Below are 72,089 nucleotides of genomic sequence, written 5' to 3' on the forward strand. Positions count from 1 at the left end.
CTAAAAAAAAGGAATTAAAGCAGATTTCCCAACGAACGTTTGTGCTTCGTATTTTGCGGGCCGAGGTGGTAGTTGCGAACAATATAATTTTTGGGAGAAAAGTCGTTAGAAACTTTTATTTAGTATTTTACACGAATATTTTTTAAAATATGGGCTATTTGAAGAGTGGACAGCTTGTTGAGCGCTCCCAGGAAAACTTCGCCTTTGTGGTTAACCGGAGCGCCAACAGACACCTACAGTTTAACAAGAAGAAGAAAGAGTCGCCTTAAATACACGGAGACGATGACAAGATAGCACGGATTCAAGCGCCCGTATCTACCGTATCTTGTCTTAACCGAAGTATGTTTTGTTTCTTTTTATATAGGGCTACAAGTTTTTCTGCGGCCTATTGCCCACTAAGACATACGTCCTTCGACTACGGCATTACCAATGCCAGTAGCGGTCATGCTCTGCCTGCTGTTTTACAGAACACGGCTACCAGAGAACAGGAAGGACTTCGGCATCCTCATAGCTCGTAGACGGGTTGAAGCATAGTGAAGAAAGCAAATCGCCAAAACCATTTCAGAATCCTATTGCCGTGCCAAGCTCAAGCCCCCCACAACATGAATTACCAGGCGCAGTTTCCTCTCTAGTATACTAACTTAGAAACTCTAAGGTTCCAGCAACTGACGCATTCACACCGAAGCCTCTATCTACCAGAACGTAACAAAATACACATTTCTGGTAAGTCACGTGCCGGAGCTTTGCCTCGGCTACGACGCGCGCCAAGATAAAAGGCTCCGGAATAATTTCGACCACCTGGAAATCGTTAACTTGAGCCGACATTCCAAACCACGTCCATGGACTTACCAGCACAACTTCTTACACACTGAGCCAATCTGGCGTGTTTTTTATCAAAACTGATACCGGCTCCAACATTCAATCACCCAAATAAGTACGGGACAAATTATTAATGCCAGTGTCTCAGGAACCAAGAAAGGAATTGATTATGACCCCGAAGAAACTAAAATAAAACTGTGTCACCATCGTTGCTATCATCACATTCATCCGCCTGGTCACGCGTACTGTAGATAGCTCCAAAACATGCCAGCGAAGAGCAAGCGGGCGTTTCGTGCAGGAGATGCCTGCGGGAGTATCCACTCGGGGATACAAGGTTCGATACAGCTGAGGATGCGGAAGGACTGGACTTAATGCGTAGAATGTGTGTAATAGAGTCGCGCCTCGATATGCTAGAGCAGAAGTAACAGCCAAAGGTACAGGTTGACGGGTTAATGGAGGAGCTGAAAACCGAAAGGCAACCGCGGGAGGTGCTGGAAGGGAAGCTAGCACAGGTAGAAAGCGTGTGTGTGCCGAGGGATGCCATTCCGGAAAGCAATGGCGTACGCCTCGGGGCAAGCACACCAAGTGTGCCTGGCGCCGAGGTGGGAAGAGAAGGGGAGCGAGGGCCGTCGAGCATGAGGGAGCGGAAGGACATGATAGCGCTGGTCACGGAGAGTGACATAACGCTGTCGTGCAAGAAGGGAAGGGGTCGCTGTCGGTCAAGAGCTACGCAGAGGCTAATAGCGCGAAAGCCCCGGCGGCAAAAATGCCTGCGTAGCTAAAAGAACCAAGGGAGCGGCGAGTGACCATTCTGGGTGACTCGGACATGCGCGGGGCAGAGCAGGTGGTTACAAAGAGGGTAGGGAAGGACCAGAGAGTTGAGGCTAGCACGCTCCCTGGAAAGGTGGTTAGCGTGGTGATGGAGAAGGCGAAAGAGCAGGTGAGGCACACTGTGACAGACAAGCACCTAGTGGTTATAATGGGGGATTAAACGACGTGGTTCAGGGAAGGCGACGAGGCATAGCGAAGCAGGTGGCAAAGGGGGTCAGTGAACTCCGGGCGATTTCGGACGACGTCCAGCTCACAGTGTGCACGGTGACGGAAGTTGAGAGCAGAGGAAGCCACGTAGCAAGGGCACAAGTAAAAGCGAACCGGGTAGTTTGGACGCTCGCTAAAGCAATGAATTTTGAAGTGTTGAATTCAACCGGGAAGTGCACGCGTGCGGTCCTGAAGCGGGTGTTTTCGGGATGGAGTACATTTCACTGATGGCGTGGCGGAGCCGTTGAGGAGGCGACTAGCTCCGTTAGCGGTAGCTTTTTTAGGTGGGCCAAGAGCATCCCGGAAGCTGGAGTAAATAACAGGCACAGTGAAAATGCGGCTGGGACAAGAGTTTGCGATCGAGGTCGCATGTACAGTGCAAAAGAAAGTGCCAAAGTTAGCACACAGGGCGGAGCACAGAAAAGCTTAGAAAGGGACATGAGGTAGGAATGCAGGCGAGAAAAGAGGCAAGCGACGTCTTCCCGGTGACCGACTCTTATCCCAAACACCAGAAAAAAATTAACCGAAAGAAAAAGTGCGGAGTGACTAAGAGTAACTACATAACCTGCGCGGTGGCAGATCACGGGAAAAATAGTTAGAGCTTCACGGCCAACCAGAAAAAGAAAAAACGGAAGTATATGCCTTTACAGAAACTTTTCTTCGATATGTAGAAGAGACCCCAGCAATGCACAAATAAATATTGCAAATCTGCAACAGAACCATAGGTACTAGAAAAAAGGAGGGGTCGGCATGCTTATTCAGTAGGGAACAATTTGGCGCAGAATAAACGAAAACTGCCAACACCATAAGTGGGTGAAGGGCACAATAGCGGGAAGAGAAACGCTGTTGGAAGTCACTTATCAGTGGTCAGGGGATGACAGTGAGGTCAGAGAAAAGAATGAAAATCTGGTATGCGGCATTAGGCGGGAATTCTATCAGCTGAGACAATTCGGAGAGGCGATACTAGTGGGAGACATAAATACCCACATTGGGGTTCAGGACAGATACACATACCGCAACGGCAAACTCGTACTAGATTATGTGAAGCACATAATCTCATTGTAGTAAACCGAGAGAATAAATGTGAGGAAAAAATTACTTGGGAACAAGGGGAAAATCAGTCCAGTATAGAGTACAGCCTCCTTTCAGAAAGAGCGTATGAAAGGTTGACTCTAATGAAAATAGATAAGATATGTGGCCACAGCATAGGAAGTGACTATAAACTGGTAACTTTGCCTTTTGGAAAAATGGAAGGTAAAAGTGAGAAAACGGTAGTACAGCACCTGAAATAAAGCGATCAACAAATGGCATTATTGCCAAAAGCCCGGACACGGAATTCGAGAGACAACATACGAAAAATTGGCAATACAGCGAACTGGTTGGTTTCATTCAAGGAAAGATAAGTAACGCGTAGGAACGCACTTACTGGTAAGGAAAAGGAAAATCGAGAAGCTGGTGGAACAAGGAAATCAAGGAAGCTATACCACAGAGGCAGCAAGCATCGAGAGAGCACAGGGAGGTCAAGCGACCGGGAATGCAAACAGAAAAAATACCTTTGAAAAGAAGCTTGAAGTAAAAAACGTGTACAGCAAAAACTTAAACGAGAAAGGGCGCGATGGGTCTTGAATATTCGGCAAAGAATAAAGGCGAGCCAAGAAAGTTTTGGAATCATGTAAAGGAACTAAGGAAAAAGACCTAAGAAGTACAACGTTATGTAATAAATGGTGAAGGCCAGGTACTAAAAGGGAAAAAGGCGGTATTTCACATACTCGCAATGATACTAGATAAGTTCAGAAGAACGTGGAGAGGGCTGCAGAATGTAGGGAGTAGGGCAACTGACGCGCCCAAAGACAGAGAAATATAGTTAGAGGATCTAAACAGGCAAAAGCCGAGGAAAATGTTCCAGCTAATACGCCAACAGGGATGGATGAAATTTCTATACGACTGGTCAACCTACTGGGTCCAAAAGGGAAGGCACAACTGATTCGCGGAATCGAAATAGTGATAAAACCTAAGCAAGTACTGGACAGTTGGCGTAAGAGCAGGATGATGATGATATATAAAGGTAAAATAGACCGGGCTGATGCCAATTTGTACAGGCCTATTACAGTTATCACGGTGACACGGGACGAGCTAGCGCTGGTCCCGTGTCACCGCCTTTTTTTTGTGTCCTCGTTTTAGTGCGCTTTTTACCATGTCGAAGTCCCATCACCAACTAGCCCAAATTTCTGCCCTGAATATCTCAGTGGCATACCGGCTCACAATGCAAGCGATGAAAGTGTAACTACAAGGGTGGGTAGAATGGAACGGCATTCTTCGAGAACTGAAAAATGGTTTCAGACGACGCACGCTTAGAGGAAAATTTGTTTGTCTTTACCAAATGCATAGCGGTGACAATGGCCCAGGAGCGACTACTGTGGATAACATTTCTCAATGTAAAGTGAGCCCACGACCACAGGGTTAGAGAACTTCTGAAGAGCATACATGAGCGGGAGGGATTAGGCCAGGACTTTATACAGCTGTAGCAGAAAATTTACAGTGAAAGCGAGGTGCACATTACCTGGGAGGACAAAAAGTGCACCCAACCAGTAGTCACAAATAGAGGTTAAAAGCAGGGTTGTCCTCTGTCGCTATTGCTGTTTATGCTGTACATGGCTAGACTAGAAAGGAAACTTGAAGGCAGTGAAATAGGTTTTAATCTGTGTTATAGCCGCAAAGGACAGGAAGTGGAACAATATATCCCGGGACTGATATATGCAGATGACTTAGTACTACTAGCAGACGGCAAACAGTGTCTGCAACAGCTCACTTATTTTTGCGGTTAAGAAGCCACTGAACTGGGTTTACAGTTTAGCAGAGCAAAGTCGGGAGTTCTGGTTTTTAATGACGGCGCCCGTAACAAATCGGTATTCGTTCAACAAGCAGCAATAACCTGGGTAACGGAAAACAAATATCTGGGCATATGAATAAACGCAGGTCAGGCGTATGTAAAAACGCATGAGGAGCATTTAGGAATGAAAGGCAAATTAAACGCCTCTGCCATGAAGCACTGAGCACTGTGGGGATATAACAGATATGAAATAGTGAGAGAAATCTAGAAGGGAGTAATGGTACCAACACTTACCTTTTCAAACGCAGTAGTGTGTGTCAAATCAGAGATTCAATCAGGGATACAAGTAAATGAGAGGCCCGTAGGTCGATTGGCATTAGGAGCACACAGTAAAACAACATATCAGGCAGTGCAGGGAGACATGGGATTGGCATTCTTCGAAGTGAGAGAAGCACAGAGCAAAATAGGTTTTGAAGAACGACTTAGAAAAATGAATAATCAGAGATGGGCGGCCAAGGTGTTACGGTATTTTTACATGAAAAGCGTGACACACAATAGAAGAAAAGAACCAGAAGGCTCAGGACAAATTATATGAAACCTGGAAGTCAGCGGAAATGACCAAGGCAATAAAAAATGAAGTGAAAAAAATAGAGACAACGACCTTGAAAAAGAAGATGGATGCGAAGAAATCCTTTATTTATACAGGATCGGGAAGCAGGAGATCACAAGGGAAAATATTATTCGATAATACCAAAGGGAGTGCATTGATTTTTGAAGCCCGGGCGGGTTGCTTGATGACAAAAACGCTTATCCGCAAGCCGGTACAGGAAAAACAATGCGGAGGCTACGGAAAGGAGCCAGAAACTATGTGACAAATTGTAACGAAGTGCAAAAGTTACCGTCCAGTCCCCACTGAGGGATTCATCCAGCGCACTGAGGCCCTTGGCTTTAAGGTTAGCAGAAAAATGAATTGGACACCAGTAGAGGTTATTAAAAGAAGGTTAGAATGTTGGTTGGAAAAGAGCAGAGGTCCATCTGGGAATACCCGCAGAAAAAGAGGTCAACCTAGCACAGACATTTTGAAGTATTTTCTTTTTGTTTTAATACTGTTTTTTATTCATTTTTTGTATTTTTGGCGCGGTGATCATACAGTGCCACTTTGCAACGCCACCCCGTTACAAAAGGGAAGCCGCTAATCATCATCATTATCATAATCATCATCAGGCCTCTCCAAAACATCGGCTTCCGCGTTGGTGGAGTGCTGGCTGTGGCTACCTTTCCCCACAAATTACCCCTTTCAGCACGAAGACACCGGCAACGCCATATGGGTGGGCCAAGGACACGACGGAGGAATGAGCGAGGAAAACCTGGAATATAGAGTCTAATCACATGGATTTAAAGCTACTTCTAATGTTTTCGTAGTTCTGTCTCTGCTGCCAGCTCCGCTTGGATAACGACGGAGAGCACCACGCGCCAAATCATGAGCAAAGTGCGCATGTCTTCTCAGAGAACAGTCATGCACAAATGAATAGCTTGACTCTAGAGTCAGGCGGCAGATCCTAACTCACGGTTGCCAGGAAAGAGAAAATATTCCACTAATTTCCCGCAATATAAAACGTCTAAACTAGAGAATAGCAGCAAATAGAGAAGAAACTGTGAGACTCATCCAGCGTCTTTTTTATGGGCGGATATTTCAAGGCCTACGGTATCACAAATTTACCCACCATGAAGAAAATGAATGAAACACCATCCTCAGGACAGCATATAAAGGAGTCCACAACTTTGAGCTTTTAATGTGAGATTATTGCCATATGGTGGATGACCAGGGTAACTTGTTGGACACCCAGAGACGGAGCTAGAAGGAGAAGGCCCTTACCTAAATGGAAAGGAGAAACAACAACGCTGAGGAAAGTTCCAAAATTATGAGACCAATGTATATACCGACTGCGGCATGCAGGAAAGTACGAGGCCGTAAAACTGTCGTAGTTGACTACGTAGGCTATCATTGTGGCTGCGTGGCGCTTCAACGTACAAGAAGAAAGAAACGGAAGTGTTAGATATCCTCTCCCTAATCCGCCAAGTGGAATTATCGAATAGAAACGTAAACGTCCATAGAGACTCTCAAATGACATTACTCTGCTTTTATACAGGCAAAATACCTACAGTATTCGGCAAGATTTTTTTCCGCAATTCAGAAATTTAATAACACTACCTGGACACCAGAAAAAAGGATTCAAAAGAGAACGAGGTACCGACGAAGAGGACGAGAAAGCCACAAGCCACGCACCAGCTCTTTGCGACTACGACTCCAAGAAAAACCGTCGAAAACGTGTCCACACCCTATGCCTAGCAACAAGATGTTTCACCATGCTTGAAGGAGCTCCATTCGTGGAAGAATCTCAAAATGTGAGGAAGTTAAGCCAACACAGGTATTTAGAAATTTTTGTGCGTGAAGTTTTTCCCAGGGCATAGCGCACATTCCTTCCAAAATTGGTAAAACATTCATCCTCTACTACAAAGCATTGCTATGTAAAAAGGTATTATCAAAGGGGAACAACTGAAACATTTAATATTCTACTTCTATCGACACATGCGAAACACACTTGATGACATTTTTACCTCAAGATCCTTGAGCGAACAAGGAAAAGAGCTGCTGCACCCGGCGCCAGTGACATCAGTCTCCACCCTTGAACTACCAAGCACATCTTTACCTTCTTTCCCTAAACCCCAACTATTTCTTCCGTAACAAACATCTTCACCTTCCCTCTTTGTAAAATGGAAATTGCGTGACTCCGGCTTTGACATCATAGCGCTAACACTTTCAAACACTGACACCTGCGCTTTTTCTCTCAAACTGAGAAACACCCCGCAGCCGGAACCTTTCACGCTCCCATCTTAAGCCAGAGATGCGGAGAAGGTCTTTGTGTATCTAGGGCCATGCAATTAAATACCCTCGCTGCTAGTCTTTCTCAAAAAAAGACTAGGGAAGTTGGTGCAATATGTTTGAAATTTAAAGCGCGACTTTAAAACCCTGCTTAGGGGGGCTTAAGAGCCGAACGTAGATGTCAGATGCACCTGCAACGTTTTTGTTCTCATCAGCTCCAGATCATCAAGAATAATTTTATCGACCAGATTAGTAAGCGCTCGACAAAATTACAGCACTCAAAAAAGAAAAACATTTCAGCAATAAGACGGACACGCTTAACAACGTATATTTTTTCAACAGGACAACATGCAAATTGTGTTAAGCTTGGGCTCCTCTTAACTATGAAAGCTGCTGGTAGCTCACGCATCGGCGTTGGCTCCGCTTGTACCTGCCATGCGGGTTTCTTTTATGCAGCCAGAGGGACGCGATGTTGGGGGCCACGGAGTGCATGGTTTGTTTTTCTTTTGTTTGGCAAAAGACGGGGGTGCTGAGCCCGAGTACCTTTATTACGTTGGTATGGGTCAGCTCGACCGGGTTGTTTCAGTGAACGGTGGATGTGTGCACAGGAGTGAAAGCAGCTCCGGCGTGGGGTTCCCTCTCGGACAGCCGCATGCCGCTAAATTGGCTTTCCCGCATTGGGAAGTGGCTCAGTCGTTCGTCATGAGGGACGAGCTGACAGGTAGCGAAAGCGCGCCGGCTCTAGTGTCGAAGAGGCGCGCGGCGTAGCCTTTGAGGATTTGCGAAGCGGGCGCAGGTGCTTTTCGTTTATGGGTCATTCGCATGGAGAATGCTCGCCTTGGTTTGGAGCAGCTCTTCCAGCCAAACACGCGGTATGGAGTGGCGTCCTTGATCTGGTGAAAGAATTACCCACGACTCCCACATTGTGTCGGTGCGCGCGTGGATAAGTGTGAGACGTCAATGCGAGGACACACTAAGATGTTAGCACCGCGAAGACCGCTTTAGCCGTTCGGCTTTGCCTTTGATCAGGTGCCACCCGCTTAACGTACTGGCTCGACCACTCTGCGCGGTCAGTGACATTGGGTGGCCGATGTCTTGTATTTGCTTTTCGGTTACAATGACGTGCGTGGGAAACGTACTATGAGTGCATGAGAGAAAGTGATGGGTCACATGGCCGAAGGTTGGGACATGTTAAGATTGGTTGGTTCTTGTGGCCAATCCGTGGTCCATTTGAATCGTGTTGAAACGGGTTTTCACTCTTCCTGGAACGACATATTTCGAGGCATGTTTTTTTGGATCAAAACCGGAGTGTCGCGTTTTCTCGAGGGTTGGTCGACAGGATCTAGTTCAGATAGATATTGGCGGAACAGGATGCTGCGGGCAAAGTGACAATGTAACCATCATTCTGTCCGAATGTAAGTACTTGGAGTAATGTATATCATGTAAATAAACCTAATATCTAGCAAGAAACGCAGCCCTCATTCCTCACAGGCTTAAAGGATAGAACGTCGGTAATCGGAGCGAGTCGCGATCGTCTTCTCAGCTCGAGCATAAAAAAAACATCATTATTTCATCTTCATCATTCACCAAGATTGAGACGCAAAACTAACGAATGGTATGGCCTTCCGTCCGATGTTATTGATTGTGGCACATAGGAAACATTTTCCAAAGCGCTGGCAAGTTATGTGAGGTTTTTAATTTAGATCTTCTGCGTCGAACCACTTTCGTTGTAGTCTGACCACCGCATTTGACATGTCACTATAAAATACCATTGCTGCATTGTCTTGGTGTTTGATTTTTCACGCGTTTTGATGCCTAACACTCCAGCTGTGTTTTGTTTTTGGAGCGTACTTCGGTTCTGTTACTATTGTAGTGCCCCTCATTGTACAAATATTCCTGTTCCGGCTGTTTCCATTGATAACTTCTACTGTGAATCTACATGCGGTCAGTATTTGTTTGGCTAAGAATCACATTATTTGCTTTTTACGTTCTTCCTATTGTTTTAAATACTAATACTACCTGTGTACACTTTGTTGATGATGCAGACCTTATTTTCCTGCCCATTGTTCTTATTGCTTTGCAAATGTTCATCCTATCTGTGCAGGTATTATGAGTAGTTGACGCAGTCTTTTCTTTATTCTGCCTCCTCCTGGTTAAGGGGTTTTTACCAAAGCCTGCAGCACCCATGAAATAAAAACCTAAATAAAATGGGGTTCGGTCGGCACCAGAATCCCGGGACGCTCGCCGCCGAGTCTGTACACAAAGCAGCCGCGTCGGCGGATTGCCGCAAAAGCGCGTCATCCCTATGTCATATTTGCCGTGCTTTCGAGGCGCTTTTTCAAAGAAAGTGCTACGAGTTGTGCCGCGCCTCCGCCAGATGGCGCAACGGGTCCCGCGACCGAAAGAAGACGCAGTGAAACATCCCCCTCGCGAGGGGCACGATCAAATGCAGAGCATTTACGGGGTGCACGACGTTATGTTGTTTGCGTTACGTTAATGTTGTTGCACTTGTGGCAACTGCTGACGAGAGAGCGCTCATCAGCAGTAATTTCAATGAGTCAACGATATAAGGCGCGTTCGTAGCGACCCTTTCTGTGTCGGCTTTGTGGCGCAGTGATAGAGCACCATGTACATTGCGTTCCGCCGAAAAAGTCGAGGGATCGAAACCGGGCGCCGGATAGTATTTTTTTATATAGTAGGGAGGGGTGCGCTGCGGACTACGGACGTCAACGCGGGTGACATCGTGAGTTACTGAAATGCTCTGTATTTAAAAACTTTTTGGATTATTTGAAATTTATGATTTGGTCCGTGTAAATCTCCCTAGAAGTTCATGTACAAAGAAGACTGGGTGCTTCAATTTGATTAGTTACCCCTCCTGAACAAAATCATACGATAATCTCAACTATGTGTATGTACCAGGTTATGGGATCATACAGCCAAGAATATCGTACTGCCACCGGCATGCCATTCAACGATAATCAGGTGGCAACTATATATCGTCGTAGTCCTATTATATACTCTTTAACGAAATCATACACCCGAAGACACATCGTTGCAGTCCAGTGATATCATTGACTTCTAAGATGTTATAATGTCTAGGATATTACTGCTTTTGATATCTCTGAGCCACCAGATACCAGACAGCCCGACATTACACTATGCAAGAAGCTATGGCAGAAAGTATTTTGGTAGTCAAACACATTCGCCATTGAAATGTCAAGTGTAAAGGTGCTGCCCTTCTGGGACGAGGTACCTGCATCCCTAAGCATTTGTATATACCGAACCTTTTTGTACACACTTTCAATTTATTTTTTGACGTAGCACAGTAGGTTGCTGACTGCTCATCAACCCATCGTGCACAGCTTTACTCCAGGCCTGTCCTTTTTCCGTCTTAGTGCAAAAGATCCAAGTTGCGCCAAAAAATGAAAAAAATAACGCAACAATTAGATGTAGCTGTCCACAAATACTGGGACAAGAAATTGAAGAGGGCAACGACATTTACGCCTGCGTGCAGTGCCACAAAAGAAAAAAATTTAGAAAAACAGCACAATCTATGAGGCTGGTGTGCAATGTAGGCAATCATTGAAAGCCGTGCAACTTAGCCTAGTGTTATTATGCAACGTTGCAAGAGTGCTTGTCAAGCATTCCACGAAGTTGGATCCCCAACGAATGGCAAGGGTTAAATCTTGAAAGCTAATGGGCAAACAGGCTGAATTAGCACGTCCTCACCCAGGCTGTAAACTGTGGTAAGATGAGCTCGTTTCGGTGAAACTGCCTTATGACAACGTGAACACCTGAGAACAACATCATAAAAAGAAGACCATGTCACGCATAAACACCGTCTCTGCTAGAAAAGTGCGCATGTTGACATCAGGGTCTGCCGTTTCAGTTGAAAGATACACTATACTACATGGGCTATTCCGTTCTTAACTTGCACCCGAGTTTAGATCGTTTCAATACTGCGATGACATAGACAGATAAACGCACTTCGATATGGTCTTTATATGTAGCTCTTAAAAATAAATTGCATGTCCAATAAAAGTATAATTTCAGCTTATTATTACTTAAAAAAAGCAGCGCCTGCTACAGCGGCAAGTGGTATTCTTAATACATAAAGAAAATCAGTGGGTTAACACGCAAGTTACACCTAGGCTATGGGGAGTGCTGTAGGGGAAAAGTGCAAAATAATTTTGCCCAGCAAGGTATATATTGGTTGCACCAAACTCTCGACACACGGGCGTGTTTATTTGTTGCCTTGACAACAAAACTGACCAAAGCAGCTGGCATCAAACCCGCAACATTGGCCTCCACACCACAACACCGTAGCCGCTGAGCCAGCACACCGGGTTTTATATATGACACAAAGTAAGCTTCGAAGCACAAATGAAAATATTAAGTGCACGTGTTATCTTCAAATTCTATAGACCATTTTAGGAGTGCAATGAAATCGCCCCTCTACTACCCCACACCAAAACACCTTTCTCTCGAGAGGTAATCAGTGTTAATGAAATAAGCACTTGCAATTCCAGACCTGCCATTGTTATGTGCTTTTTTTATAGTATTCAGTCACAGCCATTTTCAGAACTATAGGGTAATACGTCAGGGTTACATGGAAATTTGGGTAAGAATAATACGATGGTTAGGCGCTGTATATGGGCGGGGATAAAGAAACACACAACACAAAATTGGAAAGCGCAAACTACCAACGGTTTATTCTGCGGAGCGCCTCTTACGGCTTTGCAGAAAACAGATGGAACAAAATCTCAAAGAAGGCGGGGGAACAACAGTTAGGACAAAAAAACCCCGCGAAACACAGACATTTTGACTCTGAACAATTTAAGTGGAATGCGCAGCGGCCTATTCATCAGAATCTCCTGCGGACACGCATTTAAAGGGGTCAAGGTGCATCTATTAAAATGGCACTTTTGCAACAACATAAAAACAACGACAGCGTGCTCAGGCATTCTTCGAATGTGCCTGATCCCATGCAAAGAGACTCCACAATTTTCCTCTTCTGTTGCTTGGGTGATCTGAACGAAACGTCAGTCTACCCGAGTAAAGCCTTACATCTACACACTTTGCATTGTGTGGAAAACTTTCCATCTCCACTGGTCTGCTCACCTGCGTCACGATGCTTCCTGAGCCTGGTGTTTAAGCACTCGCCTATCTGTCCGATACAGCTTCTTTCGCAGTTCAAGGAGATATGGTGGACGACGTCGACAGAGCATTCCGCAAATTTTATTTTGTGCTTTTTGCACATTAATGTTTTCGTGCCGTGTTTCCATCCTAATAACCATTTTAAAAACCCTTTGCTTTGATGGGGCTGATAAAACAACTCGAACTTCTCACTTCGCTCCTACCTTTTTTAAATTGTGTACCTGCGGGATTGCTGCCGGCCGTGTTTTTCTTCTTTCTTTCTCTGGTGCTCTTTGGACCCTTTCTTGGCTCAACCCCTTAGGCTCTTCTCGGCAGTAGACAAAAGAACTTGCGTCGGGACCGCGCTAGATCTTACGCGTGCCCACTGTTTTCGGAGGCTCCCTTCTGCACAGTATGAACAGGTGTTTTTAGGGCTGCAGGAAGCAACCTTGTGGGAATCCTCTCTTTACTAGCTTTGGATGTCCAGAGCCAAAAAGGAGCATAAGTTTTACAGCAAGCAGTATATGTCTAACCACCCAGTTTTCATTCCGGTGTCATCGAATAACTCGGCGCCGCTGCGAGGCTCCTCCTCTCCACAGCTGCCACGTCTTTCACAATATCTTCCCCCTCGGCTCCAAAAATGCTCCCTAGCAAGTTGCGCAGTGGGAAGCTAACGGCGGTTATCAGATGATTGTGAAAACCAACAGAAGCATGGATCGGAATTAAAAATGCACTGACGATTGCTATAATTAATTATATAAAATCATACCTCAGGGCGGCATGTGCTACTCTGCTCTTACCACACAGCGCCCGCACTTCGCCGGCCAGCAAGGTTCAAAATGTGTTTGAACCTCCCGTGCGAATGTCACGTGGTTAGGATTAGCCCCGCAAAACGCAGCCGCGAGCATGTTGCAGCAAATCTTGTTCAACCACCAGCACAAATTTCACGTGGGTTGGATTAGCGGAGAATGGAATAGCGTCTGGGGAAAGAGTAAAGGGGAGGCCGCTTCTTGGTAGCGACCACGGAGCGTGGTAGGGACGCATGAGAGACATGTGAGGGAAAGACAGTGAGAGAGCTGGCGCCGCATCCGCACGTGTGGTACTTCCCTTCCCTCTTCGCAAGACCCTCCTGTCTGTTTTCTTTATTTCGTCGCCCCTGCGCTCACTCATCCGGTTACGTGAACATAAACAGACACCACTCTTCGAAGACCAGGTAACGGCTGCCAAAGGGCTGCCTGCCGAAACCCACCGTCACCGTTTCCGCCCAAATTCCACTTCGCCACGTATCTCCGAATCCCTCCCGGTTGACGAGAATCTTGCCCAGTTGGAACGACGGCGGGAGCTCATATTTGGTTTTCAGCTTGGAAGGCCTTCCAAGGTACAATTTCGCCCGCGTCTTTCACCCCTAAGTATGCGCAATCACCTGTGGCCGGTTTATGCGCGCACCGTTTGCGGGTGGAAAGGGGGGGGGGGCGTGCACACACCGCTAGGCTTCATGCTGCTACCGGTGAAATGCCGTTTGGGCTGGTGGGAGATTTAGATGTCGAAAATTCATGGCTCAATGAGTTAGTCGGCTGTCCTCCCTATTCGAGTGGTTCGGGTGTGGGTTGATGTGCTACACACACACCTTACACAGGCAGTAGGATGCCTACGAGGGGAAACGGAAAAGGGTAGCCACATGTTTGTACGCTAGAACTGAGGAGAACGGCTTCCTGGTTTTAAATCGTTATCGGACGCAAGCATGCCGTTCGTTCTCAGGAATAACAGGAACTGAAGCGTAGGGCCGGACACTAGCGTGAACGGAGGCAAAAACAACAAAAAGGTGTTGGCGCCGCGGTTACCGCCTTAAGTTCAGCTCATCGAGTACCGGCGAACCCCTCCCGGGTGAACAGCAATTTGCCCTAAAGTGTGAAGACGGGCTAGTTGGTTCATACTGAAGGAAAGAAAACAGCGCAAAAAAACTCCACGTAAGACGAGAAAAGACAAACATGGGCGGTATATGCCGTGTTTGTACAGCGCCCGTGTTTGTATTTTCTCGTCTTCCGTGCAGTGTTTTTGCGCTGTTTTTTGCCTTCAGCGATTTGCCCGCTTGGAACGCCGGTGTGAGCCAATATGAGTTCTTCGGAGGGCCTTCAGGGAATATTTTCTATGGCGTGTGTCACCTGTAAGCATGCGCATAAGAACTGATAGCAGTTTATGGGTGCGGGGGTTAGTGCAAAATCGTGGGAGGGTGGAGGCGAGGCTCGCACGCGCAGCTATAGGTTTCATGCGTGTACTGATGGATGGTATGTCCCTGGTGCTGGTGCGAGGTTTACACGCGGGCGCTAAACGACCAAAAGGGACCTTAGTTGTAGAGAGGATCATTTTTTTCTGCTATAAAAGCAGTAAGATGCTTACGGCTTGAAAAGGCAGAGAAAGCTCCACGTTTGTCTGCAATAAAAAAGCTTGGATCCTACAGAGGTTCATTTAGTTAATTGGCTAGCAAGTACGCTCCATCGCAAATTACAAAAAAATATGCTTTGTTTCGTGCACTCCTTGTCCTGCTTTGCAGGTGATCCCTCTTCACGGAGTAGAATGGTGTTAATTTTTTAGTCCTCCTTTGGTAAGAACAGCACGTTTGGGATGCTCCAACCTTAATTTGAATGAATAAATACCACAGTCTTCCGCTATAAGGTGTCTCGCGAGATCATGCCTTAGAAACACACCCATGTTTCTGTCTATCCACTCTTGGTGGGCAAACTCTCTGTGCGAATAAAACTATGACATTGACTGTGACTAAGAGATGCAATAGAGAAAAAAGAGTGGTGGGGGGAGGAAGAGATTACACCATGCTTCTTTACAGCAGTTTGTCCGCAGTTGCTGACAAGCACAGATGAACACATACCCAAAAATCAAAAAAAGAGTGTATAGGAACTCAACCTTTGCAATTTATTGCGAAACCGTCGTTGCGAAGAGCCAACATGGTTATCCTTGAAGATCAAAAAGTGCGGTTGCTCAGTATCTAGAATTGTTGTTATAATTGCAGAAAACTGCTGTATTTAAAGACCCTACTTTGCACAAAATCAACTCTCATTGTTTCAAAGTTGACGGGAGATTGGGAGTTTGTTTGAATGAGCAGAAGTCGTCATAGATATCGCTCTCGGTAAGACAAATATGTACGTTTTGTTTGGACATGTATTTTGACGGCAGTTTCTAGAAATTTGCGGCCTAAAATGACTGAATACAGTGGTTAAAAGTCCACAACTAGTTCATTTGTCCTCTACTGGTGACCAGTACTTTGAGGGCCTATATATAACAAGATTCGTCATTTTCAACAAATTCGGTCACGTTTAAAATGAGAGTTTTAAAAATACACAAATTTATTACGGCTGCTGTGAGTACGGATGAGGGATAAGAACATTGGTCTACAAAAAAATGTTGCTTTATTTCGAACAATTTTTATTATCAAATTATTCTTTTTTGAAGCCTTGTAATCTAAATTAAAATTTTCAACTGCTGAGTGATATTTCGACAGAAATGTTAGCTGGAGGTAATGTAGCAGAACATATTTTCTAGTGTGGACAAGTGAAATTTATGATTAAGTTGAATGACCTTGTTCCAATTATGCATCTTGTAGAAATATTGCCAGAACAACAGGTTAAACAAGAATTTGAATTTTGCTTAAGTAAACTCAGAGAGCAAAGTGTCAGCTTTTGTACTGTACTTTATTTTTTAGTCTTTCTTGTACTTTGTGTCCTCTCAATTATTTTCTGGCCAACTATGCTTCAGTTACTTAACACGTCCGACGCAAGATTTTCGTCTGCGTGGGGGTGATCAGTGCCGTTCCAAATCTTGTCACATTTGACGTCTAATTACACTGCTACGTGATCTATCTAACAAGCTTTCCGTGCGTTGGAACGCTGCAATACGCAGCGATAGATTATCTTCTTCTTACCACAGAAAGTATGCCCTAGTCTGTGAGCACAACACACCCACACCATTGTTCTTGCGTCCTCATCAATGTAGTTCGAGAAAAACGCGTCTTCAAAACACCGGAAATGTGGAATTCAGGGTGGATTTACACATACACTGCGTCTTTTTTTCGTTTTTGTCCTCGACGTTTAACTCAGCCGCCTGTGTAGGCACAGGATGCTGTTCTCGCGGTGCCGGAGGGATGAGTTATATGTGAAACCCCTGCTAAAATTTTGGCAACAATATCCTTCCGACATGATAAACGGTTGACAGCGACGACGACACGAGCTAGAAACACGACGACACAAGCTAGAGAAGACAGGACAAGCGCTGGTCCAGTCCAGTCAGCGCTTGTCCTGTCTTTTCTTCTTTGTGTCGTCGTGTTTATGCGCTGTCAAGCCTTTATGATGCTACACCAAGTAGCCCACCAAGCCATCCTCGTGAACTACTTCCGACATGAATGATATTGCGAAGATTTCAAGGACACGTCATCGATATCACAGATTTCAAAGATATGTCGAAGAACCTTTAAGACACGTCATTGATATCGTTGGGATTTCATTGGCATATCATTGCCCTCTAACATCAAAAAGGCATGATGTCGCAAACACTTCAACAAGATGTCCATTAGTGTTACAAAACGCATCGCAAGGCCTCTTTGTACATGTTGGTGTGCTCGAACATCATAAAAGTCTCATATCATGTACAGTCAAACGACATATAAAAAATCGACATGTTTATGATAGAAAGATTTCAACGATGTCTTCAAGGCAGTCTTACGACATGTGACATATAAAAAAAATCCGCCCAGTGTGCCCTGTGGTTTCCGGAACGTATTGCAGACAACATTCGATGACATGTCATTGAAATCTTCACAATATCATTCATGTCGTAAGGATATTTTAGGCATTATTTAGGCAGGGGCGTCACATGTAATTCAACCCTCCGGCCCTGCGAGACCAGCATCCTGTGATTACACAGGCGGCTGCTTTGAACGTCGAGTGAAAAAAAGAAAAACGCAGGGTAGGAGTCAAAACAGCCCGAATTCCTCAAGGCCGGCGTTTTGACGACGCATTCTTCTCAAACTACGTCGATGAGTACGCGAGAACAATGGTGTGGGCGTGTTGTGCTGACTGACGAGGGCATAATTTCTGTGGTAAGAAGCAGAGAATCTGTCGCTGCCTAATGCAGAGTTCCAACGCACGGAACACTTGGTAGGTAGCTCACGGAGGAGTGTAACGCTAATTCAAAAGGGCAACAAATAAAACGGCACTGATCACCCCCACGCAGACGAAAATGTCGCATCGGACATGTTAAGTAACTGAAGCGTAGTTGGCCAAAAAAAAGATAGCATTTTTGTTATACACATTACATGATTTACAAAGCGAACAATAGCATATTCACAAGTAGCACATTATAGAAACACTTATATGAGAGGATAGGGTAGTTTTTGAACAATATTGTGTGAAAAGATGGCGATAGCGTCGTTTTTTGTTTAAGCACGAAGGTAGCTTGCATCATTATGACTTGCGATACTGCCTCCACGAAGCAGTATTCGTCGGGGACTTCGTTCGAATTGGAACGGGGCTTAACATGGCGGACTCTCTGCGAAAACGGCAACGAAGCCGTGTATAGGGTACATTGGAACGCACACTATGACGACAACGAGGACGAGCAGGAAGCACCAATTGGGCCATTGGCTCAGAAATTGTGGCCGGCTGGTAGGCTGCCCGTGTTTTCTTCGGTCTTCAATAAGGCGAAATCAGGCTTTCGCTTGTAGTCCTTTATTGCAACAAGAAGTGTAACTGCTTTATTTTAGCAGGGAAGATATCTGTCCGCAACCTTGGGCTTTTTCAAGCACCAGAGTGTCGACTTAGTTTATAATGGCAGAGTACTGAAATTTTTCTTATATGCCATTATTTAGAACTTCCAGTAATTTTAAGACATTGTTCACCCTTGCGGTTCTACATGACGGGCGTGTACTGTATCTACGAAAGCCTTTTCTCTATTGAGTGTTTGATTTCTCCGATAATCATCCTCATCTCAGAGTCGAGGCCACAAGGTCAAAAGCTTCAATCTTGCAGTGGGATACGTGCACTGCCTTGGTCTTCATCTGGGACCCAGCTTTCGCGCGTATTTCGGTCGTATTCTTGTGGTGTGAGTGCATTAACTAAAGTTTTCGTTTTTCAGCGGTGAAGACTTGGGCTGAGACGACTAAAGATTTCACGAGACTTGATGAAAGGTGCTTGTTCTGCTGTGAGTACCTTTACAAGCCTTCACCTTCTTTTTGCAAAAGCAGCCGCTTTATTTCGGCGGAAACGGGTAATGACCATTGGCTGCCCATCCTTTCTAGACTAGTGTAATCTGCCGAACAGACAAAAGCTGCAACATAGTAGATAAGAATATAGCTGTATTGGGTTCACAATGGTCATTGGCCTAAAGGGCTGGTTAGTGTTAAGAAACAAATCAGTGGGCTCCTACCAAAGACCGACTACCGTGCTTTAAAAATTAAGCTAAAACATACAATAGAGAAAATGAACCACAATTTATACTATTTAACTTCTTTTAAAGTCAATAGAACATCTACCTTTCAAAGTAAATATGTTCTTATCCCGCCGATCGTTGCCGCCAATCGCAGCCAATTAGTGCAGAAACATTTTTTTACAGTCTGGTTCACAGTGGAAAGAATTTTTTTTAATAAAGGGTCTGCCTTCTGCGTTGTATTTCTTGTAATACGCAGCAACGCTCCTCAATAATTCCAATTTTATTTTCAATTTTTTGCGAACTAAATAAATACAGGTAGTTTCGTCCACGAGGCGTGGCAAAAGGAGACTCGTATGCCTCCTGACGAAGCCTCTGACCCGGGAGTCCACATCGGAAGCAGTGGACGCAATCAAAGAAAATCAGCAGTGAAAGCCCCTGCACTTGAACGGCAAACGAATACTTCGAGCGTATAATAGAGTGACTGCATCACGAATTGAAGCCGCCCAGTTGATACATGGGGGAGTTTTAAGACAGCACAGGAAGCACGAGTACAGAAAGGCCATACAGAAAGTGCGCCCTGTCTGTGTGCCCTTTCTGTAGGGCCGTTTGCCGCGCTGTCTTAAAACTCTGATATAATAAAGACAGAACAAACAATCACACTTGGTACAATATAAAACTAAGCTGGTGATTACATGTGCATATAAAAACTTATCACACATCTCGGCAATATTATATTACAGTTGTATGTGTATATACGATAAAGAGGTAGCCTTGTTTATGCATTACCTACAATAATCAATAGGAAAGGAAGTCGGTTCAGGGAGGGAATATCTAGCAGAAGCAGCTTTATTTTACTTGTCATTGATAGTTAATTTAGGCGTCATGAGCTGCATCAATTACAGGAGGATGCCTGGTACGGAGAGATATAAAACGCGTTTCTTCATAATAAAGTTAGTTACAAGTTTCCGCACTGTCTCCTCTTTCTTCTTCGTTCTCGTGCCGTTGGCGCGTTGAATATTCAAGTGCTTCAATGTTATCTTGCTCTTCGGCGACTCTCAGCAGTTCGTCCTTGGTGAGTATCGGAATGGACCAACCCAACTGGGAACTAACTCTTTGTGCGCCTCACTGTTAGACCGCAAAAGGAGTAATGATTGTGGCAAAGACCGTTATTCTCCCAAAAGACGAACTTTAGCCCTTTTACCTGACAGTGCACTGCCGCTACCGATGTCCCGACTGATGCTACTGGACATGGCATCGACGCTATCCTACCGCAGGGACAAGAGGGCCGAGAGCATGCAATTGGACCCGCCAGCCGCCTCTTGGGATCCGCTGAACAAAACTAAACAATCACGGAAAGGGAGTGCCTGACCCTGTTGTGGGCTCTAGAAAATTTCGCCGGTATCTGTATGGCCGCACCTTCTTCAATGATAACCGACCACCACGCGCTCTGCTGCCTTTCTTTCCTGAAAAATCCAACGGGACGCCTGCGTCGCTGGGCATTGCGGCTACAGTAGTGAATAAGTACGGACGCTTGCAACAAGACGCCAATTGCCAGACTCCCTACCCGGTTCTCAACCTCAAGCCGGCAGCTTCTAGCACCCCTAGTGGATTCTCGCAATAACGCGTTTGTTGCGCCTTGGAGACGCGCAGCGCCGCGATCCCTCTCTGCACGCAAATATCAGCCGTCTTATATCCGCCTACCACGACCCTTCGCTGCAGCCGTTCAAGTTAGTCGATGAGATCTTTTATTGCTTTACATCCGTCCCAATGGTCCGGAGTTGCATCCTGCCCTCCCTAAACATCTCTGCTTGGACGTTCTCCCAAAACTTCACCACTTACCCACTGCAGGCCACCTCAGGATTTTGCGCCTATTCACCAGTCTGCGTCGCTACATCCGGCCAGGGCTTTGCAGTCTGTCCTGCGTGATCTGGCCTCGTGTGACCTCTGCAAACGCCGTAAATAGCCCATGTCCTCAGCGGACCTGCTGAAGCCCTCGGACGTACTCCCGGAACCGTTTTATTTGCGGAGGTGACAATCTCCTTGATCCCTTCCCAGCGCCTATTTCAGGCCACAAATGGATCGCTGCCACCACTAATTCCGCCACACGTTTCGCAATCAGACGCGCGCTCACCTCCATCTGCGCCTCCGACATTGCCGATTTTTTTCTCCGGGGCGTAATCTTCATCATGGCTCTCCTGGCTAGCTCCTTACTTATCGAAGCCACTATTTTTCTCGCGGCTGGTTGCCGATATATCCCGTGCTTGCTTCAGGCAACACAAGACCACGACTTCCTACCATCCTTAGACAAATGGCTTCACTCAGAGCCTCAACAGAAAACTCTGAGTTTGTTTCCGATGACCACCGCTCTGGCTATATGGCGCTCCCGTACGTCACGTTTGCATAGAATTCGTCTCGTTACGACACCGCTGGATATTGTTCATTTTACCTGCTCCACGGCCGCTATCCCTCTCCACCACTGGAGGCTCTCTGGCCTCCATCAGTTCCAACTTCAAAATGTGCCTGAGCTACAGTCTATCACGCCCACCATGCTCGCCAAGTTGCCCTGTCTCGCCTCTGCTCATTGAAGTTGTGCCAAAAGGCGCTTTTTGATTCCCGGCACCGAGACGTCCTGTTCTAACCTGGGACTCTTGTCCTTTTGTGGTAACCGTTCTTCCACGCGGGGCTCCCTTGAAAACTTACGATCACTTACCCGGCACTTTATTGTGACACGTAAGGTGACCACGGTCACATACGAAATATACGCAGCCCTTCCTTCGTCTGTTTACCACCTCGGCCCGGCAAAACAGACATAGATACGAGTTCCGTCTCAAGCGGCACCATCGCCCTCGCAGACTCACCTTAGGAAGCACCTAGACGGAGCTTTCTGCCGCGGGGGTTATGTCACACTGTCAGAAGCTAAAGTTTCGCAGGGTAATACATTTCCTCAAGCATTGTTGATATGTACTAAGGCTCTGCTAAGAATATGAACAGGCTGGACATCCTGGGGCTCTTAGGGGCCACATAAAGTAGAGGTAGGAAAGGCTCGTTCGATGGACAATTCCAAGAAAAGCAATACCACTCAACATGAAAGCGGTCAGAAGTGCAGAGCAGTGATTCATCCGCCCCCGGGGCTGTAGTGCCATTATTCGCTAATTTCTAAAGCCCCTCACTCTGTTTCTCTCCCTGTCTCACTCCTCTCATGATAAATTCAACAGAGGCTTTGTACAATGCAATAGGAATGTCCCGCTTTCGCCGTGGTGGCGCCCCTGCTGCCTCAAACAGCACGAGCGGAAGTTATGTTCTTTTTGTGGTTGCTTTCATATCGTACGTGCCACAGCCTAACCTCAGCTGCCACTTTTGTTTTGCTTACAATCGCAAAAAACACCTAAATGAGCGTTTCTGACCTAATGGACGCGAGAGCTCTGGGTAATAAACAGATTTTGCATCAAATGTTCCGCAGCGTTGTTTGCGCTGAATAATGAGGACATGTACGACCAGTTCCAGCGTTTCAGTAGTTACGATTACGACTATGTTGTCTCGAAGTCAAATATGACGCAGTTGTAGGAAAACACGTTTATTGGAGCGAACTTGTGCTCCCCTAACTGAAAGAATACATGTGCGGCGAAGCAGCAGTCAACAAAAGGACGTGTGCAGGCAAGGTTTGGCGAGTTTATTGCCACCGCATCTGCTCTGCGGGAATTTATCTTTGAGCGCGAGTGTTCCTCAAACCGTTGATTTTATCAAGAACAATGTAGATATAAGCAAGATATTTCTAGATTGTTGGCCTTAGCTCAAAACGCTCTGCCTATCAAAAGAGGTACACGTGTGGGATAAAAATAGAGAATGGAACACGGCCTTCACTTGGCACACGGATAACACAGCCCGGCAGAGCCGGTCGCCAAAACAAACCATAGACAAACCCAAGGCATGGTTCGCAGCAATATAAACCACTTGTTTAAATATGCCGTTATTATTGACCGGACGGCTGAATCGTGGGAAAAGCGGGCATCTTTGTGAAGCCTCTTTTCGGATTTGTTACGCCGCTTGGCCGCTTGGGGGCGGTGGGTAGATAGCGGGAAAGCGAATGAGCTTGTCCTAAAAGCCGGGCCCCTGAAGGGTTCTGCACTTAGTACGTGTGAATATACACCCTGGTTACACGTCTACATTTAGTGACAATTTAAGTAACAACGTTTTATGACGTGGTGACAAGAGAACATAACCTAGGATATAGTCAACACCGGCCAAGAAGAGGAATGTAACACATTTTATCTCAACATTGCACAAAACTTAGTTCTGGCACATACCTCGGCATCATGTGCAATGGATTTCCCTAAATTGAATGACATGTATTCGCTGCTTTACTTTAGGTACGGCAAAGTGATATCTTTCGCTAAAAGCTTGCTAAATCATGAAATCGCAGGGAAATATCTTTTAAGCAATAGGAAATGGAAAGATAGCATTAACACCTTTGCTCCGTGGGTACTAAGAAATTTCATCCATAAATTAGAGATGCGTGTTCAACGCAACTTTTTAAAACTCGCTCAAGTGTTTCTAAGGCAGTGATTTAAAGTGATTTAAAGGCAAAAATTTGATTACCCTGGAAACTTTCGCTAAATTTGGGAACTCTGTGTGTCCTAACACTGTATTTGAAAAAATAATTTTAGTTCAATTGCGAAATACTTGGACCAGAATTCCTCAAAAATGACTAACCAGCATGTAATGAGCGCAAACTCGTCCATGTCTGCATTGGAAATGCCCTAAAGGTACACACCTCTTTGCAGAATGGGAAGAAACGTTCAAATTTTTTTAACCGCGATGCTGTGCAAGCTGGTCGTTCGGCCGGCGAGAATTTGCAGGAAAACCTCGCCGAGCGATGACATTGTTGTGTGGGCCCGCCCCGAAGCTTTACAACAGTTTTGCCTTGCCGCTTCTGGCGGGACTAGTTTCAAACTGTCGGAGGCGCGATACAGCTGGTACAAGTACTTGTCTGGAAACTCGTCTCGGCGTTGCTTGGCTCGTTCTATCGCTTATTGCAACAAGTGGTTGAAGTTTTGACTGTGTAGAGATTGGTTCGTTGATTGTAGGTTTTTACGTGCGCCCCCGCAACTCAGGTGATGAGGCGCACGGCAGTGAAAGGCTTCGAATTATTTTGGACCACCTTGGGATCTTTAGGTGCCCCGAAATCTGGAACGCCAGCGCGTTTTTGCTTTTCGCCTGCATCAACGGTGCAAGAAATAAGGCCAAAATAAAAGTCAAAAGGCTTAGAAGCGATGACGGTAAACAACTTCTTAATGAGTGTTCCCAACGGCAGTCCTCACAAGCTGAATAGTGGACACCGAACGAGTTCAAAAATTTCAAGCAAACGCTCCTCCCCCACTGCCCTCCGCTAATCTTTTAATTTCACTGCAGAGCCGTTTGGCGCGCGTCCATCGTACCTAATTTCATCTCCCTGTGCTCATTGCTCTGCAGACGTCTAATCACGACACCACGCAGAAAGCTTGGCCAAGTCTCAAAGCATTACCGCGCATAAATCTTGTCGGAAACAAGCATAAGATAGGCGGCACCGCCAGCTTCGCTGTTTGCCCAGTGTAACCGCCGCAGAACCGAACCTTTTCTAATATCTTCAATCTTAAGAAATCAGTTTGTACTGTGAATCCCACTATATTATTACAGAAATAGCGAATCCGTAGGAATGAGCTAGTGTGCAGTTATCTATTTTCCAGAAAGAAATATGTTTGTCTTGACAACTCCCGCTCATCACTCCCGGCTCTTAAAATTGGAACTTGCAATGGTCAATGATCAAGTTTATTTTCTTTATTTTTGTTACAGATTTTATATTTCAATTTTATGTTGATGGTTGCCTGTTTGAACAAGCTATATGTCCGGTGGGTTCATTGGAAAACGTGCGGCGGCACGTTCGAGCGCCATGTCTATACTGTGGGGCACTAGAGCGTCAGAGGTCAGATTCCGCCTGCAGCTATCAGGGATGGTTGCTGTTGAGCCTGAGATACAGCTCTGGCGTCTCTTTGTGCGGCACAGCAATACTTCAAGAATCCGAGGCAGGGAACTTGAAACCTCGTTTTTACACGCGGTGAGCACAATGCTGGCCACCCAGGTGTTCACTGACTGTCAGCAGTGCAGTCCCGTACAGCAGCTTTGACTGGATCGGCTGCCTGTAGAGACCACGAGCGCGATAAGTGTGGTACAGTCCACCTGTGCAGAGGAGAAATCAAAGGAACGCCGAAGCGCCTGCCTCATTGGTGTCCAAAACCGCCGCAGCGACAAGGTGGCGAGCACACGGCTCAGCAGGCACGACAGCGTGTGGCCCGTTCCGTGATTTTTCTTCTTGGTTTGACCTTCGACCAAAGCAGGCAGCTTATTTGAATAGAAGCACGATTGCGGAACTGCGGCTTTTTCTACTAGCTTCAGCGCCCCAAATCGCCAGCATAAAAAACAGCCAAATCCTAGCGACGGAACGTTTGCAGAAGGAAAGCCATTCCCTCTACCGTTTTTTTGTTAACCTAACAAGTTGCCGTGGCAGTTCCACCGACCCTTACGAAACGCTACTGTTTCTCAGTTCCTCCCAAAAGGAAGTAGATCCGGGAAAGCCGTTCTTTGTAATGTCGTTACGTACACCACTGCAAGAAATACACGCCACGCAAACGCGGTTACCTTGATTTACTAATCACGCGATATAACCGTGGCTTGTTCAATTATATGAAGCAAAAATAAGGGATAAGGTTTCGCTCGAAAATAGTATGTAGAAATTCGAGATTTTGCATAAAAGGGTTTTCTGTACGTAATCGTCATAAATGCTGGCTTTTCCTTACCGCGGCTCTGCGATATATTTTGCTATTTCCCATTCAAGCAGTGTTTTACTTTGACTCCGTGCAATGATTTTGTGTATGTATTCAGTACACGATGTAGGTACTCATACAGAGGTTATGCGCTTCTGAACAAGTAGAAATATATCTCCAGGGGCAATTCCATGCGTACATAGTTATAAAACTTAAGTAGTATAGAAGCTTTGGTTTTTTCTTAAGTCATTCAAAAGAAAACTGCGGATAAAATGAGGACACAAGAGAAGACGACTAGATACAGTGCGCCTTGTGTGTCTAGTCGTATACTCTTGTGTCCTCGCTTTATGCACAGTTTTCTTTTCGGAACATAGCGATTTATTTGCATATGAGTGAGAATGTAGAAGTGTGTATTGTGTACAATATTTGTGCTGAATAAATTTATACGTAAATGTATTTTCGCATATATAGTGATGCGTATTTATTTTATTCGTGTGTAGTCGCGTATAGCTTCTTTTTATATACTCTCTTCCAAGCCAGTTGTATATGCGCTTGTACTAGATTTGACAATTGCGCCCACACTTTCTTGCTGTTATGTACCATTTCAACAAACCCCCAAACAGATAAACCTTCTGCGCGGAATACACGCAGTCTAGCAATCTATCAGCACTTTTGAGCTCGTTAGAGTCCACATGCGTTGCCTTCTTTTACCAAGTACCCTCATTGCCTGGACCTTCGAACGCCCTGCATTACGACAAAAATATGGATTTGCCGGAGGTTACTCCTTGAAGGGTTATAATAGCAAAACTGTAGGCAACTGTCGTGCAGGAGTTTGACAAACCGCAAAAAAAAAAATAAAAGACAGTTTTGGTTCTTTTCAGACAAATCCAGGCCAAAGAGGAAAATACGATGCTAAACATCACCCCTAAAATCCGAATAAAAAAACAATTCCGTAAAAGAACGTTCCAAATGCGAAGAAAGAATAATGGAAATCCAGCCAGGTAACGCTGTTCGTTGCCACAAAGATGCATACCTGGTGGATGTAAATCATTCAAACGTAATAATAGCATAAATCCAGGTAGTTTGTCGCACAGAATTTGGAGAAACAGCTCAAAAATTTAACAACAAATAAAATTTTCAGAAAAAATAAAAATCCCAACATTCTACAGACTCCCGCAAAACCAAAGAATAAGCGAAAAAAGACCGCAAAAGAACTTTCAAAATCCCAATGAATAAGGGAAAATTGGCGAACCCTGCAACGAGTTCCATTGCCACCAAAATGCTAATGGGAAAATGTAACATTTTTATCATTTTAATAGTGTGACCATAGAAACTTGGCCAAACAGATTAAAAACCAAAAAATAACAAAGATACAAAACACTTCCCGAGAATGACCTTACGAAATTATTATTATGCATCTTGGACAACTCCTTCAAAAAAAGAAGGCGGAACAACACAAAACCCTTGAAAAAATGTACGAAATATGAAAAAAACAGCGACCACTACGCCTTGAAATGCCGAAAATACATAACTGGCGAAATCACAGAACTTCCTGGCTATGTTGGAATCATTTTCACTATTACTGGCAAAAAAAAAACAAAAGAAAACTAAAAACCATTAAACTACACAACGTCACTGGGTGTAAAGAATTCGTGCCATCCAATCAAGCGACATGAGAAACCAGTTTGAGTAGTATACGATCAGTACTTATTAGTGAATCATTACACGATTTGTAAAGCATAAGTACACGATTCTTTGAATTTCTCGATATTTCTTTGGAGTAGTTTTTACCTTCGTGTTCCCTACAATATCAGAGATGGATAGTGGCATGCACGGCAGATGTAAGTGCCATCACGTTGTTAAGTGTATTGCACCCTTCTTTGCACAAAAAAAACATCTGCATTTTTTTTGCTCTTTGTTTCAAACGTTATTATTTTTTGTTTTCTTTTCCTCGAAATTCTAAGCATGGGCTTCACGTTTGGTTGTGTGCACGTTTGGCGCTGCCGGAAACCGTGTGGACATGTTGCCTTCCGATGGCATATGCGATTATACCTTTTACACCCATGTCTACTTCAACAAAGGAAAAAAAGAAATATTACCTGAGAACAACGCCACTGCGTTCAATGTTTTCAAAAACGCTGCTAAAAGGAGACCGAATTTCGGGACGTCTATGACAACCGGGTGAGTTCAAAGTCGCGGAATTTCAGTTTTGTTTAATGTGAAGTGACAAAAGGACCACATTTTAATGATGCTGTCCGGGAGTAACCGAGAGTGGCCTTAAAAGATTTACGTTGTTGATAACGTTGTGAAGATCACGTATACTTTGCTTTGTGCCAGAGAATAGGCAGCAATATAAAAGAAAAATAGACTGCTTAAAAAGATCTACCAAAATAGAGTTATCACTGAAAGCTTGACGAATTTTACTCGCTCTCATGGTCACGTTGATTTCTTAGTTGCAGCGAAAATATTGTGACTCGGTTCCTTCTACGGAGTAAAATGAGCCCTGGAGTGCATAAAGATGTTGTTTTTTGTCTGGTTTCTTGTATTCTTTGCGTATTATGTGAATACTATCTATACAAAATGTACTACCTACACAATTCTATCTGTACACTGTAGGAGCGCAGAACACGCACCAAGTGCTCGCTAATTCCAGGAACATACGGTATCGGAGTACGACGATTGGGACGCATGTTCCCGGACAGGGCAGGACGTTGTAGCTGACCTTCCACAGAGCGCACAAATGACTCAGTCTACCCTGAGCCGTAAATTTTTTCTCGACTGGTTTTTCCGCCCGATGGTGAGGAAATATAGCGCTGAATGCTAGTTTTTGGAATGGGTAAAGTAATTAACGGACGACGTACGGAGAACAGATCGTCTATTGTATCAACATTACAGGAGTGTATGCGAGTAATAATAATGCGTGTTTTGCCTAAATCAAAAGTGCCACCCTAGGCGTACAACGGGCCTAGCAGTTGTTTCTCTCACAAATTTTTGGGACTAATCGAGTGTACGGAGCTAATTTGTAAATGAGTTGTGATATACAATTATCCTGTTGAACAGCGTTCTTTCCGCAAGAGACAAACAACCGACGATTAGAAAGAGTCAGGGTATTTAGGCTACGATTTAAACATGTTTTAGATGTGTGGGGAGTTTCTGCAAGAAACATTTTACATCCACAAATTCCGGGCATTGTTGCCACCGTAATAGCCCGGGGAACCTGTAAAACAATATCACATGTGTCATGAATGCAGCCTGCATACCAGAAAGAAATAGAGTGATACACAGGTGGCGTAGGTGTCGTATAGTAGCATGACTTTTATTTATACAGCAACGTAGTCTTTCTTAGTGGTAGTAAATAAAATATTCACTGACAGCTGGACCAAATTTGGCTGTTTAGAATGAACTCGATCGTTCTCGTGAAGAAGCTACAGTCCAAGCAAGCACAGCTTCTAGAGCGACTACCAGATGTTGAAAGTGGTCTAAGGTTCGGTTCTCAACACCAAAGAAAGTTTAGCTTGGTGATATCAAGTCCTCGCTTTGTGTTATTACGACTAGGAAATACTCGTGTAGGCTGTCAATTTTATTTCCGCAACAAAGCCACACATCAATAAGTTCAACATCTTTCAACCAGGTACTCTTCTTCTGTTCAAGGTAAGCTTGCATTCGACCTCGCATACTTCTGACGAGACTGGTATTGTGCTCCGTGGTTCCGCAGCAGTCGTACATAGACGGTTCATGCGACTATTACCTACGCAAGCTAAATTTTTATTCACCTACAAAGTCTTGTTGAAACTTTTATTCGTCTCACCTCGTGTCGCACGCTTCGTTTTTGGTTATTGTCAAAGCATTTTCGTAGTTTCCGCAAGGTGACTCATACAGAGTACCATTCGTATGAGTGTGTTGACGGTGCGTAAATATAAGTTTTGTAGTACTTGGACATAGCATTTCTCCGGTGATCTTCGAAATGCGGTGAACCGGCAAGGACTAGTTCGCCACTAACAAAATGGACGCCATCCCACCCTGCGGAAGTGGATGTCCAGCAAAGCTGTTGTAAACCACTACACATGCTGACGGGGAGGGTATGAAATGTTTGTCGTTGTCGTGCGGGCTTGTCGCTTGCACTCGGCTTCTCTGGCGGCAAATGCGGGGTTCGGCGTTTCGGGCAAGAACTTCTGGATCCTGCCTAGCCTGACACATGCGCTACCCTCGAATGAGGTTAACCCCCCACCCTTTAGAGTAGCTGCAAACCTAACCTTTTTTTACCAGAACACATTGGGGAGGTGGAACCGTGGTACGGTGGTTCCATGGTTCACGAGCACCTGATCATGCATCATGTGGGTTCGATGCTTGTTTTGCGATATTTTTCTTTACACGAATACTGACCTATGCCGCACGCCTAGCTATTTAGCCTGACGCATGCGCTCTGCGTTTTGGGCGAGAACTGCTGGGTCCTGCGTGAGTTTTTTGTTTAATACACAAAATGATCCCACCATCGAGAGGTTAACAGCTTCACTGTAAATTATAGCGGGGGTCGTTAAACTGGGTTCCAGGTATTGTTATCGTGCCTTTCAAGACTCTCCGCAAGATGCTGGTCGTGAAACGAATCTTTTTGGCCTTTTGAAGGGGAGCGGGATCAGGCGAGGAGTGCCATTGATGCGGCGTTTGCTGTGCCGACCAATGGGAGGTGGTCCTCGAGGGTGGGGCTGTCAACGATAATCCTCCAAGCCGAGGAGCGGGACGGGGCGGAACGGGGATGCTGCTGGTTTAGGTAGCTTGAGGGGTGCCTGCTGTCTGGCCTGTCCTGAAAGCTAGGGACCCAGGCAGAACAGAAAACGTGACCAGCCTTTGGTTTTTTTTGGCCGATGCTTGGCCTGTTTGGCCATTGGCAAAGCTTGGACTGCCAGAGAACTTATGTTCTTTAGCATGCATTTGGTCACGGAATACTTGTTGTCTGTTCGGCCAGCCGAAGTCTTTACACCAAAGGCAAGCATCTGGCCACAGAGAACACGTTTTTTCATTGGTCACCATACGTCCGACGACAAACAGCACGCGTCCGAACACAGACTTGTTTCTTGTTACTTGTTTCTTTTTTGGCCAGGTGAGGTCGGAAGATGAACTGCAAGCGTCTGGCCACGGGGGCCGCGTTGTCTGTTAGGCCAGTCTAGGTCCTCAGATGAACGGCAAGCATCTTCTCACGGAGTACACGCTTTCTTCATGGCCACCATACGTCTGATGATTAACAAAGAGCGTCTGGCTACGCAGTAATTGTATTTCATTTGGCCAACGGAAGGCCGAACAAGAACGGCAACAGTCTGGCCATGAATTACTTCTTTCCTGTTTGGTCTACAAAGGCCCGAAGACGAACGACAAGCATCTAGCCGAGGAATACTCGTTTTCTCTGCGGCCACCCATGTAGAAAAGATATCCGGACAGAGAATTGCGTGTGTGTACGTGACGACCTCTTGAAGGAGGGGTCGCGGTAGGCGGGAAATACATTGGTGCGGCGGAACAAGCCGATTGTCCGCGGAGACTCTATGGCATGCAGTAGTATGGTATGTAGTTTTGCGAGCACCTGGTGGTGGCAGTTACCTATACCATGAATCTCCCTTTCTGTGAGTCAGCTAATGATGGCCATTATAGGCAGAAAGATCTCTCCTTTAGTATATAAGCTCTGATGAAGGAGGTACGGCTGCTGATATGAGACTTGCTTCAACAGAACTATTAGTGTGTGGGAGGCTAAATTCAGATCCAAACATTTTTTTCACTTCGAAGCTGGCTTTAAAAAAAGGCACATCTGAATGCTACATTTACATCACAGGAGGATGTTACGTTAGCGGCGCAAAGGATATGTAAGGGTATTGCAATGAACTTAACTAGCATTCGTGTTGTGTTTGGAATCACCACGCCACTCTGGTTACTTTAGGCGCGATACCCATGAATAAAAGCAAAAAACAGGCAATGAGCACGTAGACAAGTCATTTAATTTTCTTTTTCCCAGCCTACCAAGCACATGCATGTGCTCCTAGCGTACAGCTAAGTGCCCCTGATACTCTTTGCGCTACTGATTCACATCATCCTTTCATTTGAGACATGTGCTGTGTTAATAAATAATATAAAATTTATGTCGTAATAACAACTTACCCCTTAGCCCTGCTATGCATGACTGCATACTTCCCTGTGCCACAATGTCTTGTGACCTAGCTGCTTCGCCGAAAACACGATGTTTCGTCCTCGTTGAGTGGACCATCCTTGACGCTTCATTTCGGGTATATTTCCTATAGTATTCAGTACCTGGACAAAAAAAATTCCCCGCATTTCCCCGAGAGGAAGAATGTGAAAGTGCGAATGCACGAGTTGAATTTGCGCGGTTCGGTAATGTTCGCGAAAGAGAGATCACACACACACACACAACCACAAAGAAAGAAAGATGCATTTATTCACAGACACCTATTTGTGTTGTCGTTGTACTTGATTGCTAGAGCGGATCTCAGCTTTGAAATTTTGTGTCAGTACTCCTTTAAGCGGGTGCATTAGCCCTTCTCACGCCCGATTCCTGGCCAATCCCCCACGTGGGTATGTGCCATGTCAGCAGGAACAACAACAAGAATGAGCCATGGGGACGCGGTCAGGCAGCGCGCGCCCATCTCCCCCCGTTGTTAGGGAAGACGAGGAGCGCGCGCACCCGCAGCTGTTGCTATGCGGACTACGGCGGCGGACGATTCAGGCTCGCTTAAGAAGTGCATTCGCACTTAAAAAAAAGAACCCTTCGGGGATTCGAAATATGGAATTTACGGTAGCTACAGGTCATGCTGAGGATTTACGCTCGAATGTATATTTATATAAAACGCGAATGCTCTGAAACGACGTGAGTTATTCATCAAAAATAGTGGGAACCTTGGAAGTATCGAAGCCTATATTATTGGTACCCATGGCATAAGAACTCTCCTCACATGCACAGAGGATGATACAAGCGTTGCGAGGTTGCACGCAGGTTGTTGAATCGAAGCTATACATAGGACGATTGTGAACAACTTAATAGTACATAATCACGTGCTGGGCGTGTCCTGAATTTTGAAATAATGTATTCCGGGGTGTGATGAAACGCGAATGCGTGTTATAACATGGAGATTTAAAGGAACGTTACGCGGTGTTTCCCTGCAACGCCATATCATGCTTTCAATTATCACTTCAATATTCTGGTCTATGTCATTACTACAAACGTATTCTCACCCAGGCAAAATGTGTATCACAGCTTTTTTTAGATGCGACTGCATCTCATTCACTCGACTTGCCCCTCCATACGGCGTTGTTGTTGTCCGTCCGCACCCCTCCTCCATTCTCCTCTCCAATAGCGAACACTCTCTAGCGGGGGCATTGGATTAGATTCGATTGGATTGACTTGGCTTGGCTTGGATTGGATTGGATTAGATTTAGATTGAATTGGAATAAAGTGGATTGTGTAGGATTGTGTTGCGTCATAGCTGCACCACAGTGCGTCAAAGCAGCGGCAGGGGGTTCACGGCACGTTTCACGCGATGGGAGAATCAACCTAACGGAAACAAAAACGGAACCTCCTATCGGTCGCATTTGCACAGGGTTTCCCGCGAGGGGAGGTGGAAGTCATTTTTCAAAGTAGCGAATCTAGCGCATTTGAACACTTTCTTCATGGTTTTGACTGCCGCCATTTTTACGCAGCCGAGGTGATCAATGTGTGTACAAAATGAATAATTACAAGAGCATTAGGAATAGTTACTTCCGTACAACTTCCTTGTGAGGTTATCAGTTGCCCAATTACTTCAATAGTATTGCCGCGAACCATATGCGGGTTTGTTTGTTTATTATTTGTTTTTAATGCCCGGCCGCGCCCGGCTCTGTTATCTGTGTCCCATGCGAAGCGCGTGTTCCATTCTTTATTTTTATGCCGCACGGGCTATCTCATTCAGATAAGCAGAGTGCTTTGCCCTAACGCCGCTAGCCCAGAATTATCATCTGTGATCCACAATGTTCTGGATGTGAATGGACGGTTCCAGAAACTCTCGCGCCGAAAGATAAAAGCCTGCACAGCAGACGCCACGCATTCGATTCTGCGACGCTCGCCGACGGACGTCACTTTGTTGACCGCTGCTTCGCCGTCGCTGTATTCTTTTTAGTTGTTAGGGGAGAACACATTCGCTCCAAATAATGACAGTATATTCGATATCGTCAGTGACAAGCCATCTATAAAGTGAAAGACGCACCAATGGAGGTTACTGGTGACACTGCTGAAGGAAGATCCGGCATGAGGTTGCGTCTTGCCTACACAAAAATGTTTGCCCTTATGCCTCCGTCACCCTCATCTGGTTTCTCCCACATGTGCTCTACTCTTGCACCGGTCGCTTCCTATTTTTTACGAACATTTCTGGCCTATCAGACCTTTGTGGTTACTAAAACGCTTTTGAGCTACTTCTATAGATTTTTCTTCACTCGAAAGATAGAAACAAGAAGCACTGGTTCTGTGCTGGACTGTATGCTTGTTTAAAAACTTAGGGCAGGAAGTGAAAGTCTACTGTTCCCCGCCGCGGTGGCTCGGTGTCTAAGGCGTTGCGCTGCTGAGCACGAGGTCGAGGGTTCGATTCCCGGCCGCGGCGGCTTCTTTTCTGTTGGGGGCAAAAAGCAAAAATGACTGTGTGAACGAGATTTCTGCGTGCGTAAAAGATGCCCTGGTGGTCGAAATTATTCTGGAGCCCTAAATTACGGTGCGTCGGCGCGTTGAACCCTACAATCAATCAATCGAATGCCTGCTGTCGGCTAAAACATCGGCTTGAGTGTAACTGAGGGAACATGAGGGGTAGCAGAGGGAGGATAAGGGCCCTTAGCGAAAAGTCATACGTTTGAAATACCTACGAATATGCTTGAAGTGCACCTCAAATATGCTTTTTTTGTACATGTATTTCAAGTGCATTAAAAATTGCAGTTCCTCAATATTTAGTAAGTATTAAAAATACATTATTAAAAATTGGAAAAAATACAGTGCTCTTAAGTACCCCACAAATAGATTAAGAGTGTACTGAACCTCACGAATGCGCGCTTAAGACATTCAGAATATCTTGAAATGTATTTCTTCCCGCAAAACGATCACGGTGTAAATGCACTGTAAATATTATAAAAATACGCGTACCTAACTATATTTAGAGCAGCACTCTGAGTATACTTTAAAGTGTGCTGAAGCATAAAAATATACTTCCAATATATATGAAATATATTTCAAATGCATTTTACGTTTGTGGAACGAACATGGTAGAGATGCACTGTCAATGCAGGAAAAATATGTATTGAAAATACATTTTAAATGTATCAAAAATGCTTTGCAAAATACATTTCGGGTACACTACAGGCGCTGCTTCAGTTGCTGAATCGTAAGGTTCACGTAAAGCTCATCCTAAGTGCCGGATAAAACACATCTGAAAAGAATAAATGTTGTAGAAAAGGAGGAAGTCGACGAAGTGGGCGTGAACACGCGCCATGATCATCATTAGTGATTTTGTTCGATGACAGCCAATAAAGAAGCACGTATCGCTCCGTCTAAGGCTCTGGGCCGTGACTCGCGGTAGCTTCCGCAACATCATTGGTGCCGAAACCCGGGAAACCTCCCTTCGGAGCATCACCCGCATGGCTTCGTCGATCGACTGCCTTCGGAAGACTCGTGCGTCGTCAGGAGCGGCGTCACGCGAGATCTCAACCAACTGAATAACCTGCTGCAGCAGCCCTCTCCCGACGAGGCGACCCTGAGATCCACAGTCGACTACATCGTGCAGCACGACGCTGAGCTCACGGCGCTTAACCGGAAAATCGCCCAGGCAACGGATGATGACGCGCTGGAGCAAGAGCTCGAGGGAGCGGCAGAGTACAACCGCAAGGTTTTGTACGCCGTCTCTCGGGCACGGTTTCTTCTGAGGAATACCCGGCAGAACGCTCCCGTAGCCAGCGAAAGCGGGACAGCAGCTGCTTCAGCCCCTGATCTAACGAGTACGTTATCACGCTTCGCGCCTGCGTCGCGGCATCGGACAGTCGCCCTTCCGAAACTTCAGATTCCAGTGTTTTCGGGAATTCTGCACGAGTGGCAAGCTTTTTGGGATCACTACAGCGTGACCATTCATGACAACGTCGAGCTGACAAAAATTGACAAATTCAAGTACCTGCTGACGTACTTCGTCGGCGATGCCAAGCGAGCGATCAAGGGTATCGGACACTCGGAAGCAAACTACGACGTTGCGGTGAGCGCCCGCTTTAACGGTTTGGCCGTCCAGAGTTGCTCATTAACGAGCATATCGATCAACTGCTGGCATTCACACCGATACGTAGCTCGACGAATATCGACAGGCTCCGCGAGTTGTACGACAAGATACCTTTCCGCGTCAGCGCCCCGGAAGCCCTGGGAGTTCCGCATGAGCAGTATGCCGTGGTTCTCAACCGTGTGCTCCTGCAATGCCTGCCCGATGACATAACCTTGATGTACCGGCAGAGGGCTAAGGAATTTGGCCTAGGGTCCACTACTGGATCCGCGACAGAATCCGCGATAAGTCGAGGACAAGTTTGCCAGGTGAAGCGAACTACTGGAGTTCTTGAGGATACAATTTGAGATTCGCGAGGAAGGGAAGCAAGGATCGCCTGTATCAGCCGCAGCTCGTGGGTTCGTCCGGAACGCCGACCTGAACCCCCCAGGACAATCGGAGACACCTGTTCCCTCAGCTTTGGCACTGACCGCAGAGACCGAGACCCCAGCCACACCGGCGTGTCCTTTAGGTGACAGCCGAGGTCACAAGGTCTGGTCAACCTGTCGGCGGCCGAGAAGAGGACGCGGTTCCGCAGCGCTCGTGGCTGCTTTCGATGCGGCAGACACAAACATCTGGCTTGTCAGTGCAGAGCGTCCCGCAAACTGACATGCAGTACCTGCAACGGGCGTCATCTCACCGTGCTGCGCGACCTGCTCCGGCCGGCTGACCACACCACCCCCAGGTCAACGCCACAGGTACAAGCTGGACAAGGGGCACTGCCAACAGTGGTGACGGCTTCGAGCGGGCACTCCGGAGAAACGTTCGTATTACTGCCGACCGCTCGAGCCTGGGCAGAGGGTGCTCGGCAACGTTTAGTGCGAGTACTTCTGGATACCGGAAGCCAGCGGGCGTTCATTCGTCAGGATCTGTCTAAAGCCCTTAAATGCACTGTTGCCGAACCAGAAGAGCTAGCGTTGGTAACGTTCGGCAGGAATAAGGCTCACAAGATTTTATGCGGCCGGCGAGTAGAGGTGATGCTACGCGGACCAGCTCGCGGAGACCCAATCACGTTGGAAGCCTTAGAGGTCCCTAAGATTTGCTCGGTCACCAGTCCGCAACTCGATAGCGCGATCGTCAATATCGTATGTGAAAACGGTACGACGCTGCTGACGTCTACCAGCTGAATACATGGAAAGAGGATGAAATCGGCATACTGGTTTGATCGGACGCTTACTGGAAGGTGGCCACAGGCGAAATAAACCGAATCAGTGCAGATCTCACAGCTGCAGAAACAGCTCTAGGTTGGACGATTCAAGGAACACTCAGATCTACGGCTTGTAGATTTACCAGCGCCATGGTCCTCTCGGGTGGCGCACAACGGCATTTAGAATTAGGCGTATGTAGTGTGTGGCGCCAGCGGAACCGCTGTTCCAGTTCATCGCATGAACCCGAATCGTCAAATGCCTCCCTGAGCACTTGTAAGCGACTAGGAACCAAACGCAAAGTAGTTGAAGACATGAAGATTGAGAAAGCGGCGGAAACAACGGATAGTTCTAGCGGGCAGACACCGAAGCAAGAACCTGCCCAGAAGATACCCACTTATAAATCCGCACGTGGACTCAAGAAAAATCGATCCCTCGAAATGGCCTTGAAAGAATATGCACCTAAGGATTCGACGTCGAACCCGAGAACGGTATCGAAAGAGGGCACCGTAAAGGCAAGCTCGAGAGCTTTCAGTCATGGAAGCACATCCAAGGAGAAGACGAAGATAAAAGGTACGCCCCAAGGACGTTCAGCAATATGTAAGAGTGCGCACATGAAGAACAAGAACAGCAACGAAGGAAACAATAGGCAGACCATGCGGCGCATAAGCGGTTTCTCAAGGCAACGCAGGACCAACAAAGAACGCGCACAGGGTCTTGTGTCAGCGAGGCCGAAACATCAGTCATCGGGTGGCTGACGATGGTTTGTAACCGAAGTGTAACCGGAGCTTCCGCGACATCTTTGATGTCGCCAAAAATGTCGCGGCACCAAAGATGTCGCGGAAGTTACCGCGAGTGACGGCCCAGAGCCCTAGACGGAGCGATACGTGCTTCTTCATTGGCTGTCATCGAACAAAACCACTAATGATGATCGTGGCGCGTGCTCACGCGCGCTTCGTCCTCTTCCTCCTTTTCTGCAAACGTACTGAGAATTTCTCCTCGATGTTTACTTATAATAAAAGAAACTGACGGAGGTACTTTCACTTACTGCGCTGTCTAAGCCAGGCATACATATAAGCTCTCCGTATTAGAGAGAAACTCGGATTACAAATATGTAAGTGGCGGTGTTCCAACGCAATCGGCCAAGCAAAAACATCATATTCAACGAGTATATATATGTATCTAAACTCTTGCAATTTGATACCGTTGTTACGACGGTATCGCTGTGGAGGCTTTCAAATTTTTCTTTTTTTTGAAAACTATTGGCCTTAGATGGACAACGCTGGACATGCTTGCGAGGCGAGAAGCTTGGCGCCCCTCCCTGCCGCTCACTACCTCCTCCCCTGTGCCAAGTACCTGCGGTGAGGGGCGCATGCCTCCTTCACGTTTTGTCTGCCCTCGCTGCGTTTCTTTTGCCTGTCTTGTGGTGTTGCAAGTTTTCGGACTCCTCAATGCGCTGTCTTCGTGCGGACGTAGTCTCTGCTTGGACGGCGCATTGCAGCGGCGTTTTTATCAAGATTGCCGTCTAGCCAAGGTAAGCACGATTTACTGGCTATTTGCGCGTACTGTGTCGCACAACAATTAAGCGATGTATGTTTGCCTTTCATCTAAAAAGTTTTAACGCCTTTTATGAAATCCGCACGTTGTTTGTAAGCTTACCTCCACCTGCGAGCATGATTTCCTACCGTAGCTACTCCGTGCAAGGGAATGTACTCACAAATCAACGACAGCAACAAGACGTTAAAAAACGGATTTTAGTGCTTTCCGTTTTGCGCCTAATTTTTATCTCGGGTCCTGCTGAGTGGCCGGGGGATGCTTGCTACGAGTTTATGTAGATCGAGTTATTCCGTTATGAGCTTATTGAGGACTAACACTTGCAGTAAACACCTAATAGCCAGGAACGTTTTTAAAACAGCCTGTTCATAGAAAGTCCGCCATCCATGTTTACGCGCTTGAGAAATTTGCGAAGTGTATTCATGCTGAGCACGAGGTCGCGGGTTCAATTCCCTGCCGCGGCGGCCGCTTTTCTAATGGAGGCGAAAAGCAAGAATGCCCGTGTGTACGATATTTCGACGCACGTTACTGAGTCCCAGGTGGTCGAAATTAACCCAGAGCCTTTCAATATGGCGCGCCTCATCGCCTGTGTAGCGTCGGTGCGTTAAACCCTACAAACTGTGTAAGAGGGAAAGAGGTTCCCCGCCTGCACTACATAAGTATCGCACCCTACAAACAATCAAATAAGTGTATTCAGGGACGCAGCTTTCTTTTTTCTCTTCGCAACGGCCGCTCACAGGTGCGCATGTTCACAGCAGCTGCCGTACGGGGAAGGAACCCAGTTTGTGGCATACATGCGTCCGAATAATGCGAATGCCCGGGCCATACGGCGAAAGGCTGAGTAGCATTCGTAATTTTTGTCTGTCGCATGTCGCCATTCTGCCAACTAAAGCCATGAAAGAGTTTATGCCGTCTGTTTGTAAGTGACCAAAAAGTGTTAAAAGCCACCCACGTATTCTTCGGTGCAAGTGGCTGTAGCGACACTAAGTGCTTCATGCCCGGGGACTTAAAATGATTTGTCCACCTAAGACAAACTGTATGAGAGTCGCGGCTAAGTTACAATCAGTTTCCGTTCCCAGAACCAAGAACCAGCAAAGGAAGCACTGAGAAGCAAGAAGGGGGCGGCGAGGGGGGCAACCAGTTCTTTTGCACGAGATCCCTCGGTTCCCGGAACCAGTCCCCCGGCCGGGTTCGTCTCTTTTTGTTCCTTGGATGCCTCCCCCAAAACTTCTTGAAACTTCAAGACGTTCTACCCTTCCTCTTTTGTGTTTCCTAGCAACTTTTCCCCTCCTTGCTGTATTCATTTTGTAGAGCATTCAGGAACACGTGTGCGCGGTCCGAGGGGCCCTTAGGCCCTCGTGGTCTACTGAGAATTTCAAAAACGTGCCAAAGGCACCGCAAAACAGCAAGTCTAGAGCGAGTGCGCGAGGGCTGCTTGGCGCTTTTGTGTGTTTAGGAGCCGTAACTGCTCATTTGCGTCTAAAGGGTGTACTTAAACGAGTTTCTTTAAAGTGTCTCAAGTATTTACGAAACCACTACTTTTTACTTGATGGTCCTTGACGCTAACAGGTGTTTATCTGTTTTTTGTATGTTAACGACGCGAACATTTACAAATATTTTCCGCGTTGCTGCCAAATTAAATGATCATGTTGTCTGTGTACAGCAAAAAGTATAAAAGCACCGTTGACGTGCGGCGTAGAGCAAGACAATTACATATGTGTGTAGGCAAAAGTACACTTTATCTTAGTTTGCTTGTTTTAATCGCTTCTGTTGGGTGCCTACCATAACAGAGCTTGTAATTTTAAGGACGGCTTGAATGTTTTCTTTTCTTTTAAACTTTTCCGTTCTTTTGTAGGCATTGTTGAGTGCTTACGCCAATCTAATGACTTTTATGTAAGCTTTCTACTACAATCCCGCCCATGCATTTTTAAACTGTTTGGCTGCGCACTCTTTTTTTAGCAAGTAATCTCCGAAGAAGTTCACCCCCGAAATACGGAACACACAACAATAATATAGTAATAAGATTTCTACTTATCTTATTTGATTAAAGTCCTGTGACGTCACACACCAGTTTTGTCCAAGTTAGTTGAAAAACTAGACCCGCCGAGGTGGCTCAATGTCATTCTGTTTCCGGCTGCCGATAGGAGCGGGCGCAGGAGGAATGGCTCCGTGGGAGCTGCGATAGCGGCCGATGCCGGCCGTAGAGAACCGGTTTTTTTGTTGCCAAAGCATTACCGTGTTGTTCTGCCCCCCCCCCCCCCCCCTGCCCACCGGAGAAGCGATGAATTGTGTGGTTTTTCTGTACTGCGACGTCGGCGGTCGACTATACAGAATGACAACTTCAGGCCGCCGTTGAAAGACACTGGAGTGATACAGGAAGTTTGTGGCATAGGGGCCTATCAGATGTCTCACGTTTGGCGGATAAATTATCGGACGGACGGAGCAAATAAAAAACTGTTGGAAAGCGGCCCGTTGAGCGTGAAAGGACGGCCATGCCTTGTAGTCGACCCCGTAAGGCACGAACTTCGGGTGAAGCTGCACTGGGTCGCCTTCAGCGTTACTAACGAGACGATAAGGAAGATATTCGCCGAGTACGGCGACGTGAAGGAGGTGACGAGTGACAAGTGGCGTGTTCAGGACTTTGAGAGCTCCGTTTCGACAACCCGGATTGTGCGCATAGTTTTGCATGAAGGTGTCACGCCGGACAGGCTTCCCCACCAGCTGCGGTTAGGCTCCGGCACGGAGCTCGTCGCGCTGCCTGGGCGAACCCCACTGTGCCACAGGTGCCGCAGAGCCGGGCACATTCGTCAAGAATGCCGGGCCCCCAGGTGCTCGGAATGCCACGCCTTTGGGCACGAGAAGGCCAACTGCACCCGCTCGTACGCTCGGGCTGTGGGTCGAGGCTTGGAAAGCGACAACAGTGAACTCGTTATGGACGAGGATGAAGCAGAGGGAGCAGCGGAACCCGCAGCACCCGAACCCAAGACCCACCACCCCGAGCCGGAAACGGACGCGGATACCACAAGAAAGGACGACAGCAAGCCACTGACGGCGGAGGGGCGTGCCGCGCCAACAGCAGATCCGCCTCGGCAGGCCACCGCTCACGAAGGGGACAGTGCTGGAACCACCAAGGACGGGAGCGAGAGGATGGACCTCGAGGTTCAGCCGAGCAATCGTCGGCACGAAGATGGCCCGGAGACTGCGGACGAATCAAACCAGCGAAAGCCACAACGGCCGTGGCAGGCTGGTTGGGGAAAGAAGAATCAGGGAGCCGCCACTACTAAGCCCAAGGTGGCGTTGCCGGGAAAAGGCGGCACGAAAATCACCTGACCACATGTAGGTCCGGGCACACTTTAGGGCGCGAGATAGAAGTAAGCACTTTACACGTGGTCTGGTCCCTCCAAAATGTCGGCCCTCTGTAAGCCCTTTCGAATAGCTACCCTCATTGCACGAGGACTTTCAGCTAAGCGAAAGAAGCATCAGCTGTACTGCATGGTTAGGGAGCGAGACCTAGACGTCGTCGCCGTACAGGACACGAAAGTCGAAAGTGAGGATCAGACCGACTGTATGGTGCGTCCCTTTACAGCACACTATTATGCATGTGTTAGTCACGCGGTTGGAACGTCGGCGGGGTGTGTTTTCCTGATTCGCAAGTCATTATGGGTGGTAGTCTAAAATGTCACAGTGTGCCTAAACGGACGTTTCGTAGTTTGTGACTTTGCTTTTTCAACAAGCCAGTGGCGAGTGACTTGTGTTTATGCACCTACCAGAGTCCAAGAAAGAGGCAATTTTTTTCTAGGAAATCAGAAAATACTGCAGTGGTGATTGATACATAGTGTAAATGGGCGACTTTAACTGTGTATGCTCCGCACGAGACAAAACCAGCTGTACACCCTATCGTGACGTAAGCACAACTTTATTATGTGAAATGGTGAACGATCTCGGTTTAGAGGACGTGGGAGAGTGTGTTAGCAGTGGGAGAGATGTACATTATACGCATTTTCAAGGGGCTAGTCACGCCCGCTTGGATAGGGCATATATTTCAGCTGAGCTGCTGCCATGTTGTTGTGACTACAGCGTGCGCTCTGTTTCGTTCTCCGACCACTGCTTAGTATTGTCTTGCCTGGGAAGTAAAAAAGAAAACAGAAGTAAATTTGTATGGGATCTATGGAAATTTAACAATAAACTTTTAGAGGACGATCTTTTTATGCAGCAAGTAGGAGCAACTGCAGAAAATATTGGTAATAGTAGCAGAGAAAAATTAGAAGTTCAATGGGAGCACTTTAGGCAGGAAACAAAAATGCAAGCAATTGAAAGAGGAACCGCTATTAAGAAGGAAAGACAAAGCAAGAAAGCTTCTTGCGAACTTGTTTGCAGGTGATGTTCGAAGAAGAAAGCTAAGTCCCGGGGACGTTTAAAGATGAGATAAAGGCCACAAAAGCACTACTTGAGCTGATAGACGCTGAACGTTATCCCGCAGCGCTCGTCAGAGCGAGAGCGGAAAAATTGATAGCGGGCCAAATGCTCACCAAGAGAGCACTGGGGACAGAAAAAGAGAGAGAGAGAATAGTCTTTAATGATACTGGTGAGGTTAGCCTGGCCAAGGCGCCTAGCTTGCTACACAAGACAGAAAAAGATACGCTCGCCGCAACGAAATAGCAGAAATTGAGCACAACGGCGTAGTCAGCGGCGAAAACATGGACATAGAACGTGCTTTTTTTGAGCACTATAGTACCTTGTTTTCGCGAAGCGCTATCAACTTGAGAAGTTTGAACGTGAATTTGTGTCTCTGCTGCCAAAAATGGATAACGAAACAAGGTTACTATTAGAATCACCCATCACGGTAGAGGAAGTGAAAGAAGCGATTATTAACCTAAACCTGGGAAAGTCACCAGGTCCTGATGGCTTGAGTGCGGCTTATTATAAGTTCCTTAAACATGAGATATCCCCTGTGTTAACGGCAGTATTTAGAGAAACTTTTATGTTAGGGGTGCTGCCACCGTCGTTTTCCGCTGCGCACACCATTTTAATTCCTAAAACAGAAGACACTGTCAAACTTCGTCAGGTGACGTCGTACCGCCCAATAAGCCTAGTTAACGTTGACTACAAAATACTAATAAAAATACTGTTTAAAAGGTTACAGACGGTTATTGGCATCATAGTGGGACCGCATCAAACATGTGGGATAAAAGGACGATGAATTGTCACCAACATACACAAGGCTCGAAGTATACTCGAGAGCTGCGATGTGATGCATACCGGTGTAGCAATGCTACAAGTGGAGCTCGATTAAGCGTTCGACCGCGTGCCACTTGATGGGCTAATGGCAGTATTAGAGCACGTTAACATCGGCTCTGTTATCTTAGAAGGTGTTCGCAAGGCCTACAACAAGTGTACAACCAGAATAATTGTTAACAAGGTGTTGGGAAGGCGCATAGAAGTGCAGAGGTCGGTGAGCCTGGGGTATCCTCAGTCACCTCTCCTCTTCTGCATATACATTGAAACCATGTGTTTAACCATAATGAGAAATGAAACTCTCAAGAGATTTCAACATCATGCAGCTGAGGTTCGAGTTTTAGCTTACGCAGACGATATTGCTATTTTCTGCGTAGATCACGAAAGCGTCGCTCAAGTCGTTAACTTAGTGAAATGGTTTTGTCATGTGAGTGGATGCACCGTGAACTGGGACAAGTGCCTGGGAATATGGCATGGAGTGTGGAGTACAACACCGGTGGTATTTAAGAATATCAAGTGGGTAACGACGCCCGTTAAGTACGTAGGCGTGCCGCTAGAGTATTATACCGATAGTGACCCTTATTGGGGCAAACAAGCCATGGAGCTACGAGAGAAGGCAGAGAAGGGGAAGGGCACAAATTTGTCCATCTTTGCTCGCGCAACGGTTTGCAACCTATTCATGGCGAGCAAACTTTGGTATGTATTGCAAGTACTCCATTGTTCACGGGAAATGTTCAAAAGCTGCACCGTGTTTTTGCAGTATTTATTTGGGGTTCGTCCTGGGAACGAAACTGTCGCACAAACCTCCTTCGGCGCGTTCGTGATGGGGGTTTAGGGTTAACACTTTTGTTTTTACGTCAGTTGGTAAACCGTTTTCTTTTTTTGCGGGATGTTAAAGAACCGTTTTTGCGCACGGTTGGTCAAATTAGATTAGGCAGGGTTCTGTCAGAGTGTCGCGAAGCGGAGATCTGTTGATGTTTTCTGGTTTTTTGAGTTCTCTGCCCGCAGCCAGGGCTCTTCCTCCAAAGTGTTGTGTGTGAAAGCACTGCGGACGCGGCTGGGCCGTGCCCTCCCTTTTTTCTGAGAAACGGCTCCGGCGCGGGTGTCTGCCCGTCGGCCGACCAGGAGACGCCGGCCATTGAGGGGGACCATCGTCGCAACTTGTGTTACCGCGCGCACTGGCGTCTCCGACACCCCCCCCCCCCCCCCCCCCGTTTCGCGCCTACGCGGGCCGCCATGTTCTCCGACCCTCGGTCTCGTTCAAACGGCCACCTGTCTTTTCTCCTTTTCGAGTTTGTATACCTTTACTTTATTCTCGCCAGTAATTCTTTTGCCAGAAATGGGCGCCTTCGAGTTTGAACTTTGTGTCTTCTGTGTGTGATTTTTTCCTTTTCACTTTGGCGGGGACATGTCTGATTGGTGTTAACAACCATCTTCCTGGTGGGCTGCGGGTCTGCCTTAGACTTGTTCCCAGGCATCCGCACACGCCAAGTTGCGCTTTTTCCCCCAATACGTCTCCCACCGGACTGCTTGAAGTAAATATAACGCGGCGTCTCCGGCTATTGAGGGCGAGCGGCGGCCGGTACCAGGGCTAACTTCGGAAACTCTGCCGCTCGTCGTCGTGCCCTCCCGCCGGGAGACCGAGATCCAGTCAGCCATGTCCCGCTAAGTACCCTCGACCTATTGACTGTCTTTCTCATCTATGTAGTAAGTGTAATTGTTTCAAGTTTGTATGCGCTAAATGTCTTCAATGTTACCCGTAAATTAAACAAGTTAACTTTAAAACTTCTTCGACATCTCGACTTCTTCACTGCAATCATCTTGCTACAGTAGCGGCAGGTGTTAACCAAAATACGCCGCTACAAAAGCGGTGATAGGTGCGCAGTAGCGAAGACACCCTCTACCATCATGGGCTCCCCCCACTCATCGTTAATCTTCCTGCTGCTCATCGTCAACCTCTCCATCCAGACTACCGAGCAAGCTCCATCTGAGTTCGCGTCATTCATCCGGTCGTTCGAGGCAAGCATTGTCAAGAATGAGAATGACTTTCTCCTTGCTTCGCGGCCGTCACCGTGCAATCCTCAAGGCGCCCGCCAAGCTCGTCATGCCGGGCCCCCGCTCCGGTGAAGAGAAGCCAGCCGCCCAGACATGATGCGAACGTCGCCACGGCCGAGCGTGCAGCCGTTTTATCGTGCGGTATGTGGGCTCTTCGCACGGGAGTTGGACGACTTTGTAGTCAGGATCTTAACGGCACAAGCGTTCGGCTGTCCCGGCGAAGGAGCCCCGAAGAAGAAGAAGACTCCCGCGCGCCTATGAAAAGGCTGATTTTTTTGCGCAGATCTCGCTATATTAGAGACTGCTGATATCCGTTTCCTCGGCTCCTTTCCACCGGAGTTAGGTTATATCTTGAATCAAATACGGCAGCCACTTCGGGGTTGGGGGTCTGAGAGAAACGAGGAGTTCCGAAGAGATGTATACGCTGTACGCCGCTGCTCGAAGTACAAAGACACCAGCAGGGGTGCCCGGGATGCCGCGGACGAGGGGGGGTAGCGGGTGTGCAGTTCTGCGAATGCGTCGGGTTGGCGACAGTTTCTCACCACTGCTGATATTCGGCAGACTCTGTTCTTCTTTTGTTAACATGTACGGTATCTATTAAGTCTTAGTTTCTTTATCATGTTTCAGCTGTATCATTTCCGCTCGTGTTCATGAACAAGTATGTTTGAATGTTTTTCGAGTTATTGTATGTATCGGAGTATTGAGCGGGTAGGAGCGTCGGAACTGTTCTGAAAGGCTTCGTCAGGTGCCAATGGTTATTTTGTATCATACTTCATATGCGCGACCGGCAAGTTTTACATTTTGTAGCTGCTATGTTTCGATGGTTTGCAGTTTTCTCTTAACAAATTATTGGCGGTTTCTTTTTGTCGTCTTCCATGTTAGAACGAATGTGTGGATGTATTTTAAGTGCGACGAGTACGGCTGTCAGCGAACGAGTAAGGTGGAATATAGAAATGTTGTGTCGAGTGAAGTGCCCAACAGTGGCTGAACTGCGTGGATTTCCACTTGTGTGTGAGTTCAATACAGTGAGCCCTTGTGTATAATTTTTTTCTGTTTTATAGAGCCCTCTTATGAAACGTTTGTACTTCTATTCCGTAAGGCACTGAGTATTTCGTCGAGTGGTGACCGCTGAGACTGCGCTCCTGTTTTCTTTATTTGGTGATCACTTTTGTTGGATAGCGGGTACTTTGCGTCATGTTTATGCGACCTGTGGTCCGAGGACACATTTTGTTTCGCATCAAGCCCCCCGAACTGAGTGTGCGGCCCGGCTAGCGGAGCTGGTTTTTCGATCTTTTTTAGTGTATGAGTTTTAGAATGCGCATGTTATTCTGACGTTTTGGTGTCCTTGTTATTTTCTTGTGTCGTGTGAATGGAATGTTTTCTCCTTTGTCGTCAAGAGACTGTGCACGCGTGAAGTGAGAGCGGGACTCCACCAAGTGACTGCGTGTGCATTGACTGATTCAGCGGTGATATGCTGTCAACTCCTGTGTTGGAGCCTGTGCTTGTCTTCTCGAGGCCGTATGCCGTGTCATTTCAGTATCGCTGTCAGTTCGCGAAAATGTGTTCTTATGTTTTAGACTTTGTGCAAGAGGGAGGGCACTCTTTTTTCCGTCTGGGAAGGTGTCGCGAAGCGGAGATCTGTAGATGTTTTCTGATTGTTTTGAGTTCTCTGCCCACAGCCAGGGCTCTTCCTCCAAAGTGTTGTGTGTGAAAGCGCTTCGGACGCGGCTGGGCCGTGGCCCCCCTTTTTTCTGAGAAACGGCTCCGGCGCGTGTGTCTGCCCGTCGGCCGACCAGGAGACGCCGGCCATTGATGAGGGGGACCGCGCGCACTGGCGCCTCTGACCTCCGCCCCCGCCCCCCCCCCCCCGTTGCGCGCCTACTCGGGCCGCTGTGTTTTATTCTGGCCAGTAATTCTTTTGCCAGAAACGGGCGCCTTCGAGTTTGAACTTTGTGTCTTCTGTGTGTGATTTTTTTCCTTTTCACTTTGGCGGGGACATGTCTGATTGATGTTTACAAGCGTCTTCCTGATTGGCTGTGGGTGTGCCTTAGACTTGTTCCCAGGCGAACGCAAGCGCCAGGATGCACTTTTTCCCCCAATACGTCCCCCCCGGACCGCTTGAAGTAAATATAACGAGGCGTCTCCGGCTATTGAGGGCGAGCGGCGGCCGGCACCAGGGCTCACTTCGGAAACTCTGCCACTCGTCGTCGTGCCCTCCCACCGGGAGACCGAGATCCAGTCAGCCATGTCCCGCTAAGTACCCTCGACCTATTGACTGTCTTTCTCATCTATGTAATAATGGTAATTGTTTCAAGTTTGTATGCGCTAAATGTCTTCAATGTTACCCGTAAATTAAACAAGTTAACTTTAAAACTTCAATATCTCGACTTCTTCACTGCAATCATCATGCTACAGTAGCGGCAGGTGTTGACCAAAATACGCCGTTACAAGAGTTTATAGTTACGACATTATGTTTGCTGGGAGGTATACGTGGCTACCTAAAAGAAGTTGTTGAGTCATTTTGTTTTCTAGCTGTGCGATTTTCGTTGGATTATCTGAGTACAGTTTCAAAAAAGCGACTGTGTGGTTATCTTTGTGATACAGTTCTCCCGGTTCGGTTGTACAGAGTAACGTACTCAGCAGGCCCTGGTCGAGATGTGTTAAAGCGGGTCAAGAAAATGCCAGTTGCACCAGGGATTAAAGCGTTTTTCTTTAAATTACATACCGGAATACTCCTTGTCAAGACATGGATACATGGATGCAAGAAAAGGGCCTCTTTATGTCATGGGGGGGACAGTGTTGGTTGTGCAAGAAACCGTAAACCATTGAACATGTCTTCATTGACTGTTGGGATAGTTTATTCTTGTGGGCTGGGCTGCAGCGTACGTTGAAAAAAGATCTGCCAGTCGATGCCCATGGCATCCGGTATTTTTCGTTGAACATGATGAGGAGGGTGTACCGCTAGATCTAATAATGTGTTTGTGCCTGCACAGCATTTGGAGGAGTCGGCTGGCAGTCCGTCATTCGGACATTGACGCGCGCCCAGTCAGACAGTATTCTCAGGAGGCTATTGTTTCGTTTGTTGAATAGAAAAAGGCCCAACAAAGTGTTCCGGAATGGCTGTTACAAGTGGAAAGGCTAACAAAGATAAAAATATTTTAGCCACCAGCGCTGTATCTCAGAGCGGGAGCAGCAATTTTATGTTTCAGTATGGGTTTGTTGTGACACTGATGTTTATGTGTGTAAAAGCGATGATTGTTTGGAAATAAAAAAAAGATGTGGCTCAGTGGCTAAGGCGTTGCACTGCTGAGCACGAGTCACGGGTTCGATTCCCTGCCACGGCGGCAGCTTTTCTGATGGAGGCGAAAAGCAAAAACGCCCGTGTGGACGAGATTTCGGCGCACGATAAAGATCCCCAGGTGGTCAAAATTGATCCGAGCCCTCCACTACGGCGCTCCTCATCGCCTGAGTTGCGTCGGTGCGTTAAACCCTACAAACAATCAACCATTTCAAGTTAACTCAAGCGCCTAAGGAAGAGAAGTAGCGTAACGCTAAGAACTTTGTGGCATGTTTGGAAACGTTATCTTAGCTGTGTCTTTATTTCTCCTCATTTTTGCTAATTTTTTTCCCGAGACAATGTCTAAACACAAGCCTCCCCTCCAACCACCATCATTCTTTAATAATGGTATTGAAGATCCAATGTCGCTACCGCATGACGCATGACGATATAAACTATGATTAACATTGCATACATTGTCTTACGTCCTTCAAAGGGGCATTGTTTTCATGACGGTTTTTTTTCTTTGAAGGGAAAACAAATATCCTTTCTCACGAGGAAGGTTTGAATGGCTAGAGAAAACACCTGAGTGATTTGACATTTATTTGCCCTCTAAAACAGAAGTGTTTCCTTAATATTTTCCCCTGTTTTCTTTTAATTTCACTGCAGGTTCTGGTAAAATTTCCCACGTGGAGAATCTGAAGTACGAGGATTCTGATGCACAAACCTGCATCTGCGCTGGCTGCAGGGGTGGCTGAAAGGCATTCATTCCTGCTGCTTAATAATGGCTAAATTGGCCACTTTGCCGAGGTGTACAATAAACAACTTCCTAACTGCCAATCTGTGCACATACATGCTGTTCTTTTTAGTCATTTGCTGTCCCGCAATTAGACCATGGCAGGTTTACAGTTTCACAATGGAGCATATCTTTAGGCTAGAGTCTAATAAACTTTTCGAAACCACAAAATGAAATTTTCTAGTTGAATGTTAACGATTCCCCCTATGACACAATGCAAGGCATCTCTCAAAGTATTTTGGGTTTTATTTAGTATACACTAGTAACACATTTTGAGTATATTTGAAGGAGTATTTGCTGTGCATTTAAAATGCATTACTAATGCATTTAGCACGTATTTAAAATACATTTTCTGAGCATTATTAATGCTTGTGATATGCATTAAATATACATTTTCAATGTTAATCCAAGGTTAATGGCCTGCTGGAGGGCATGCATGGCAGCAGCCTTGAGCGGGCTTCCTCTGGCCTGCATAGGATAATCTCAATCAGGCCAATGGTAGGCCACACATATTTGGCCGATGGCAGGCCAGACATGCTCGGCCAATGGTAGGCATATATGCTTGGCCAATTGTAGGCCATACTTCATTGGCCAATTGCAGGCCATGCGTATTAGGCCAATGGTCGGTCAGCCATTGGTATTAGCTGCCATAGCAGATTGGCCAATTAATGTCAGCCAAGCTCCAGCCTTGCGCGGCCAAGGACCATTTTGGACTAAGGGCCGAACACTTTCACCGAAGATTGGCCAGGAGGAAAATGGCTGGCCAATGTTCTTTGGGCAAAGATTGCCCGCACAGGCTCGTGCTGCCTGAGGAGATCGAGAGTCCGCTCGAGGAACCGGGATAGGGGCGTGGGGGAGGCCATGGGTGTGACTGCAAAGCCAGACCATATGCTCCACTGTTCTGTCGGCACCACGAATGTTGCACGTAGGGTGAGTAAACTTCGTTGTGTAGGACTAGCGAAGTGTGACAGGACACATGATTTTATTTGTCTGCAATCTCCTCAGAAGTGTCTGTTGTGGCTCTCTGTGGTTGGAATCTAGTAGTCGTCGCCTCCTGGCTCAAGAATGCTCAATTATTTCTGCAAACATCAGAATATAGGGTATATATTCAACGCCTTCGTTTTGATTGAAACTGGTGTTTTTGAACAGAGAGGAAGAGGGCGAATTTAAGGGGCTCGACAATTGTGGGCATGGCGAGTTAAAATGCTAAACTCCGCGTGAGCTCGCTCATTGTCCCGGTTGCCTGAGACGTTTGCACCTCTTCGGGGCACTTCACCCGCCTCTGCACTCGTGCTGCGCTTTTCTCTCCTTCGACTCGTGCTCTCCCTTCCGGAAACTTCGAAGAATTTCCCGCAAGGTGGCGCATTGGAGGGACCATCCGCTGACAGTCATATGTCAGTGTTGTGAAGAAAACACTCTAGCAACAAAAGTGAACATGGAAACGACCAACTGCTATTACATCCTTAGAGATAGTGCCCAAATAAAATGCGAAGCGGTCGCAACTGCACCTCTTGTGAGTGTTAAGCGTGCCCTTCCTTTCTCTTGTGCTAAAAACAAACACATTTTGCTTAAATGTTCACAGTGAGACAAAAGCTCACGTCTGACCTTGCTATACTAGTATTCTTGCCCCGGGATCCGTTTCAAAGCATTTCCTATAAGTTTTCACAAGGTACAACAGCTATTAGTGTCTGGCTTGTCACGCACAATACCTTCATTAAAACGAGAAAAATGCCCGCCGACTTTTACGTACTGCATTTTAGTTTTAAACGAAACAATAAAGAATAGGCTTGTGTTATTTTACGACATATAAAGCGTCATTAAGGTCATGTCAAAAAGGAAGAATTTCAAAAAAACTAGTTCTAAAAACATCCGCAAAAAAGGCGGATGCTCGTTTCGGAGAAACTAATACGCCCGGAATGGCTGAAAATAAAAGCATTTTGTCAACTTTCCTGCCTTAGAAAGGAAGAAAAAATAAAACCAATCATCGCGGTATACTTCGGCAACTAAAACTACAATGCTGGAAAGTTACCATTTTGTCACTGGAATGAAGGGAGATTTAGCTATTTTAAATGTTGAGAATAGTTAAAATTTTTTTGTTGAGAAAATTATAAATCGACTGCTGTGTATCCTACAATTTAATTATTGAACACACTGTATCTGAAAATTCTATGTCACTTTTGTCAATAGTAACAAAGTCATCGAGCAAACATACCGGATTTTTAACAGTGGCTTATTTGGTGATTACACTAACATATGGCCGTTGTGTTGCGCAGAATCGGTGACTCTGTAAGGCGCATGAGAGATGATGTGTTCAAAGAGATGGCGCTACTATTTACAAGTCACATGACAAGCTTTGGTATCCTCGACGCCCATTACTTCGAAGACTACGACCGCTTCACAAATGGGGATTTACTCTACTTGAAAGTACGTACCGTATGTAGACATGGTGTCACTCTATTTGTCGACATAATATTGAGACATTCCGGAACCAATGTGTTGGTTCAATGGACTACTGACGGAGTGGTGTTAGCAATAATGTAAACGTCATAATTTCTAAGGCCACGTAAAATTCCCATTGTCCGCAGCTGCAACATACTCCTGGAAAATTATCATACTGTGTGCTTATTGTATCGAACACAATACGATGACCGACAGTTGGAGTTGCATTATGCCATAAATCTAGGCCCATGGTATCCCTTCAGAGCCACCTCTCATCATGTGGTCTACCGTCACAACCTACTTTAACGCACGCGTATTTTACTACCTCAAAATGAGCAATTCAGGCTGCGAAATTCCACAAGTAAATATTAACGATAAGCCGGAAGCTACGTTAAAGCGCTGTAAAAAATATTGACAATAAATTGAAAACCTCACATTGAAGTTTACTAGCTTAACTGCTCCCTTGCGGGATTCGAACTTGAAGAATGGTGCAATACAATGGGGTAGCAAACGCCCCTATAACCCACAAAAATGTCTGATTACCAATGACTCCACGGCAGTTTGCCATGAAAACGAGATCAGCATGTCCAAAGTAGCCCCTATACTAATTGATGGCCTTTCCATGTTCCACACAATATTTATTAGCTGAAAAAAGCCATCTTGGATTCATACTTGAACATTTTGCAATAACGCTTAAGCTTTAGGCATCCCTGAAATTTTCAAGTCTGCCTCATCACCAGCGACACCAAACCGCTGTTCCCTTGTTAAGAATTGGGCACGTGTATGTGTCAAGTAGCTTGATTACTAAGCAGATGCCATCGACAATGTCTCACACAGTGTTTAAAAGCTGGATGGGAGCCCTCTGGGATTATCCCTTCAAAGTGTTTTAGTAACATTTAGTAACATTTAGTAACAAAGTGTTGTAGTAAAAAAGAAAAATAGTAACATTCCGCGGAGTTACGTTGACAAGGCCAGACGGTGGCTACAAAACACAGAAGTGCACAGAAAAGATTGCATGGTACACGGAGTTGCACCACCCTAAAATATGCTACACCGGAAGCTAATACAACATGGTGGTACAATCAATAAAACGTCCGTCATTTGCGTAGCTATGCTTTAGGCGAACCACAGGGGAGACATCGGGACGCAGACCTCGTCGTAATGTATCGAAGTCACCTTCTGGCCTACATAGCACGCACGTCGGCCAACACATCGTTAAAGTCTCTATAGCGTCGGAGCAGCTTCTCTCTTCGGCCTCATCCTCGCATCCGGGGGCAAATCCACACAAGATCTACTGGGCCATAATCGGTATCTAGGCATTAGAAATTGTAGCGTCCGGCACATAGCAGCTGCTCGTCCGCGGTACAAATTCCTAAACGGAGGCTGTCACCTCTACGTGTCGGCCTTGGGTCGTTGAATCTCATGTGCACCAGCTTGGCACTAGCAACGCAGTCGGGTGTTGTCTGTGCGCACGATCGACCTGCGTCAAATACGTAGATTGCTGGATAACTGTGCTGTACCCAAGTATAGCATGAAGGAAAACTTCAACCTACATCTTACGTTCTACTTGGACGTATGTAGACAGCATGCGCCCATCTTATTCGGGCATTCGGTGGGTCCGTTCTTTCCTGGTGGTACGCCGTGGCTCCGCCGCGATTAGCGTTGGTCAGTCATAGGACTCCTTCCGTGAGCTCTGTTGTGAAGGTCGTTCGCGGTCTGTGATTTGTTTTCATGCGCTCTTTGTCAAAGCACAGGTGGATGTATGGACAAATTGGCTACTTCGTGTCAGGCCTCACTCGAAAGCGCCGCCTTCTCTGCTTTGCAAGTCATGTTGTTTCTGTCTATAACAAACCACTTGTTTTCAGCTTCTGACGTAGGAAAAAGGCTAACCCTCTGTTTCGAATATTTGGAAAGTCCTTAGTGGTACCAAAGCAAGCTGAAAGACCTCGGCTTTATTGGGGGCGGTGTTTGAATTCGGTGGTGCTCACGGCCCAAGTGACCAGGTCGATGGTGCTGAGGTATGATGTTCGAAGAGGGATTGGTATTTCGTTTTACTTTTCCCGCGCCTACAGTAAGTGCCCATTTGCCCGAAAAAAGGGTCGTTATCGGATGCCTCTAACGTTTGTCCGAACTGCAGGCGGAGAAGACGAGAAGATTGTTCTTTTTTTGTCCCGTGGTCGACATTTTTAGATGCAAAGATTCTCGTGCTGGGGGCTGTGTCCCTCCCTCCCTCGTTGTGGTTGTCCTTGTCCGCCGTCCGCACTCTATTGCGCATGCGCGTCTCCTCAGCCCCGTCAGCGTTTGGGCTGATGTCAGCGCAGTTCACTATAAAATAAATAAGTAAACGGCGCCCGGTTTTGATCCAACGACTCTCAGGCCACAACTTGAGGTACGTGGCGCTCTTCCCAAAACGCTACAAACCGAGACGGGAGCATGTGCGAAGAACGCGCCTTATGTGCTTCACTTATTCAAGATACGTCGAGGAGCTGCTGATACAACGAAGGCACGCAAAGCTGAACGTCAACAGAAACGACGAACTGAAAAGTAATGGGAACTTCTCTCGACACCATGGCAGCCTCGGTACTACTCAGGGTTTTCCTACGGGAAGATGGTTCAATTTGTTTTAAACCGGACGCAGTTTTTCAGGCAAACTGCCAATTATTAGGTTGAAATCCCTGTGTTCTGTTACGTGTGTCTATTGACGTTGTCGATCATGACAAGTAGCTAGCTTTCAGAGCGCTGCTCCAAGTTCAGGTTGCGTACCGTCACGACGCCGAAAAACGCGCCATTGTCATCGGAGCACAGGGACAGGGGATATACAAGGGTGCATGATAGCCAGTCGGCGTCTGAATGTCTCGTGCAAACTTTCTGGAAATACTGACACGAAATTTCAGCAGGCATTAGCTCCACCTACCAAGATCGCCCCAGCACATCGCGCGTAACAACTTTAAACGGGCTGCCTTAAACTTAATGCTGAAGTTGCAGTTGGTTTACACAAAATTAAAATATAAGTATAAATATCTTCTTCTTGTGGCTATTGTATTTGTAAGCTAACTACTTTTCCATACCCTGCTCAGTATGTATTTTGAGTGCTGTTTATAGTCAATGCATATAGTGTATATACGTTGCGTTTTTTGTTTGTGTTGATTTTAGTTAATATTGGCCAATGCCGCTTCCCGCTTCTCTGCACCGGGGGGCTCGGGCTAGTCAAGCGCTTTTTATGGCTTTTTCCTGGCTCTCTTTGCACGAAAGTGATTTTTTTTCGCGCAAGAACAAAAACAAATAAAAAATCAAATGAAATCAATAAATGCGAAGATGTTAGCCTCTCACTGATAACGTCCATACACGAAAACGTTGGTAGAAAGCCACCTTGCTCTCACGATAATGATGATCGTGGCTGAAGCGTCAAAACATCGAAACACCTCCCTGTTAAGCATGGCGACAGCTTCGTTATGCCTCCGCCGCGAAAGCTTGATGTGAAGCAGAGAAAGGAAGGCAATGACGCAGGTGTGCTACGGTACGAAGTATATAGGCATAATGTCGTGGTCAGGTGAATGAACATCGACGGCCGTTACCCACAGATGTAGCTACGATGAGAATGACGCTCTTCTGCATGCCGTACGGCTGTTAACAGCCGGACGTCGGCCCGGACAATGTATTTTTAAGTTTTGGACGTTAGACCTTACGTCACATTTTGATGTTTAACACGTTGAACCGGCACTTGTTTGAAGAAAATCTCACTGCACGCCAAGCAGCACGTACTGATAACCGCCGTAGACACCAAAGCCATTCGTTAGACCTACGGAGTGCGTACCTGAGAGTGGCCGCGTGTTTTCTAGAAAAGTGTTGCTTAACTTCAGAGTTCTACATACTTGTAGTGTACGACTGTCCAACCACGGAATTTATCACGAGAAAGCTACACGTTAACCCACTTTCGTTGTTAAACGGATGGGTGCACGATTCTTTATTGGCGGCCTTTCTTTTTCGGAGGACGAATACTCCTGTCTTTTTTTGGCAGACCCGGGCTGGCGATGACGATTACGTTTTAAAGCCAAAGCTTTGTTAGTGCGACTGATGGCCTTCTCTAAAACAATAATGCATTTCTCCATAGACGGGTTGATCTACCAATAAGCTCTGATAAGATCTCTGGAGACACAGCGCATGAGTGAAACGTGGCTTTAGTAGGACAAAACAGTTACATGAGAATGGAGAAAAATAAAGAGTACTAGAAAAGACAGTGCACACATTATATCATGAAGGTATACAATATTGTACCTTTGTCTCATAAAACACGTACTGATATACATCTAGATTGTTCGTAGACGCAGTAGCTCAGTGCACGAAGATTCTTCGCAAATGTTCATCCTCTATTTCAGGTTTAGGTGTTAGAAAATTTGCGATCGATTGGAAACCTCTTCTGCAAAGGCCGGGCACACTGTTAGCTTTTGTGCTTCTCTCAACGTTCTTTCGGATATGATGGTAAATTGTTTGTTCCCGTTCTGCTTTTCTATGAGGGCGGCACCAAAACCTACGTCATTTGGCTGTCTTGGCTGAGTGGTTTAAAGGCGCACGCACAGGCGGCGCTGCAGGCTGTTTAAAGCACGGTGAATGCTTCCTGCTATTTTTCTTTCCGCACAAAAAGGCACTGTATTTTGCCAAGAGCGTAAGCGGTGCGGCAATTTTTGTGAAGCTTTTTACGAACGGCCGCCAGTATGCGGAAAGTCCCAGAAAACCTTCGCAGCGATTTCCTTCCTTTAACATTGGGCTTTGGCAGAACATTTTGCAGGGTCAGAGTGGGCTCGGGGCCATAGACTTCATGGGCCAGAAGACGTCGGTTACTCTGACGCGAGGCAGCAGTTGTCAGGTTTCAGCTTTTGCCCGGAAGTAAGGAAACATTTTCGAGCAGATTCTAACCTACAAGGTGTTCGTAATTTCCGTACAAACACTACAGTGTCGTCGACGTACAAAAGGCAGGTGTGCTACTTCATCCCGGATAGAACATTCTTCATGACTGCAACGTTAATGCTGCTGGGCACAGTCCAAATGGCATTTGTAACTTCTGCAGTCCATCAGAAAACGCAGCCTTCTCTCGATTTCTCTCTCGCCCACTTCTACTGTCCAGTAACCCGTTTTGAGATCCATCAATTAGAATTACTTCGAGTGGTGATAGAGGAAATCGCGGACTTGGAGGAATACATGTCGTCTTTGGTAATTTTTAACCGTTCGTGGGTCGTGAACACTAGACTACAGTGCACCGTCTGTTTTCTTCACAAGCACTTCAATGCTCGGAGAGTGGCTTTTCGATGGCTGCATGATTTCTTCACCGAGCATGATGTTACCTCGTGTCCAGATAGGTTCATGCTCGTGGGAAGACACCCTGCATGCGGCTGTCGCATAGGTCGGGCTTCATATTCGGGGTTATGCGGGGCAGAGGATGGGGAGTCTTCCACACGTTAGAAGTCCGCAAGAAGCCGTCGCACTTACGGGGTTCCAACACACTTAATTGTTTGTATTTTTCATGCGACTGGGCGGGTTAAAAATGGCCGGCCGGACGTCACGGGGGCCCGCGAAAGTGTAACCTGATTTCTGGATTTCTTCGACGAACAAAATGGATAAGCTTTTGTTCAAGTGCTATTTTCTGCTCTTGGAGAGCACAATGCGTCGTACAGATGTGATACCACGCTGGGGACGCGAACTCGGGTCACTTTATAACCCTAGCGTCGGTGTCGAAAGCAGCATAGTGAAACGGCTAGCGAACAACCGGCTTTGATGGGTAGGCAGGATGATACGGTCTTGGGCAATTCGTAAAGTTGGTTCTGGCTTGGTTCGGGAGTCAATGTTTTTCTTAAGTAATCTGAGAGATCTGATCTGCGGGCCCCCTGATAAACCGTTCGTCAAACAGTTATTTCCGACCACTGTGTCCGGGAGAATTTAGACTGCACGACCAAAGTAGCATGTTACGTGGTGCTGTATACAAGAACGCGTGATGCGGAAGATCCCCTTTGTGATCGGATATGGCCTCTTGCTCCGAGTATGCACACCCTTGTTAAAATTTTGTGGGCCAAACACAGGCCTTCTGGACTACAAAGAATTCAAAAAATAAGCTTTACTTTAAATGTGACAGTATATTTATTAAAGTAAAACGGAAATATGTTCTCTGCAGTTTTCAGTCATTATTGGTTACAACCTATCTCGGGACAAAAGCTTGTATGTTGAATTTTCTGCTGTGTACAACTTTCGGCTTTGCCTTAAAAATTTTTACAAGGACTGTACGCTCCACTTGGCGTGACTTGGTTTGGCTTTCAGCCGACTTGTAACATTTTTGCCTCAGACGCGGATGGTCCGCTCATAATCTAGTACCTGTCCGTATCGAACACTAGGACTATGACAAGGCCGTAGAGTCATAGTTGTACGCACGACTTAGTCCTTTTCGTGTTTTAGCGCATTGGGGTGTCGTATCTCGGTTGGTGCGCGCGGAATGTCGGTTGTGAAGCGTCGTCGTGATTTTCATGCTTGGCTGGTATCGTAAGGTATGCTTGCGGGCGTGGTCACCGCTTCGCTTCGTGTTCTCACCAGGGTTCCACCTGCGCGTCGGAGTGAGGGTGATTCGGCGGTAGTCGTCGTAGGGTCAATCGTTCTATCGTTAGAGTGTTTGCCTTCCCTCGCCGTGGACAAATTTCTTCAGCCGGCGCTGCTACGTTTTCTTTCTCATGCGTAGGCTGGGAGACTTTTCACCTGCGAAGTCAGTGCCGCTCCGGTGCGTCGGCGATTCGTTTCACCAGGGCGACCGCGAACTAGTGAATTGGAATGGACATTGACTGCTGCTGGACAGGTATTCTATGATCTAAATCGGGTGCTTTTTGGGTCCCAGGTGGTGTTTCTTGATGGGAAAACCTGGTATTTCAAGTCGCTTGTATTGGCAGTGACAGTAGATGCGGCCGGTCTCTCCGCAGCGGTTGCACAGTGCACGGTTATAGGGAGTTCGCTTCACGTCCATCGACGGAAGAGTGTTGTGTTACCCTTAAGGTTGTCTGGCGGGTGCCGTTGGACGGATTAGGGGGGCGCACAGCAGGGGGATCCCAGTGGCAATTTTAAGCGACTTAGGCTCTGGCTAGGGGATCTTGGCGTGCTTCCGGTGGCGCACGATTCCTTTGTGCGTGCGGCACTTTCTCCCGGATCACATGAACAACAGCTGTGAATCAGGTTGCAGCACGATAGAAATTGCCGCTGGATCTCTTCGTTACATAGGGAGCGGATGTTTCACGTAAGGTATATGTTGAGGAACTGGCAGAATTCAGAGGATTTCCCTTCAATAAGGTAAAATGCTGGTCATGGTAACTTAAGTGTGTGGAGAGACTTCTCGGTGATGGTAGATTTGGATGCTATCTCAGGAACGGGATTTTGCAGCTGACGCACGATCATGGCGAACCGCTCCCTTTTCACGCGTCTCTGTAGGCATCGCAGGTTTTTATCTTCCGCAAGTTTAGCGTGAGCTAAGCGCAGAGCGTCTTCATTCCATACACAAACAAAGAAACACCTTCGCTGGACCGTTGTGGGTGTGTTTTTCAGCAACAGCTAAGCTCGTTTCTCAATTCAACCAATCTGAACATTTTCACCAATTATGTGGTGACCAGGCTAACGCAGGTACAGTGCTCTGTGGAACCAAATTTCAGCCGCTTCTTCTCAACGAAAACATGCACATGCCAGACAGTTTCTTGGCTTTTGCACCTGTTGAAAATCCGGGCAGGATCTGGGTTTTATAACCACTCTTTGGGGTTCAACAGCAGCATGTCTAGCAACGATTGTGGTTCCCCAGGCAGTTGCACGAGGATTAGTCAAATGGCTTTTGCGGCATGCTCTCGTATGCTGGGGTTGTTTTATAGGGTCTTTCTCGCAGAGACCACACAGCTTATAAACTTTCAGGTCACCTTCTGGGTCGGTTTGACTGCCTTGGCTGCCTCTGGAGAGCGTAGGAAACAAAGTGTGTGCACCCAGCACCTGTATTAGATGTAACACGGAAAGGAAAGACCCTGGGACTTTGAAAAAATAGGATATTCGGTAAGTGATGCTCCGCAGTAAACATTCGGAAAACAAAAGTGACAAAGAAGCAGGCTGGGAAGTGACATACGTGGAGGAGCCTGGGCCATATCTTTGTCACAGCCTTTACTCAGAACACACGTTTCCTCCACAGTTCGCCTGTTGCTGGAAACATATATTCAGACCGACAACATCTAAGAATAAACAAAAACGAAAGTGCCCTAAAGTCCTCGAAGCTTCGATGTAGGCTGAGCGGCGGAGCTTTTATGTTGATATTTTCTTGCCGGCGAGCCGGCGAGTTGTCGTGTTACCGACTCTTCGTTCAGGGAGTTCCAGCATTTTCTCGGTAGAATAGAACCGAACTGAATGAATGGGACTACTTTAACAAGAATTAGGCGCTGTACAATGAAATGAAAAAATTGTACAGTACTTTACGGCGTCGTACAATCGAGTTTGTGACACACCCCCCAGTTTCAGAACAATATGCAATATTATTCCCAGAACTCACATAGTCGTGCGTACACGTCATTGACCCTTAGCCAACAAAGTTGCAGTTCTTACAAACACAATATCTAGTGCAAAGCAATACTCTAAATAACAATAACGACACGGACATATCTCGCGTATAGTCTAAGGGATGGTCACAGATTCCTCAACAAATACACATGCTAGGGACAACTGCTAAGTTTAAGAACAATACAGTTCTCAGTACTCGAAATAAGCTAGTGTCCTTAATAAATGTCTGGGCAGTAGTCATTACAAGTGCGAGACTAATAAAAATACAGCGTGCGCTCCATTGCGAAAGTCTGGTAGGTTCAAATACAATGAGTGTACGTTAGTACCCAGAAATAAATACAAGGCACTGGTAGAATGAAACGCATAAGAACCATAACTAATATTCTGTTCACAAACAATTTTAGCAACCGCAAAGTACACGAATGCCACCACTAGTAACGCCAACAATACACGGCAAATCTACTGCATAATAGAAAATACGCATAATTACAAACTTTACGTTTGGTACAATAAAGAAGTCGCGTATAAAGGTCAGGCACCACCTTATGAAGATACAACCTAAAACTTCTACCGGCGGTACACAGTTACAGGTATACCTGGGTTTACACTCTGCTTTGGTAGTCTGCTCCCAACTTCTCGCTCCCTTTAATATGTTCGACTGTGAACTGGTATTCCTGTAAAACCAGACTCTAGCGGAGGACTCTACTCTTCAGATGTTTAGCTTGCTGATTGTAACCGAGCGGCTGGTGGTCGGTTTGCACGATAAACGGCCGACCGTACAAGTATGCGTTGAACATTTAGACTCCCAAAACCAGGGCAAGACATTCTCTTTCAATAGTGCCATAAGAGACCTCTCGGGGCACAGGCTTCCTGCTGGCGTATGCTGTAGGGTGAAGCGTGCGCTCGTAGCGTTACATGAGCACGGCGCCGAGGCTCGTTTGCGAGCCGTCAGTGCGGAGCACGAATCGCTTAGTGAAGTCGGGGAGTCTAAGTATAGGAGGGCTAGAGGTGCGCTGTTCGAGCTCTTGAAAGTCTCCTTCTGGAGTGGTACTCCACTTCAAGATATTGTTTCCCCTTTTTTAGTGAGTTCGGTTAGCGCTGCGCTGATCTCGGCATATTTCGGAATAAATACGCTATAATAGCCTCTTAGGCCGAGGAATGCGCGAACCTGCCGTTTTGTTTTCGATGCAAGAGCTATCTGGATCTTTTCCAGGTTCTTTTCCAGCGGTGCTAGTTCTCCATGCCCAATTCGATGCCCTAAAATGTCGATCTCTGCAGCCTCGAACTCACACTTGCTTTGGCGTCCAGCCGCTTCAATTCTGCTGAAACGTTCTCGGAGTGATTCAACGTGCTCTTTTCCCTTCCAGCTCAGTTGCTTTCCGAGTTTTGGGAGGCCGGTTTTCACTGGCTTCTTCATTCTGTTGTGGGCAAGATGGGCCTACGTACGGGCTAGCAAACGACCCAGGCTAGCTTCGCTAGTCACGTTGAGCGCCAATGTGGGCTCGATGGTCCCTATTGGGCTTAAATGGAGTGCAGGGTGTTTCCTCACACCCGTAAATGACCCATCCAAAATGCCCCAGAGAGCTTAATAGAATGCTTTCGTGGCTTCAAAAAATAAAACGAGCGCAAAGTACGAGGACACAGAAACACAGTAGACGGGACAAGCGCTCGTCCCGTCTACTGTGTTTCTGTATCCTCGTCCTTTGCGCTCGTTTTAATTTTTGGTGCTTCAGAGAGGTTCGCGGCGTCCACGAGGAAGACGCCGCGACGGGTTCGACTCACCCCCAAAGGCGACGACAGGCTGCAAAGAGGCAGGACGAACCATGGGGTTTATTGCTCGAGTAGTACAGTGCGTAAGAACGCCAAGACAGGGTTAAGAACTACACTGAGCCAACGCGCTTCCTAAGGCCTCCCCAAACGGGCGACTAGGACCGAGGTTGCACGTGGCCCGCTCTCAAGGTAGAGAGAGGGCTACCCTGCGCGTCCGAGCAGGCCCATAAACGGCCCCCGGCTGGACGGCGCGGCGGGGAGGAGACGAGTCAACCTGGGGCAAGGGACGCCCCGGTTATCCGGCTCCGATCTCCTCCATTTTCCATCTCCCCTATCCATGGGGAAAGAGCCAGATAGAGCCAAGAGAGAGCGCGAAGCACAAGCTCCGCGCTTATAAGGAGAAGGGAGAGGAGGCTGATTCCCGGGTGAGGAGAAACGACCGCGGTGGCGCGGCAGTTGGTGCCCCCTGGCGCGTCGGCCCGCTCAGTGACGTCACATGCGCGGGAAAGCGAGCTTGTTCGAAGGCCACACTTGCAGGATGAGGAACAGGGGATGAAGCGGATCCCCACACCGTACTCTTCGGACCTCCTCCTCTGATGTGGCTCCACCGTAAGGGCCGCAGTTTCTAATCACCGGAGTTGTGCTGGCTTTGCCTCTGTCCGAGGGATTTAATAGGGGTGTCACTATCCCTGCCTCTTTGAAAACGGCGGGTGGTTCTTCTTCCACCGTTGCAGTCACAAGATCGTCGCCGACGCTTGTTGTGTACGGTGAGCCCTCTATGTGGAGTGCGGCACCACTTCGCACGGGGACCTCAACCTTGACCGCAGTGTCGCTCTCTTTGCTCCCCGAGCCCATATCTACGCACACAGCCCATGTATGCCCAGCGAGTTCGCCGAATCGAACTGGGTCTTCCTGCACAATAAGCATGCTGCCACCCGTGTCTTTCGGAAAGACAACAGCTTCCTCAAACACTCTGCCCGCCATTTCGGGTACAATTTCGTCTAGGCCGCTCGACCTTGACGTCATGACGGGATTTAGAACGGGGATGCTATCACCATCCCCTAGCTACGGATCACGATCCATTTGATTATCGTCCTTCGATACCGTAAGTGGTGCACTTTCGCACAACTCTGGAGGTGTTACCTCCTTGCTGATTGCTGATGCACCCACCTCTTCGTTTCCGGAGCTATACTGGCCGTCTTTTGCCTTCTCACGGTTAGTACTTAGGCCACTATTGTCTTCTCTCAATCTTTCGTCATCGAGTTCATATTTCCAATCGAACGCATTTTGCGTTATCGCTGTGCTCCTATGAGTGTCTTGTGTCTTGCGACACGGCAGCCTCAGCTCCCTTTCCAGCCGAGACATCGGGGCGTAGCTTTTCAATGAATGGCTCATCCACCACCATGGTGGGTGGTTCTTCTTGGGCCGTTAAAGTTCTCGGGTAATCGGGAACGATGACTCCTTCGATGTTGCTGAGGATGAGGTCGTACATGGACCTCTCTATACACAAGGCGTTTACACTTCCGCCGAAGCAGGGTTTCCACCTCGATCTGAGCTACCGGCAACTCTCGAATTGAGCCATCCTTAAAGTACACTGGTTTGTTTCACCAGTGAACTGCTCCTCTCGGACTAAGTCCGTTCGCACAATAACAGTGCTGGCGCCGGTGGAGCGCAAAATGGTAATGGTTTTGCCTGACAATTTTCCTTTAGCCACCGGCACTCTCTTCGACCCGAATGACGTAATGGCACCAAAGACGTACATTTTCCGGCCCCTTTTTCGCTCCTCAGAGCCGTCAATACCATCATACTGCTTGGGTGTCATGGGTGGGACGCCTTTACGCAAATCCTGGCGCCTTTCATCGTTGCTTCTGCAGCATGTCGCAGCCTTATATCCAGCCCGCCCGCCCTAAAAACACCTGCAAGCATTATTCCTCTTAAAGATGCTCCAGCAGTCTTTGGCAATGGGCCCAATCTTATTTCAAGAGTAACATTTCAGCGGCTGTTTTCGGCTGGCCTTCCTTCGGTCCGCTGCCGCGTTCCCGAAATCTTCCTTGGCCTTTTCAAGGTTAGTACTGAGACACAGGCGCCTGTTCTCTGCTCTCAAGCTTCTATCGGCTAATGAACAGCCATGCTTCCAACATTGAGCATCACCTTGTGCCCCTACTGTTTCCAGCTACTCTTTGTTTGCTTTCTCCTCTCGATCCAACCGAAGTTGTCTCTGGAATTCTTTCTGTCTTTTCCTCTCAGCTCTTTCTCTACGCTCTCTTAACTTTTTCGTTTTCTTCCTTTTCTTTCTGAGCGACCCACTTCCGCAATTCGGCTCCTGACATGCCCAGCTTGCAGCCCAACGCTACCATTTTCTCCAGATCTATGAATGTGAATTTATGGCAATCAAGACACAAAACTCTAGCTTACAGCTGGGTATATGTACTAAGAGAAAGTTAATGCGAGCATCAACTACAAAGTTCCAGGCTCTTTCTCTTCCTTAATGCTCACATCAGACGTCCTGTCGGGGACGCCAGAAATTGTCACCCTTCCCTTACTCGGGTGCGCAGTTAAAAGATATATGGAGTCGACTCAAGAGCACCAAAACCCCCACCGAATATACAGGGCACAGCTGACGAAGGGGGTGGCCGTATGATGTGCGGCTTTCGCTGAGCAGAGCGGCAAGAATGAAACGCAATAAAGCTTGAATTTGGGCTAGTTGGGTATGCATGACACCATAAAGAACAGCGCAAAAATCTCGGACGTAGAGAGGTTACACAGACATGAGCGCTGTTCTTCAAGGTGGCAAGAATGAGTCAGAGGCTTGAACGAAAACAGCACAAAGACCTATATTTAGACAGGCAAAACATTGCACAAGCACGATATAATATAACGTAATGACAGACAACTTAGATCGAATTAAAATGCAAGAAACAGTTAAAAATTAGGCAAAATGATAGTCAGGAGCGTTAACAAATGGATATTGCGAAGTGCAGCAGCGAACTTAAAACAAAAAAATAACGAACAGTTAGATGCATATGAGACACGGAGTACCACAATATTCACCGAGCGGGCCGGACGATGCACCGCTGTCGGAGGCGATTCGGCTACCTGGAAAGCATAGCTACGTTGTAGGCCAGGGCGTCCGAGACAATTACGGTTATTCGAGGCCCGGGAGTACGTTGCAGTCCTGCAGGGCGCGGGACGCCGATGGTGTAATGCACAAACTGGCAGATGCCGTTGTCACAACACGACGTCCGAAACGTAGCTGGTTTGTTTGGGCGCGGCTTTTCTTTTTATAACCGCGCCGGCGCGGAGAGAGAGGGCTCAACACACAAAGCGCCCGCCGCTGTCGACCGAACAGCTTCCCTCTTTCTCCCTTCTAGAATCATCGGCCCTCTTTAGCACGGGCAAGGACACGCGTGCCTCCTCGAAAGTGCTCCAAGCTCCGGTGTGCGCTGAGCGGGGGAGCTTTTATTTTGGTATTTTTTTGACGGCGATCCGGCGAGTGATCGTGTTACCGCCTCTTCGTGCGAAAGAGTTCCAGCATTTTCTCGGGCGAATAGAACCCAATTGAATAAATCGGACGATTGTAACAAGAATTAAACGCTGCACAATATAATGAAAAAAATTATACAGTACTTTTGGGCGTCGTACACTCGAGTTTGTAACACTTGTGAACAGCCGGCGAGGAGGTGCCATCACCCTCCACTCTGCAGAGAGGTGCACATTACGTCACGGGTCACGCGGAAACCCGGCCGTCAAATGGGACGGCGGAGCGAGTGACAGACGTAATTCGGAGAGGTGACAACTTCCGCTGAAAGCAGACACTCCCGTACTCGACGAGTCGACGGCGAGAGGAACAGGAGTGAGAGAACCGGGCTGGTCTCAAGTAGCCTCGATCGACGTCGTTCTCTGGTAGCAATGGTGTCGAACGACTCTGGCCGCTCAAGCAACGCGGGACCTTTAGGCGACGCAGCATACTGGAGCGCAACGTTGGTTTTGGGAATAAACCGCCCTTAAGGGTTACCATCCATTCTCCTTGCCTCTTGCTGCCTCCCATTTCGGCGCCATTGCCACGGCTGCATTGTATGGATAATTCTACGAATGTTACCCGAGTGTTACTTTCCGAGTGTTACTTTTCCGAGTGTTACTTTGGGTTAGGTGGTTCAGATAAGACAGCTCACGTGATTTGGAAAACACAACAAAATATAGTCGCGCAAGTATCAGAGATGTAGAAACATTTTGGTCAATACAACTACATGTATATTGTGTAAGATAACTTACAGCGGCAATTTGTGTCTTGTGACGATCTTAAGAAGCAACAGCCTAGCAGAGGATTGGCCTAGCTGAGCGTGGTTACCGAGCTCGCAGTTAATGTCGACCTGTTTGCAACTTGGCTTCCGTCACACGGAGATGATGTACGAAACGTCGCCGCTGGCGCATGCCAGTTAATGATTTGGCCGGCTGTACATTAGCAGTGACGCTGCAGAGACTTAACTGGTCTAACAGTATACAACTTTTCAGAAAATGTCAACGGCGCATACCTCTTTACACGCCCAAAATTTTGGAACCATGGTAGTACAGGGTAACAGCTCAAATCCATATAAAATCAATACTTTATTGTGAAGTCAATGTCCTACTTTAATACAATAGGTATATCATGGAGGTAATTACACAACTAAAAGGCTAAAACTTTGATTGAGGTCAATATAAAATTGAATTGACGGCTTTGGCTATTGAGTGGGGCGGGGTGTTCTTGAATTTCGGAAATGGTTGTGCTTCGCCCAGCTGATGACCACCTTCATATATGTGGCAACAAGATTGAAAGGAGGTTTTCCATTGTCTTCATCATTTCAAATGCAGCAAAATTCCGCAGAAAAATATATTTGCCGTTAAAGAGCCTGCAAATATTTGTTTGGGGGTGTTAACGTTTTTATTTTCAAAGTTCCTATTTTTGAAGTTCGCACAGCTGTAGAACGAGATGAAAACCTTAATTTGCTTTATGTTCTTTTCCACAGTTGGCTTCTGATACCATCAATAATTTCAATGTATCAGTTCAAGGAGAACCAGTTGTGGCGCTTGGAGTTTCTACGTGAGATTCAAGCAAAGCAGCCCTCGTAATGGGAAACGCTCGAAATGCAGTGAAGTAAGTTGTCTTGCTTAACGTTTTAGGGTTACTATACTTATTTACATGGAATGGCGGCGAAGCTCTGCGGCCGTTTTATTAGGAATTCTAAGCATAAACATTTATTAGCGAAATACCCACTGAACTAGTTCCAGGCAATTTTAAAGTGGGGATAAAATCATCAAGGGTGGATTTAGTACGGGTGTGTTGCATTGGAATTCTGTGACACAGTTTGTTTGGCTTGGCATTTCGTGTGAAAAATGGAAGTTTTTAAGTTGACAATTCACCATAACCTTTGACAAAGATAAGGAATGAACGTCTCACTCGAGAAAGAACCTTACAAAAACATAAAAAATACTCCCATTTTGTACTTCGTAACTTTCGTTTCTGAAATTGAAGGATACTGCCAATGAGGAAGTACAATGGAAACTCCCGTTGAGACCTATTTTGAAATTTAGGGGTCGTCAACAAATTGGAATGGCCCTTGCTTTATATTTCTTTTATTTTTGTTGAGAAAGGTCGTCATTTTTTCAGACAGTCGGAGAGGCGAAGCACCCCAGAGTTCGGGACAATCTTTTATTTGCGCAATAAAATAGGCAAAAAGCATTGTTCCCAAACTTCGTTTAATAGATAAACCAATACGCCATTATTTAAAGTTTTGCTTGTCAGATATAAATAAGACATTTTTCTTCACCCTTCAATATAATGAACCCTATCAAGTAGCCTCACACCTTCACGTAAATTATTCCACGTAGCAGTATTAGCAGGTAATTTAAAAAGCCTGATGTAAATGCATGAAGACGCTGGGCGTATATATAAGGTGCCGTTGTGCGACTGCGTATGTAGAATACTACGCACCAAGCGACTTCAACTGGCCTCAAAGTACACAAATAGCCCGAAAAGGATGTCGTCAAACCTTCCTAATCCACGGGCATCGCCTGCTGTTTAGGCGAGAAGAAAGACGGCCGCTGGTGATTTTGAGCCGATCATCGTCGCCTAAACAAGACTGTCAACAAATACGTGTATCTCCTCACATGAAGCGGAGATGCGCTCGATTGTTTTCACAACCCAAAATAGTTTTCTTATATTGACTCACTTAGTTTTCTTATATCGGTACGGGAAGATGGCTATTCATGACTTCAGCGATGGAAGAGTGCGTACATTATAATGTATAGCCTCTATCGATATAAAGTGATGCCATGAGGTATCTGTAATGCGTCGGCAACATGTGATCGCATGACAGGCACTGCTGCCAATTGTTTTCACGTGGTAAATAATAAATCTTTGTGACAACGTCATCGTTTGTTCTCAACTTTTGACGGTATTCTTTCTATTTTGCTATAATCACGCCTTTAAAAAAACTCAACGAAGTCCGCTTTTGAGCCCGGTCAAAAACACATCCGGGACCACGTCACTGAAGCTGATGAAGTTAAACCCGATCCGGGAAATGTTCTCCCTGTATAGAACGTTCGGCTTCCGTAGTCGACCAAAAAAGTCCCAAGCTTTGTCGATCTGTGCTCGTAGCCTCGTCGCTTCATCCTGGACTTGGAAATCATCAGACTTCCCCCAGCGACCTTCTTCGACAAGACACAGCTTTTTGTTGGGGCAGTGAACCGATCAACAAGTTCCCCCTTTTGGTTTCCCTGCTGACATGGTCTTCTATTTTAGGACATTTCCAACCGTTGGCCCAGAAACACGTGCCCGTCCACACCAGTGGCAATGGGATAGGTGTTGCTTTGATCCTTGCCTTTTGTGTGGGTAGTCTCAAAAGTGTTTTACCTCAATGGCCGCCATTTTTTTATTGATCCAACAAGAAGAGCCAGCAAGATGCTGGCTCTTCTTGTTGAGCCTCTGTGTCACCTATAAGTCTGGCAGTCTACATCTATATGCCGACTGCCCCCGTCGGAACCCCTCGATCTGCTTGACACTTGCACCAAAGTACTCTCAGGCGATCCTCGCAACATCACATATACTACCCATAGGAGACAGGACACACTAAGGCACTCTCTTGCGAATGAAATTCGAAAGAAGTGACTGTTCAAATCGTGATCCCCCTCTTCAGCCCTTACGCTCCAGGATGGTGTACCACAGCAACTGCCACTATTGCGGTCCTGCCTTGATACATTTCATTCCATAGCACACGTGGTTCTCGTATTACACCAGCTCATGACATGCCAAACGCGGTTTATCTCGTCTTCAAGTCCCCATAACAAGACACGACATCGCTTTTGCTTGCCAGGTATCTACCGCTCAATTTTGACGATACGTCACAGCCTGCGACTCTGGACAATGGGGCATACACCACTTCTTTTGAGAGCCGGTGCTAGTCGACCGCTACACTTTCCGGCTAACTGCTGTTATGGCGTCGGCGTCGACATAATTGGCTCTTTTCATGAATCTGCTGAAGACAAAAAAGCATTTTAGTCGGTAAAGAATATTTGACGCGCTCACCATCACCCTGCTCATTTCTACGTGCTGTGCGACTGACGTCACTGAGATTGTTCTATGTTACGTGAATATAAAGCATGGTGCTCCTCGAGATTTCTTTGCTGCCCTGCATCTAGTGCCGCACGACGCATTTGCGTCGTGCGGCATTTGATCGTCGCCAAGGGGCGAGTGTGAGATATGCGGTGCGAGGTCCGAGACGGGCGTGTCAAGATGGCGTTTCCTGACCGGTTGAAGTAAAAGAAGGTGTGCAAAAGGCAGAGACGAGAATTTATGCGCCGCGAAGCACGCGATTGAAGACACAGTTTTTTAGGGCAGTTATGCTGATGTGTCTTGAATATTGTGAAGTAATAAATCGAGCAGCGTGGTTTTGATCGGCTTCTCGGTCGTGGGTGAGACGCGCTTGTGATGGGTGCCAAATGGATGATGCGTACTGAAGTTTTGGTCGAACGTACGTTAAAAAGGCAAGTTCTTTATTTCGGAAAATGCGCATTTTAGGTTGCGTCGCAAGTGCCCAAATGTGCGTGAAGCTTCATAACGGATTGTTTGAATTTGTGCCACGCATGATAGTGATGGCGTCATATGAAGTCCTAGATACTTGTAAACATTGGTGTTGTAAATAGGAACAGATTTAATGCATAAAGTGTTATCAATGGTGGTGCGGTCGCACGTCAAAGGCATTACTTGGCATTTTGCGAGGTATAAGGGCATATGCTATTTTTCACAACAGGCAACGATGGTGTCTACATCAGGGTCCAGGGCGATAGTGTCATAAATGTAAGAAGGCGGTTATACAAAACGCAATCGTCCGCAAAAAGACACAATTTTGATGTTATGTTGTAAGGGTGGTCATTTACGTAAATCAAAAACAACAGTGGTGATAAACCTATGGCCTGGGGAACACATGAGGCTACATTGTGCGGGAAGCGTGGAGAACCGCGACCCGCGATCCCGAGCCGGCGCGCACTTGGGAGGAGACTTGTGCGCTGAAACATCTCCGGCGCTCCGCTTGTTCGTCGGCGTTCTCTGAGAGGAGGCACCACCGATCTGTGCGGGCATAGGTGCGGGTGCGGGCGCACCGAACGCGTGCGTGCGAGAGTCTAGAAAGTCTCGTCGGAGACCCGGTCGGGGCGGTTTCGGCAGAACATCGCGGCGGTGATGGATACACGTATCTTAGATGGGAAGATTGTTTGTCGCGCGCCGTGAGTGCATGCCTCCCGTCCAGGATCACGACCCGGACGGCATGATTCGTGAACGCCGTTGAGCCCTGTGCTCGCATGCGGTGGGATTCCCCAAATAAATGGCTGTGCTTCGGCACTACTGTTTACTGTGTTCTCGTATCGGCGAACCTCTGTGGGCTGCCATTAGCATGGGAGCCCGCGTGGTTGACACGCCGGGAGCTAGCGTGGGGGCCTACACCAGAGTGCTGGCTAGGTCCCCGAGGAGCCCCACATATTC

This window comes from Haemaphysalis longicornis, unplaced genomic scaffold, assembly GCF_048455015.1.
Source record: "Haemaphysalis longicornis isolate Haplotype H1 unplaced genomic scaffold, Haemaphysalis longicornis Haplotype H1 scaffold_2, whole genome shotgun sequence".
NCBI lineage: Eukaryota > Metazoa > Arthropoda > Arachnida > Ixodida > Ixodidae > Haemaphysalis > Haemaphysalis longicornis.